Below are 71310 nucleotides of genomic sequence, written 5' to 3' on the forward strand. Positions count from 1 at the left end.
GTTTGTTAAGAGAGGCTCTTAGATTTTCACACAGGAGAGAGAGAATTTGAAAAGCAAATGAAACTTAAGAGAACGTTCTTGGTTTGGAACAGTGTTTTTAATATTAATATGCAGAATGTCCCACTCTAGGCACTATGAAGCTGAACTATTTTACAACTCAGCTTTGTGAGCAAGTTCAAATGGGTGCTGGGATTCACCTCCACAGAACTCTGTATAGGTTTGAAGCTTCTACCACAACCTCCCCAAGAAAAAATGTGTCTTTGGTAGACTTGAGCCCGTTTTACTGAGTTTAAAACAAGACAGGATCACTTCAGTCTGCCCTCGGGTCACGAGAAAGGCTAATCCATGGAAATAAAGCCTTCGGTTTTTATGTAGCCAGAGTCAAAGCATTTGTATCAGGGGAAATTTGAGGTCATAAAACTATGATCTGGAATAGAAAGACTAAAAAAAGTTAGTAGGCAGAATTGATGTCCAGTAGGTAAAAAGAAAAGTATCTCATTGGGATTAATGAGAGCTAATGAAGGGCCCAGCAGCTCTAAGACCTGTGACACATCGCAGATGCACAGTTCTAGTTGAGCCCATCAAAATGCAAAGCAGTTTAAAACTGCTGTGCATCTATAAGAATAATATTTGCTATCATTGTATTTTCTATCTTTGTGCTACATTTCTGCCACTTTAAAGTAATGGCGTTATTGTCGAAGAGCAACAGGGGTTGCAAAATAACAGGAATGTACTTCAAGTGAAAATAGGTAGATGTACGGCAAGTGTAGGATCTGTTTCAATTGGAAGTTTTTAGTACTATACAATGCAAATTTCCAGAAGTATAAAGTAGATTAATTACAAGAAAACAGCTATCAGGTTTTTTTAAAAGAAAACTAGTTAGTGCCTATTACGTTATCTGTCAAATCTCCTCAACCCTCATGCCCTAAGAATTTTGAGGCTCTTCTCCAACATTTGAAGATGTTCAAGATTTCAGACTCCCCTCCTGGGAACAGGCAGGAGAAGGGACCCTGGTCGGCTCCTGCACTGGGTGCTGCTGGACTAACTGGGTCAAACTGGGTGGGGATGGAGCATGGAATCCAGGACCATGTGTGGGATCTGTACCTGCCTGGAAAAACTCAGAGAAAGATGTTCTTGGAGAAAAGGAGCCGAGTTTTCATACCAATAGGTTTGAATTTCCATTTGGATTTTTTGTAGACTATATCTATTTCAAAATCATCAATATTTCAATTTGAATCAATTTTTATTTATAGTACAAATCAAGACTATGGTGTAAAACTTAAAATATGTGAGTTTCAAGTAGTTAACTTTTCAAATATTTTTTCCATTGGCCATAAATCTTGAGGCAAATGCATTTATATACAGTTGCACTGTCATTTATTTGTGTAATTAGTTTAAAGGTTAGCTCGAGTTAGGTTAATTTAGACAATAATTTTATGCAATTCCCCGCTACAGCATTAATATGAACTAAAATGTCTTCATTTATATGAAAGTCAGTCTAGTGTTTGTGAAAGCTAACAGCAAGAATTGGGAGAGGCTACAATTTCTATTCTATCTTCTTGTTCTTCAGTACAAGAATCACTATGGAGTGGATTGCTAAGGCCCCCAGGTGGGAACACCATGTAGAATGAGGTGTATATATGATGCACAGGAAATGAGGAGATGTATTTAAAGTAGAGAATTCTGGATCAAGAATCATGAGGGTTTGTCTGTGCTGGTTCTGAGACGCTGTGTGCTTGGGGTAAGGCTCTTCAGCAACGTACATTCATGTCCAGCCTTCATTGTGAGGGACCCTGGTCTGGAGTTTTGGAGATACTGAATTCTCGTGTTTGTGTAAGGAGCAGAAACAGCAGAGGTGGGGGAGAGAGGGAACAGTGATGTGAGTGTTACAGGTATACAATACATCTGTGAACTGCATTCTTTTGTGAAGAAATCTGTCTTGTAGAAGATCATGATTGCAGAATGATTAGTCTGATCTTGTCCACAAGCTGAGGAAGAGCATTGCTGTCCCCTCGGTCTCTAAGAGGTGGGTTTGTGCTTTGCTGAGCTGGGGTCTAACACAGTTAGACTGGTTTAGTCAGTCAGAGCTCTATGAGGTCCAGTTGTGCCAGTCCAGCTTCAGGAGGCTCTGCAGCGCACAGACTGAGCAGGAGCCCTGTGGAACAGCATCACCGCCCCATGCCATGATTCACCATCTCCAGCAGTCAGGTTTGTGCCACATCCCCACCGAAGTGTTAGTACTGAGCTGCGTGAAGTAGCGCTACACCCTGGACTACAAACCTCAGGCTTAATTTCATAAGCCAGGGATATTAAATGGAAATAGAGGGTATTACCCCCTTTATATGACATTTGCAAGACCAGCACTGCAATACTAGTTACAGGCCACCCACATTGAAAGGAGGATGAGATTTTTTTTTTTTTTTTAAAAAGAGAAATATGGCTGATAGAGAAGCTCAGAGTTAAGCCATGACTTGATCACGGACTATGGGTCGCGTTCACAGAGGAGCAGTTTTTCTCTTAGCAGGCAACTCTTTAGGTACAACAGAAGCCAGTCTCTGGAAACCGAGGTTAAAAGCAAAGTGCAAAAAACTATTGGAAAACATAGCGATAGAGGTGGTGGCTTCCCGTTAGAGTCAGTCGTTCAGTCAAGGCTGAGTGCCCTGAGAAACCCAGGGGAACTCTGGTGCTGAGGACGTGGTGCAGAAGCGGCTGCTGGAGCCAGAGATGTCAGAACGTGTGGCCATTGTCCCTCCCGACCTCAAATCCGCCGAGCTGCAGGCATGGAGTTCTCTTAACACCTCACACCAGGCGTTTCTCTGTGCATCGAGAAATGTTCTGCCAGTCCAGAAAAAAGTCCCGAAAGGCTGTTGCTCAAATGTGATCCAGTTGTATTTAAGCAAAAAATCAATTTGGAGGATCAAGTACAATCTAGACATCGTGATCAGGATGTGGCCCTATTGTAGTGCACACTTAGTACCTGCAGTAAAATACAGCCCTGGGTATGAACAGTTAATTAGAAATGGAAAGGAATTTTAAAGCAGTTGCTGAGAATTTTGATACAGCTCCAGAATGAATGAAGAAGCTATTTTTAATGATCACAGGGACCAGTCATCCTGAGGGAGTGAAATGGAGAATACACATGATCAGGTTGGTAGATTCTTTCTGATGAAAACACTCAGACTGAGGAAATTCATCCCTAAATACAACAGGCAAATGTTTAACCTTTAGGTTTGGTTTGTGTTCACATTCCAAACTAAAATAGTTAGAAACACTTAAACTTTTGTGAGTGCCGAACATATGTTTACAGAGTAATTATATTTAACATCAGGAAGCTCACAAAACGCTTTCCATATTCCTGTTTTATGTGCCCTTTTGTATTAATGTTTTCTAAATGTCATGTTGAATAGCGTACTAAATTTCAGCTTATTTCTAGGGTACCTGAGATGGCTGCTTTAGAAGGTATTTTTCTCAGCTGCAATAACTTCTTGCATTTAAATTGATTGTTAGTATTATATTTCCATATAATCTGTTAACTTGCATTTTCCAGTAGGCCAACATATCGAGGTGTTAATAAACTGCACGATTAAGCAACAGTTTTACTGTGGCTGTACCTGTGCATTGCAAATCTTCAGTTTGTTGCTACTGCGATTTGCCCTCTATACAGAATTACCCTTGTTCAAAACTGTTGTGCAAGTCAGTGATTCACAGGGGGTTGGATAATGTGGTTCAGTACATTGCGCAATTTTTACATTGCACCTCTTTCAATCGGGGGGGGGGGGGGGGGGGGCAGGGAGGAAGGTTAAGATTTTAAAACTAGCCCCAAATTTAAGTTTTTAAAACCCCTCACCTGGGGGTCCTGGGGACAGCAGGGTGAGCATGAGCCAGCACTGGGCCCTTGTGGCCAGGAAGCCAATGGTACCTGGGGTGGGTTAGAAGGGGGTGGTCAGTAGGTCAGAGAGGTTCTCCTGCCCCTCTGCTCTGCCCTGGGGAGACCACACCTGGAATCTTGTGTCCAGTTGTGGCCCCTCAGCTCCAGAAGGACAGGGAACTGCTGGAGAGAGTCCAGCGCAGCCACCAAGATGCTGGAGGGAGTGGAGCATCTCCCGTGTGAGGAAAGGCTGAGGGAGCTGGGGCTCTGGAGCTGGAGAAGAGGAGACTGAGGGGGGACTCATTCCTGGGGATCAATATGGAAAGGGGCAGTGTCAGGAGGATGGAGCCAGGCTCTTCTGGGTGACAACCAGTGACAGGACAAGGGGCAATGGGTGCAAACTGGAACACAGGAGGTTCCACTGAAAGAGGAGAAGAAACTTGTTGGGGGTGAGGGTGTCAGAGCGTGGCCCAGGCTTCCCAGGGAGGTTGTGGAGTCTCCTTCTCTGCAGACATTCAAACCCGCCTGGACACCTTCCTGTGGAACCTCAGCTGGGTGTTCCTGCTCCATGGGGGGATTGCACTGGGTGAGCTTTCCAGGTCCCTTCAACCCCTGATATTCTGTGTGACTGTCCATGGGGCCTGGGTGCTGGGAGCTCTTTCACCGGGCCGGTTGTCGCAGGGCTGGCCCGGGGATGGCGCCGGTCCCCGCTGTGCCCGGGCCGGTCCCAGCACAGGGTGCGGGACGTGTCCCCGCGGGCCCGGCCCAGCCCGGGGGTTCAGCCCCGGCCCCGCTCCCCCTCCGGCGGGGCTGCCCCAGCGCCTGGGAAGCGGCTGCACCGCCCTGTGCTGGGGGACAGCGGGTCCCGAGCCCTGGGGCCACCAGCACAGACACGGGACAGCGGATTTGTGTAAAAACACGGGTTTCATTGAGGAACCGTCCCGTTTAACGGGTTATCCATGTGTTACACCCCCGCAGCCCCTGTTTTACAGACCGCAACCCTCACACAGCCCGAGCGCCGCCCGCCCCCTGCTGGCTGCGGAGCCGCGGCGCTGAGGAGCCGGGCCCGGCGCGAACCGCAGCGGCCTCTGCCCTGCACCGGGAACAGGCACCGCGGAGCGCGGCCGCAGTGACCCGGGGTGACCGCCCGGGGCGGCAGGGTCTGTGTGTGTGCGTGTCTGTGTGTCCGCGCGTCTGTGTGTCCGTGTGTCACCCCGGCAGGGCCCAGCGAGGCGGCGCCGCCTGTCCCTTGCGGGCGCCCGTAGCGGGCGGGCCGGGCCGGGCCGGGGCGGAGCGGAGCGGAGCGCAGCGCAGCGGCCATGGCGGCGGGCAGCGCTATCCAGATCCCCAGCCGGCTGCCACTGCTGCTCACCCAGGAGGGCGTCCTGCTGCCCGGCTCCACCATGCGCACCAGCGTGGACTCGCCGCGCAACATGCAGCTGGTGCGCAGCCGGCTGCTCAAGGGCACCTCGCTGCGCAGCACCATCATCGGCGTCATCCCCAACACCAGCGACCCGACCTCCGACTGCGACGACCTGCCCGCGCTGCACAGGTGCGGCCCGGAGCGGCTGCGAGCTGCGCTGTGTCCTGCCCTGTCCCTGCCCTGTCCCGTCTGTCCTGTCCCTGCCCTGTCCCTGCCGTGTCCTGTCCTGCCCCATCTGTCCTTTCCTGCCCTGCCGTGTCCCTGCCCGCTGCCATCTTGTCGCCGCGGGGCCGGGGCGAAGCGCTTCTCCCTTCCGAAACTTCTCTTGCTGCAGCGGACCTGGCGGGACTGGGAGAGGGCAACCCAGGAACAAGCCCGGGTTCCAGTAAAAGTTGGGAATGACCTATTAGAGAGCAGTGTAGGGGAAAGGGACCTGGGGGTCCTGGGGACAGCAGGGTGACCATGAGCCAGCACTGGGCCCTTGTGGCCAGGAAGGCCAGTGGTACCTGGGGTGGGTTAGAAGGGGGTGGTCAGTAGGTCAGAGAGGTTCTCCTGCCCCTCTGCTCTGCCCTGGGGAGACCACACCTGGAATCTTGTGTCCAGTTGTGGCCCCTCAGTTCCAGAAGGACAGGGAACTGCTGGAGAGAGTCCAGCGCAGCCACCAAGATGCTGAAGGGAGTGGAGCATCTCCCGTGTGAGGAAAGGCTGAGGGAGCTGGGGCTCTGGAGCTGGAGGAGACTGAGGGGGGACTCATTCCTGGGGATCAATATGGAAAGGGGGAGTGTCAGGAGGATGGAACCAGGCTCTTCTGGGTGACAACCAGTGAGAGGACAAGGGGCAATGGGTGCAAACTGGAACACAGGAGGTTCCACTGAAAGAGGAGAAGAAACTTGTTGGGGGTGAGGGTGTCAGAGCCTGGCCCAGGCTGCCCAGGGAGGTTGTGGAGTCTCCTTCTCTGCAGACATTCAAACCCGCCTGGACACCTTCCTGTGGAACCTCAGCTGGGTGTTCCTGCTCCATGGGGGATTGCACTGGATGAGCTTTACAGGGCCCTTCCGACCCCTGACACTCTGGGATTCTGTGAAAAAAGTACATGTGTTTCTAAATGGGGTGGTTGTATTGTATTATCCTGTTATATTTAGTGTTTCAGTTATTCACATTCAGATTTTAGGGTTTGTTTTTGTAACCTGTGCTGCAAAGGAGATTGTATAACTCGGTTGCTTTCCATGATAAATAATTCTGAGCCAGGAGGTTTCTGCAACCCTTACCTTGGTTGCTTCTTGATGAGCGGTACTGGAGATGTTCCGTGGAGCGTGGCGGGTGACGGGCGGCCGTTCTGTGTTGCAGGATCGGCACGGCTGCGCTGGCCGTGCAGGTGGTGGGCAGCAACTGGCCCAAGCCGCACTACACGCTGCTGGTGACGGGGCTGTGCCGCTTCCAGATCCTGCAGCTGCTGAAGGAGAAGCCCTACCCCGTGGCCGAGGTCGAGCAGCTCGATCGGCTGGAGCAGTTCACTAATCAGCAAAAGCCCGAGGAGGGGCTGGGAGAGCTGTCGGAACAGTGCTACAAGTATGCGGTGCAGGTACGTTGTTTTAATCCTGCATGTGGCGTGTCGATATATTTATAGCGGTTTTGTTTGCTTCCTGTCTGCCCTTTTCTCTCCGTAGTTCTTATATATTTCAGTGACTAGAAGAGTTTCAGTACTTCTGCTATGAAATAGATATTGTTGTTATAGCGTAAGGTTTGTGTGTGGAGTTCCTCATTGCAGGATGAGTGTAGCTGTGTATGTTAGTGCTGTCGTATGTGACAACACTAGAAACACACTCCAGTTAAAGGAGTACTTTAAAATATTTTTTTCCGAGGATTAATGGTGCATACAATAGATTGATGTTTTGTGAGGTTTGCTTCGTGGTTTTGTTTTTAATTATTAAATGAAAAACACCCTTCTACAGCCTTGAGTATAAACCAATCTACCCAGGTATAAGAAATTTGAGTTTAAAGGATTTATAGAACAAGAGTCATCATAGTGTTAGCTGGGAAAGTTTTTAATTGGGGAGATGCAAGCATTGAAAAAAGTGCTGCAAACAACGAAGATACTTTTGAACTTCTCGAGCAAGCAGAAGGCCCAAAGTCTTGATTGCCTGCTGCTGAGATAGTGCTGCTTCTGTGAACTTCTTAAAAATGTATTTCAGTGGCTTTTTTGCTGAAGTACCTAGGCGTGTTTCGTCTGAAACATGCAGTCCTCTGCGGGTCAGGTACTCAAACAATTTCAAAAGCAGGACAGCAGCCAGAGCTGTTCACTGTGTGCTCCTTGCAGCTGGTTGAGATGCTGGATATGTCAGTTCCTGCAGTGGCGAAGCTGAGGCACCTTTTGGACAGCCTGCCCAGAGAAGCTTTGCCAGATATCCTGACTTCTATCATCCGTACGTCCAACCAGGAGAAGCTTCAGGTATTATCTTCTATAAACTTTTCTAAGGGGATGTAGGTGCTTGCTGTTTTTTTTACGGTTAATCACTTTTGAATAATTTAGAAATTGCTTACACTTGACGCTGTACTGCGATCATGTTGTGCCAGGAGATTTGTGGTACAACTGAGCATGAATACTTGTAAAACGGTTTCTTTGCTGTTTTTAGAAGTGTTTATTTGCTCTATCTCTGAACTCACCTAATAGATAAATCAGTCTCGTTAGCACTGGAAATGGTTAATTTTATGAAACAAGATGATGAATCTTTCTTCAAATTGTGTTGAAATCTTGCTTGCTTATCACAGCTGACAGATTACTATGCATCTCTTAATACCAACAGCTTCAGAATCAGGGGTTTTTAAAATCTTTTTAAAAACATCTTGAAATGTGGAGTTTTTTAAACACTGAGACTCTGGTTAAATTTGCTTCGTATGTCAAAATAACTTTATGTAAAAATGATGCGTATGGCTCAATGCTTCCTGGTCCTATTTCTGTGTTTGCTTGCTTGCTGTGTTCAGAAGTTTTGAGCTGAATTTTACCCTTTTCCACATATCAACATCAGTAAACATGGAAATGGAGTAGTGTATAAAATTCTCAAAGACAAGCAAAACAAACCAAAGCAACGAAACAAACCAAAACAGCAACAAACCAAAACAGCAACAAACCCAACGCTTCAGGCACAAGGCGATCCTTTTGTGGGTTAGCTGAGCAGACCGTGCTGTGGCTTTCTTGGAGGGCTCGCTCTTTGCTGAGCAGCACCAGCTGAAAAATAGAATGGTGGTAGATGTTTGCCACAGAAAATATGCCTAAAATAAGGATGTGCTTTAAAACCAGACAGTATAAAAAACTTATTTCAATTTTGGAGTGTTTTGTAGTTTTGGCACCCAAACGCTTGAGGCTGCATCTTGTGTGCTGTATTCTCCGTGCTTTTCTTGGTGCCTTTTTTCCTGAACCATTTATTCTGTAACTCCGGTCCAAAGGCAGCAGCAGAACCTGCACGTTCCCCTCCCGCAGTCTGATGGTCCATCAGCATTAACTTGTTGGGTGTTTCTGACTCCTTGCTCTTAGATTTTAGATGCCGTTCGGCTGGAAGAGCGGTTCAAGATGACGATACCGTTGCTCGTTAGACAGATTGAAGGCCTGAAGCTGCTGCAGAAAACAAGAAAGCCCAAACAGGACGACGATAAAAGGGTATGGACCTTTGAAGGTGTGATACTTCAAGATCTTAAATAAATATACAGGTGCAATTAAACAGGCTGTTCTGTTCTCTGCTAGTTAAGGGTAGATGATAAATACACTTAGGAAATACATAGAGTAAATTTAGGACTGTGACTTCTTTAAGTAGTACCAATAACACGTCGTGAAGTTATTAATTGGAAATAATGATTCTGAATTTTTCTGTGAAGGAGGCTCTCCCAGCACCTCGAATGGCCACTCAGCCCCCAAAGTTCACACCTGATTTAAAACCCCAAATCTGATAGTATTCTCTGTCTCTCTTTTCCATTTGGTAGGTTGTGGCTATTCGTCCTAGCAGAAGAATCAATCACATCCCAAGCACTACAGAGGATGAGGAGGAGGAAGATCAGGATGATGTTGTCATGCTGGAAAAAAAAATCAGAGCATCCAGTATGTCAGAACAAGCTCTTAAAGTTTGTCTGAAGGAAATAAAGAGGTAAGAGACTTATGGTGGTTTCTTCTCTTATTTTACTTTTTAAACCAAACCTTGGCATTAACTTTTTCTGATTTGGTGAGTCGTTTGTGTTGGTTGTGTTTTGGAAATTATGTTTTAAATTTAGTGGAGTGCCGGTTTTTGCCTGTAAATGTAATCATTTCATCTTTTTGCAACACCAGAGGTGATGGCAAAGAATGCGGTTGATATAGTAACATAACATTAAACTGTGAGCTCTAAGCCCCCATCTTATTAAGATGTTTAAAAAAAACCAAACCAACAACACAACTAAAACTGCACTTGTTAATAATTAATGAATAAACTGACCCACTTTTAAGTCTTTTTCCACTCTTTTTCTCTGGTGAGGGGATGACTTGCAATCCATGGTTGTATGATTGTTAACAACCTCTTCTTCAGTGAGGACACCTGTACAATATTTCATGCATTGTCTATGCAATATGTGCATGGAGAATTAACTCTTATTTTTCCCTTCTTTTTTTATCCTGTAATAACCTATTATGCAAAGATTGATGGAATAACAACTTGTGTTTTCAGTATTCTGGTTGTCAGAAGGCGTGAGGGTTTGCTGGTGACCTCAGGTTTGCCCAGTGTCTATGCTGTGGTGCAGGAGAGCCTTATGAACTCTGTGCATGTATTTCCAGGTTAAAGAAGATGCCCCAGTCAATGCCAGAATACGCTTTGACAAGAAATTACCTGGAACTGATGGTAGAATTACCGTGGAATAAGAGTACAAAAGGTAAAGCGTCTGTTCCTGTTGATTGTCTCTTGCACAGACATTTCAGGCCAAGTAGCCATCCGATAAACACTCCACATTTAGTTCTGTCTTGCAAACGTTTGTCTCATTGTCTGATCATTAAAATGGCAATGATGTGTTACTGCAGTTTTACGGTCTGCCTGGCTTGAAGTAATACCTGTATACTGTAGTCCGGTTGTGCGTCTAAGAATGTGAATTTAAAAAGTCGTAGGAATACCTGCACAGAAAAATGCAGGTGGTGTTACTTGGAATCTGTGCTAGTGTGTACCTAAAATAATGAAGAAAAGAGCAACTGATTAGTTCCTGTGTGTCAGACAGAAAAGCTCTTGTACCTTTCTGAGGCATTCATATTCCTGAAGAAAGTTCTGGTGTGTCTTAAGTCTGATAAGGAAAAAAAAAGATGAAAAATCACAATCGTAGTTCATTTTAATAGTTACACCTTCTGGTACAATAAAAAACCTGAGTATCATGTCAGCTTTGTACCGCGGTTTTGGGAAGTGGTAAGCAGATGCTATGGGAACAGTCAGTATAAATGGAGAGCGAGGGGAGCGTAGAAAATCAAACATGATTTTTCCTACTGCCCAACACAAGTAGATGAAGTGGGCGAGATGACTTTCCAGAAGGTTCACTGCTGCAGGAAAGGGGTTTCATTCCTTCCAGCAGCTGCTGAAGAGTCAGGCTTTTGAATAGCATTAAAACCAATCTGATTTAGAAAGAAATGTGTGTCTGTCTTTTCCAGTTCTAGTGTCACAGGGTGTTTTGTACAGCGCCAAATCACTGCAAGTGAATCTCCTCTTCAAGGCTCTTGCTATCCAATAGTTACAGACTCTTATTGAAAGTAGATGAGGGATGAGGTTGTTCTTTGAGAAGACCTTACAGGATCACTTATTTCGGTGAGAAAGCAAATGCAGAAAAATTTGCATATCGCCGAATTGCTGTTCTAGAATAGATTTTAAGTTCGTTTGAACCAGATTTCAATGCATGACACAGTGACAAGGCGAGGCCTTTTAAAATCTCATTCTCAGTACTTTGATCTATCTTATGTTAATTTCCTGATTAAGAAGAATTAAGAAGAATTTCCTGATTAAGAAGAATTATAATACCTTTGTTTTAGGAAAACATCATCTGAAATGAGTGTGCGTCAGGGGATTTCATTGATGACCGTGTTTGAGAGTGTGTTTGTGTCTATTGCAGAACGAATGGTTTCTATTTTTAAAAGGAAACGTACTGATACCTCTTCTGTTGATAGATCGCCTGGAAATCCGTGCAGCTCGAATTCTGTTGGATAATGACCATTATGCTATGGAGAAGCTGAAGAAGAGAGTTTTGGAGTACTTGGCTGTCCGGCAGCTTAAAAACAACCTCAAGGGCCCCATTCTTTGTTTTGTGGGGCCCCCAGGAGTTGGTAAAACTAGTGTTGGGAGATCAGTTGCCAAGACTTTGGGACGAGAATTCCACAGGATCGCTCTCGGAGGGGTCTGTGATCAGTCTGATATTCGAGGCCACAGGTAACTACTTCCTAATCTGATTGCACTTTGTTCTTTTGTTTGTTGCAGAATGTATTGATTATTACAATTGTTTGGCTAATACAGATAGTGTTTGAAACAAGCAAAATCTGGTAGTTAGTAACTGATTTATCTGGGCTGCTCTTCATTGTCACAGTGAATAATGGAATTTCATCCTCAGTCATTTTGACACTTGGAAGTAAAATTCAGCAGAAAGTCTAACGGAAACTTAGATGGTAGATCTGATTTTTCTGCTTTTTAAGAGGCGTGTAATGACGTAGTTACACAAAGTAGCTTATGAGCAGCAATGCAATGCTTCGTACTTTGTGTTGCTAGAACAGGAGGAAGAACTGAGAGTGATGTTCAGAAGTTGCTAGAGGATAACAACTGAGTTACTTAATATATCAAACTTGTTAATGTACTATTTTCCCATTTCAAAAGGAAGTTTTTACAAGGACACTCAAGCTGGAAGATTTCAAAGGAGATTTTTTGGGTGAATTTCCTTAGCATTTATTTTGAGGGCGCATCTCTTTATCTACTGCATAGTCTTTTAAACCGTTTGTTCGTATTAGCCTGTTTCCCGTTCCTCGCAGCTGGAAGCGCAATGAATGGGTAATGTAAAGAAGTAACTGCCGAACATTAGTGCTGCATTTTTGGTTCCATTAAACATATTTTTATGCTTATTACATGCAGTGTAGGAAACTTGGAATAATGAATTTATTAGTATTCTGAAGACCTGTAAAACCATGTTGTGTTTTTTTCTTAAGTGACATTAATGAATCAGATTTCTCCTTAAAGCAGTAGGTAAGTTATTGTGAAGTAAAGCTATCGGTTATTTCTTTGGCACTGTGTAGCAGTTAATTTTTTGTGAGTGAGTACTTCACAGTTCAAGAAAGAGATTGAAGTGCTGGAGCGGGTCCGGAGAAGAGCAACAAGACTGGGGAAGGGACTTGAACACAAGCCCTATGGGGAGAGGCTGAGGGAGCTGGGCTTGTTCAGTCTGGAGCAGAGGAGGCTTAGAGCTGAGCTCAGCACTCTCTAGAATGACCTGAAGGGCAGTTCTAGCCAGGGGGGATTGGGCTCTTCTCCCAGGCAGTCAGCAATAGGACAAGGGGCAGGGGCTTCAACTCTGCCAGGGGAAATTGAGGCTGGAGATGAGAAAGCAATTCTGTGCAGAGAGAGTGGTCAGCATTGGAATGGCTGCCCAGGGAGTGCTGGACTCACCGGCCCTGGAGGTTTGTAAACTGAGATTGGCCATGGCACTTAGTGCCATGATCTGGTCAATGGACTGGAGTTGGACCAAGGGTTGGACTGGATGATCTCTGAGGGCTTTTCCAACCCAGTCCATGCTGTGATTCTGTGATCATGGTGGTGGAAGCTCCCACTCCCAGGTGGAGACTTGCTGGGAAATCTTGTGCTGAACACAGGCACAAACTTCTACAAATGTGAACATAATGCATTTCTAGGGATCTAGTACGTAATATAATATCGATCACTTCTTAGAACAGAACATTAGAGATGTAAAAGCAACAAACCGGTGATTTTGTACTTGATGAGAACTTGAAATTTCAGAGTTGTTTTGTAACCCTTTAATTCGGCACTCTTGATAAAATGAGCAGCATGGATTTATTCCTGTAGACATTCAGTGGCAAATTTTCAGGATTTTAGTTTTCAGAGTATTTAACACTTGCCTGGAGTTTGTAGCTTGAGGGAATTGTGTCTGAGGTTTTTACCCGTGTGGGTTTGGTTGACGTACCCAGCAGCACTGGGTGTTTGCAGAAACGTGTTTTAATGCACCTTTTTTCCCGTGCAGCAGCTCTGCACACGTGGGATTGTCTGTAAACCTTGGCCGCAGCCCCTCTTCTACCCATGTACATACACTGATGGAAACGGAGCAAACCTCTCTCCTCCTCCTTCACTAATGCTGTAATTCAGAAACTTTATTGTTAATCACTGTTTAATAAATAAGAACTCTGATGTTTCGGATTACTTATGGTACGGATCCCAAAAGCAATTTAAAGTGATTCAGTGCCGTGTTGCTATTCGAACTGAGACCACTAGAGGCTGTGGAATCCTCAACATTACAGACAGAAGTCCCTTTCCAGGGCAGCAGGACCCTGTCATCACCTCTGACTCCGTTCCAGTAATTTGGAGTGTTCTCCTCTCTTCGTTTCCTTTTGTTCGGCTTTCCACCTTGTGCTCAACTCTAATGAAGAATAAAGACAGCTGAAGTCCTGATAATCAGGCTTTTAAAAGCTTTTAAATTCAGGTGTTGGTTGCTGTCGCTGTAGTGTTTTTGAGGGCGTTATTAAATTATTAGTGCATGTTATAAGCTAACCATTCTAAATTCTATTTTGAAAATTTTCCTTGCAATTAGCTGATGGGAAGTATTTGATAAGACAGTTGATTTTTTCATCAGCAAAGGAAAATCCTCCCCACAGTTAGCGGAGTATCATGTGGTCACTCTTAAACAGGTGTGGAGTTGAAATACAAAGCTTAGGGCAGTTAGTGTGAGAAGCCCCTTGGCAAGCTTTTTGTAGGTAAAATCGAAACCAGCTGTTGCATGGAGTGGAATTACAGAGCTGGTCTGCAAGTGGAGGAGGCACAGGCTGCTCTTCTCTGTGGTTTAGTGTTCATTAGGCTGATTTTTGAATATTTCATGCTAGAAACCATTCTTTTTCTACTTATATCTTCTTATTAGGCTTTCAGGCTTAAGCTCAGGATTCCATTAGCATTGCAGACTTGTGATCCTGTGTGTACCTACTAATGTACTAAACATTAAAAGAAAAATGTACTAAATGTACTAGAACGTCAAAGAAGAAACTGTGGTTCAGTTTCACTTGCGAGCAAATATTGCCTGCAATAGAACTGGCCGCTCAGTGCAGTTCTGAGTGCAGGGTGCAGGCGGAGAGCTGCAGCAAGCCCAGTCAATAGGGCAAAGTAAAAGCAACTTAAAAGAGGGCAGCAGGGTGCGGAGTGGGGTTGAGTGATGGGGCCAGGGGAGCGCCGGGTTTGCTGTTTCAGGCGGACCGTGTGCTCTGCCATGTGGTAAAGTGTGCTGGGTTGAATTGAAGAAATCAACTTCACAGCAGAGTCAGTTCTACTGTTAAGCACCATTCTTTATTTTATCAGCGCTGGGGAGCTCAGGGGATCATCCTCCATCAGTGCTCCAGCAACTGGATGCTCTTGCGTTGCTTATATTCACATAATTATTACACATGCGTTACAATTTTTGGAAATTTTGACATACATCTACTCTAAAAAATAATTGATGACGTTAGTTATGATTGTTTAGTTTCTTACTTACAATACATCTATTAATTATTAGTTAAATATCACTTCATCTTCTGACTCCCTTCTGTCGTGCGGAAGGATCTAAAACTTGAATAGTATCCCCTTGTTCTGCAGATGCTCGGAAAGCATTGATCTCCTATCAGTTGGTTAATGGTCGGTACGTCTTTTGTACCTTAACCACAGTGTACATGAAGTTGGCAGCTGCTCTTCAGGGTCACGTTTATTGTTAACTCGTGTTTAAAAAAAGAAAAAAACAAACACAAAACCAAACCCAAAAAACCGACAACAAACCACAACAACATCAACCAACCAACACCCAGAAAACCCCATCAACCAAACCAACCCAACAACAAATCCAACCACAACCCCCAAAGCCAGCAAGTTCTGAAGGAGGACTGAGGGCTTTTTTCCCAGCAGCTCACTGCATTTAAAGTCTCCTCAGTACTGATATTTTGTTTTATACAGGAACTATATGATCTTCACTGTCATGTGTGTGTGTGACTTTCTGTCTTTGGAAAGGAAAGCGGTAACTGTGCCATTTCTAGTGCTGGTGAGCTGGTGGTGAAACTCTGCTCTCCCCCGGTGTGAAGCACTCTGTCTTACATTGGTTTTCTTCCTTTCAACCCTGGCTAAAATAATGAAAATAAAGCCTAACATCATATTGCGTGGCTGCCGTTCACAAACTGCAGTATTGAGTTTCACAGGTTACAGGTGTCCAGATAGATAAATGTCCATATTTGCTTGTAATCTTAATATATTCTAGTGGTTTTGTAGGTAAATATTTGCAGGGTCTGTCTACCAGAGGCTCCTGTGTTGAGGTGTGTTCCATAATAACCATTTAGAAAGGAAAACAACCTATCTAAGTCTATATTTTCAAGGTAAAATACTACATTACTGTTTTTCGTCATCCTACATATGACATTTACATCAGCATTCTTTCCTCGCCTTGGAGATCCTGAGTCTTTGATTAATAGTGGAGCAAAATAGACACTGGTCATTCTCTAATAAATGAAGATGTGTCACAGATTGAGACTGTTACACGTGGGAAAAGTGAATCAATACCTTGATATTTGTTACCCTAAAATGTATAGTTTCTGTGTCATGATACCTGATCAATTTATGTAAATAAATTTAAACATGCTTTATTTGAAACTCAGTGCATCGATTAACCGTCTATATGGAGTTAGTTGTTTAGATTTACCATGTCTAGAGCCGCCAGGCGCTTTTCTCTTCTGTTAACACCAATTCTGTGCAGACTGAGTATTTTGTGGAACTGCTCCATGTTTCCAACAATAGTTCCTTTAATTTTGACCTTTTGAGTGTCTCGAAAAGCTCTTGGGGTTGTATGGGGAACCACTTCATCCTGTTTGTAACGTTGGATCCATTTCACTGGGGCTGTGGTTTCTGTTGAAGTGTGTTATGCGGCAGCTCGTGACCCAAGGCTTGCTTTGGACAGGGTGCATTAAAAATACTTTAAAAAGGAGATTTCTGTATTGTTTGCTTCTGTTCCCAGCTTCATCAACTCGCTCGTCAAGGCAGCAACAGGCAAACTGGAATTCTGTTGCATTTCTTGCTCTCTAGATCATCTTTACAACTTTTTGCTCAGATGTAGAATTAAATACAGTCACTGCAACTCGTTCTCTCAGCGGTCCGATATTCCAGGGCACTAGCACTATTTCTGTGTGGTGTGAGGGCTCGTTGGTTTTATTTAAAGTCTTCTCTAGTATCTTTTGAAACTACTTTGTGGTATTTTTGATTTGTAAATGTCGTGGTGTGTGTTCTGGGCTGTATTAAAGCAGATCCCAGGGCACAGGCCTGTTTGCACATCTGCTTTGGGAGGGTCAGGCTCTGTAATTCACGTATTTCTTTCTTCTGGAGTGATCAGCATTTCATATTCTTAATTATAGTATTTGATTTAGTTATGGCACAAGAAGAGAAGACTGATAAATGCAGCAAACAAGGGATATATGTGCATGGAAAATGTAGTTGCTCTGTGCATTGTGAAGGAAGTTTTTACTACCTTTGCCAGATGAATTCAGATTCCAAACTTTGTTTATTCCTTTGCACTGTTCCAGTTTTTTTATCTCAAGTTGAAATGGCATAATACAGTTAATTTTTGTGAGTATTAATTAAAGTGTGCTGTATATAGAGGGCACATTTACAGTTCAGCATATATGGAGCTTTGCCACAATTTGTAACTTGTTCTGTGGACTCTGTTTTTATGACAAAAGCTCAGTATCATCATCATTAAAATGTTGGTATTAATGAAGTTCCCAGATCTGATTCTGCATATTCATATGATGCAAATATGCTTGTACTGAATCATGTGAAATACCCACAAGCCATAAAATTTGGATATACTTTAATACATGTGTTTATCTTTCCAGACCACCATGGAACTGGGAGTTTCATCTGCTGATACAATTGCTTATATTAGTTCAGATGCATATTCAATATTTTTACCAACTAGTTCCAGGGAGTTTAGCAAAAAAGCAGGAATTGTTACAATCCTGCTTATTGTTGGGTTCTTCTCTGAGTTTTGTTTGTGACGTTTCTACCTGTGCTCCGTGTGTCCCTGCAGGCGCACGTACGTGGGCAGCATGCCCGGCAGGATCATCAACGGGCTGAAGACCGTGGGGGTGAACAACCCCGTGTTCCTGCTGGACGAGGTGGATAAGCTGGGGAAGAGCTTGCAGGGGGACCCCGCGGCAGCCTTGCTGGAGGTGAGGGCTCTGATGCTGCGCGCATCGCTTCTTTGGGACTTAATAAATAAAACACTGGACAAAGGGAACATGACAGTGACAGATTTTAATGAATTACAGGTGCTGTGTTTTGACATGGTAGGTTCTGCCGGTTGTGCACAACGCACACGGTTACAGAGCTTGCTAAGCTTTAATCTCAGGGATCTTTACTTAAACACCAGGATGTATTTGTGTGATTTGGTACATTTAAAGACTGTTCAAGTCTTAAACATTACTTACTTGGAGGACTTGAAGGTGTTGATTTTTAATGTTCAAACACTGTAAGGAAGTATTGTAGAGCAGCCAGGCAGTAGCTGGAATTTGTCAAGTTTTCCCTTTCTTTCATGGAACAATTTTAATATATTTTGAAGCTTTTGATAGTACAAGCTTATATTAGAACTAAGGGTTTTACCTAGTGTGTAATGTGGACTAGTTGCATGTTCTATTAGCAGCATTTCTTTAATTAGTATTGTAATTGTCTTTCTGAACGTATTTCATTTAAGTAACAGATCCCCACTCCTTGACTGATTATGTTGTGGTGAGTGTTTGCTTTCTATGAAAATCAGCTATTAAATGTAGTTTTTCTGGAATTCTGGGACTCAGACCAAGGTATAAATGAATCTAATTTTGAAGTGCATGGTGTAGTTATTTTATCACAAAATGTGTAGAGGTGTTAAAGTTGACTTGCTTAAAGACACCAGTGAAATCCTGGAGACACAAGTAAGGATGATACTGTTGGAATGTTTTGTAAACCCGTCAGCTGTTGAGATCCCAGAATCCCAGGCTGGTGGGGCTGAAGGGACCTCTGTAGATCCTCAGTCCAACCCCTGCTCACGCGGGGTCCCAGAGCAGATCACACAGGTGGGTCCAGGCGGGTTCGAACGTCTCAGAGAAGGAGACTCCACACCCGCTCTGGGCAGCCTGGGCCAGGCTCTGGCACCTCCCAGCAAAGAAGTTTCTGCTCATGTTCAGCTGGAGCCTCCTGTGTTTCAGTCTGTGCCCGTTGCCCCTCACCCTGGCGTTGGGCACCACTGAACAGTCTGGTCCATCCTCTGACACCCACCCTGAGGTATTGATCCATTGATCAGATCCCTCTCAGCTTCTCCAGCTCAACAGCCCCAGCTCTCTCAGTCTCTCTTCATCACAAAGATGCTCCAGACCCCTCAGCATGTTTGTGTCCCTCCATGGGACTCTATAGTAATTCCTTGTCCTTCTTAGACTGGGGAGCCCAAGTGTTGTTGGTTAAGTGGGCTGTTGGAATTTGAGGGAGGCTCAGATTTGTGCGATGATGAAGATGATTGAGACTGGTGCCTTGCAGGCTTTGTGTAGCAGAGAGCTGCCAGCACTGTCTTTCTGCCTTCATTGTCCCTGCGGTGTGATGCAGGGGGATATCCCAGTACAATTCCTTCTTCCCTGGCCTGCGCACTGCAGTTTCATTCCAGCGGTGTGTGGAGAGGCAGGAACGTCTCCCAGGGCCTGGGCGCCTTGTCTTTGCCAGCCCCGCGGAGCAGAGCCCGTGTCCCTCGTCCTGCGCGGCAGCGTGGGGACCAGAGAGGTGGCGGCACAGCTGGAACGCTCGAGCACTAGTGCACTCAACCTTTTCTTCTGTTGTGCACATCTAGAGATGCCTCATACCGCTGTATTTTAACAGCGTCACCGCTGGTTTCTGTTCGCTCTGGTTGTCGGGGCTGCCACCTGAGACTGTTTCAGCCAAACTGCTTCTGTGGTTGTTCTTTATCTGCTTCAGTCTATAGGTATTGGGTTAGTAAGAGATATTTATCCAATTATTTTGGCTCACTTTCGCTGAAATGATGTAGGGCATAATCCTAGAACCGTCTCAGTTGTCAGACATAAGGTACAGTGACTTCTGTATGTGGGATGAAAGTGGTTCTGCTAATATTTGCCTACAGAGTCATTCTAATGACTCTATTTGACTGACAGTGCTTGAATATGAAAAAAGCTGCTTAAATTAAGGTGTCACGAGCTCATCTGTATGCTGCATGACTTCCTGCAAATGAAATGTCAGTTGACATTCTATGAATGTCATTAGTTTCTTCCTGGTTAGACAGTGTTAAAATGACTGTTTTGACAAGGCCAACTAGTTCTTTGCAAACCAGCGTGTGAACAGGCGATGGTTTGAGAGCTCTGTTTTGATCTTTGCATGTTAACATGAACCAGTAATAATGTAAATGTGCTAGCAGATACCATGGCTTCGCTTCTTTAGCTTTTAAAAATGACAGTTACGGTCCTTCACCTCTGTATTTCTCAAGTGGGACGTCGTACACATTCCCAGGGTGCATGGAAAGTCTCTAAGTGCAAGGAGAACAAGCAGGGGAGTGTAACAAACACTCAAAGGCATTTTCTTTGTACTTTCCACTTGCGGGATTTTATTTACTCCTTGGCGTTAATGGTAATGAGCTCTGTGAGTTTGCCGATACTTCTTCTGTCATTTCTCCTTTGGACGTTGAGCGAAGCTGGCTGGAATGCGGTCAGCGCGTGGATAAAAAATACCTGGCAGTCACGTTTTGTTGGCGGCTGTTTGCTAGGCAGTCCCAATCAGTAATGAAGGAATGGCATTTCTTGGAAGAGAATAGCTTTTTTTGGGAGTGTTCCAGTCATTAATCCAGATCTGTACACAAATATTGTTAATTTCATGCAACCTTTGCTGTTTCTTGTAATTTCATTTTATTCCTTGGCTTGCAGTAGAGAATTAAGCATTTCTGTTGTCCTTCCATCATGTCAAGTGTGTGAGTGCAAATGAAATTAATTTTTTAAAAATTTATTTATGCTTGAATTTTTGATACTTTGTTGCTGCTTTGGGATGTTTCTGGTTTTGGGAGTTTAAAACCACATTCTAGGTGATATTCCCTTTGGCTCCGGCCATGGGTTATTGCATCAGGCTGCTCAGGTTGGCTTCCAGCCATCCTGGCCTGCGCGTCACTCATTGCTAATTGACCATTAATTGTGTCTGGAGGAGTAATTGCTCTATTGCTGGTGTTGGGGGTGCTCCCGGGGACTGTGATTGCTCTGAGCATCCCGAGGCAGGTGCTTCGCCTCTTCTGATGTTCATCTGCCTTTGGTGGGTCATTAGCACACTGTTGGCGAGTCCATCTCAACGTGTAGAACACACAGCAGTGTCACCCAACTGGAACGTTTGTTTTTCCGACCGCTGCTTTTCCTTTGGTGAGTGCCGGCATTAAGTATAAATGCAGGTCGTTTTCCCTTGGTGTGCAGGGTGTTAGTTCTCCCTGGCTGTCTGCAATGGGGGTATTCAAGAAGAAAATTGCCTGTGAGCTTGGAAGCAAAGCTGGATGGTTTGTAATTGCCCGATACATGTTCCCTTCCAGTGCTTCTGCAGAGTTGTTGCTTAAGCAAAACAGGACGTCTTCCTCTTCCCAGGCAGTGCTCGTCAACAAGGGGTGGTTTAATCTAAATTTGGATGACCTCGGTTTAAAACAGGAGAAAACAGAAATGCATCCAAGTGCCTGATAGTGAGTATTTGTATGCAAGGCAATTAGAGCAGGAGCAGAGCCAGGCAATTAAATGTGCATGGAACAACTTCTGGATTTTGTGGTAATAAAAGGCTGGTACAGAGAAGCCTTTGTGTGCGTGTGAGCTGTCAGCCGTAAATGAACCAAGATGTTTTGTTCACTCAGTGTTATTTTTGTACTTCATATTTTTGTATTCATTGAATAGCTTTGAAGACTTTTGAACTTGAACTTTAGCACAATACCTAGCTGAAAACAGTTCCGTTTGCTTTGGAAAATCTGTTTGAAGTGCACAGGCATGATATTGTTTTATGTCTTCTTCCAAGAAATAGTTACCGAGACAACGAATTCTTAGTCCAGATAAATTCTAACCCTTATAGAAAACCTGAGATAATTCGTATTTTTAGATAGAATCCTGTGGAACCTCAGCTGGGTGTTCCTGCTCCATGGGGGGATTGCACTGGATGAGCTTTCCAGGGCCCTTCAACCTCTGATATTCTGTGATTCTGTGAATCCGAGTTGGTTTTGATGACAGTTTCCTTTACCTTTATTGGATAGCATGGTTTCCACATTAGTACAGCATCAATATTTTGCAAATAATATTATAATCACCAGCTTAGCACTTAGTAGGATTCGTAAGGGTTTCTAGTTGCAGACTAGAAGGTGAAATAGATAAACATGCATGTATGTTAATGTTTCTAGAAAAGCAGCTTGGTCTGTCAGAATACCTTGTTTTCTTTGGAAGCGGTTGCAAATGCTTCAACCAATAGACTGGAATTTAGTGGAAATACTGTGTTTTTGGTGTTAAAAAAAAAGAGGCAAGTTGAATTAGGATTTGCTGTTTAAATCAGCTTTGAAAAATTGGCAAGAGGAGACTCCAAATGCAGTGAGCGGTGGGGTTTAGGCATGTGCTTCAGGACGTATTAAGGGGAACACATCATTTGCATTCTATTACAGTCACAACACATTTCCAAGGATTAGTGTTAAATGTGTGCAGCACTGCAAAATAAAGTCAGAAAATGTTCTGTTTGTGAAAGAAGTTCTGCTGTGTTTATGGCATTTTGAAAAGTGTTTTACTAGTTTGTTGTGATCATGTTTCTGTTCTAAAGGTTTTTAACTTTTCAAAGACTGCACAGAATTTAAGAGTAATGAGAATTCAGGATTGTTTCTTGCAGAAGCAACGAAGAAGTGCTCAAATTCATTTTTTAGAGCTATCAACACTGTTCCTGGCTATAACTCAAGTTGCTAAGACAAGGGGTGCATTCATTTGGGTACAGGCAGATAAATTATTTTGACAGCAGTGTGCTTTTTCTCAGGAGATGCATAGGTCCCATTATTTGTAACGTGAGAGTTATTGATGTCGGTGTAACACTGGTAATTCATCATTTGGGAAGGAGAAGTGTGGCGGTGCTTTAGGGGGTGGGATGAAGGTGGTTCGTAGGTGGTGATGCAGAAGCCAAGTGTGTTGTTCATTGCTATGTGCAATGAGCTTTCAGCCTTCAGCACTGTTAAAAAAGCTACAAGACAGCAGCTCAGTGCATGGTCCACATATATAGAATTTTCATCACCCAATGCAGAAAAACAGCTTATTTGAGTAATAGCTTAAATATATGCAAGTGTTGTGTTAGCACACATAAGTAGTACTAAAAGCAGTAAGAAGGCAACAACGTTATTGCGTTTAAGTCATAGTTGTCGTGCAGTGAACTTGAGGCTGGTCAGAGGCTGCTGTTCTTCAGTGCTTGTTTGATTTTGTCTCTTTTTTATCACAAAATTTAGGGGGAAGAAAAGAAAAATGCAAAGGTGATGTTAGGAAAGCCAGGGCTCACCTCGAGTCAAGACTTGCGCGGGGTGTCTTGGGCAATAAGAAGAGCTTCTGGTAGTAATAATAGAGTTAGTAAGTATTAATAGTTACAGAGTAATCAGGATGTTGAGGGTCAGGCTTTAGTGGTATTCATAACATTTAATGAATGTAAAGTCAGATTTGAGGGGTCCAAATGAAATATAATAAAAACGTGCGTATTTTATTCACTTCTAATTGAGCAACTGCACCAATTTTGTGTTCACTCTTCTTAAGGTCTTGGATCCAGAGCAAAATCACAGTTTCACCGATCACTACTTAAATGTGGCCTTTGACCTGTCCCAAGTGCTTTTCATCGCTACAGCCAACACTACGGCTACAATCCCACCCGCTCTGCTGGACAGGATGGAGATCATTCAAGTTCCAGGTAACACAGCCGTGGTTTCATTCAGGTGGCTGTTACAAGTCCTTCAGTGGCACTGGGGTGTCTTTTCTGAGCTGAAGAGCCGTTCCTTACGGTGAGTGCTGGGAATCCAGCCCGAGTGGCCGGGATCTAGGAGAGACTCATCAGGACGCCTCTGTTGTGAGAAGGAAATTCAGCATGGTGCTTAGGAAAATTCAGTTCCAGGTGTCTGGAGATACACGGGTACGTTCTGTAACAGTATTGGTGTGTTCGTATGCTAACTGGCTGTTGGCCGATGCATCTCTTTAAGGTTCCAATGAAGAAAGTAATCTTCAAAACACTGAAATTCTATTCTCGTTCCCATGAAGTTATGAATAACTGCCAAGTATCGTACCAACAGCCTTTTAAATTATATCTGGGTTTTTTTGTTAAATTCGATCCGCTACAATTATGAATGGTAAGAAATGTGATTATGTTGTAGTGTAAAAGCAAAACGATTAGTAAACATACACGTGTTCTTTTGTAGGATACACACAAGAAGAAAAAATTGAAATTGCACATAGACACTTGATTCCTAAACAGCTTGAACAGCACGGCCTGACTCCACAGCAAATACAGATTCCACAAGTAACCACTCTGGACATAATTACCAGGTAAATCTGTTATTCATTGCTTTAAATAATTTTTTTTTTGGGATAACTAGTAAATAATTTATAAAGTGATAACACAAATAATTTCATAAGATCTGTTGTCCTTGATAGCTTCAGGAGTTCAGTGCTCGATAACGTGTAGAATTGCTCTTTCCTGAGCTCTGTGCGGCTCTGATACCCAAACCATCGTTCCTGTACCAAGAATCCCGTGCTCTGGCTCTCGGGTGTCTCCCCACGGGCTGGGTGGGCACGGCTGGCAAAGCACTGTGAGAAACACAAACACTTGGAGCTATAATGTGATTTCCACAGCGCTCAGTGGGTGAAGCCGTGACCTTAGCAGACAACCTTTATTTTAAAGAAAAGTTTTATTGCTGTGATTTTCATAGAAAAAAATGGAAATTACGTGACTTGACAGGCCACGTTTGTCTAAAAATGGGAATTAGATTAAAAAAAAATTTTTTTTTTTTTTTTTAAATAGCTTGTATTTATTAGAACTACTTTTTTTTCTCGGGTATGAGGGTAAAGATATTGATCAGAACATCTTCTGGACTTGAAAGTAGGTCATTTCCAATGGAAAAAATTCTATTCAACGTATAGAAGTATTTTAGACCAGGAACAGCGTTTTGACATTTAGTGAGTGTGACTGTCTGGTGTTGCTTTTTAATTCATAGTCTTTTACAGTCAGTTCCTCAGCTTCCAGTGAACTAGATTATGACGTTTAGAATGATTATTCCTTTGAATTTTTACGCATCTGAGAGGAGCTCGGTGCTCCTGGAGCGCTGTTGAGCATTTCCCTGCGGTTTGACACCACTCAGTAGTTCGCCTTTCTTTACAGTTTTATCAGCAAACCACAATTATTTGGGTAAAAGCACACGACGTTTCCTTCCTGTTTGAGTAGCCCAAGGTCTCGGTGCCTTGCAGACCTCATTTTATTTGGCTATCGTCACGATCCATTCAGTGAGGGACTCGTGATGGTTCATTTACCTTGATCTCGAAGCGCAAAATTAAGGTGACCAAAATGCCAAGGGGTTATAATTCAGTCAAACAGTGTTACTTTATTATTTTACCCATAGAGCAGCATGCGATAGAGAAAGCAGAGAAAAAGGAAAAAGAAAGGGGGGAAAAAGAGTTGGCTACCACCAAACGAGTCCCAGGGCGTCCCTATGGTCTCAGGTCCCGTAAGCAGAGTCCTGCTGGTCCTCCGCCGTGATCCAGGATCCTTTGCTGGGGAGATCTCCACGATGTCCAGTCAGGAACCATCTTTTATGCTTCTTCACCCCCATGAGTTGAGGCCAATCTCCACCTTTATTTCGCAATCCAGGCTTAACTGTGCAGACTCGAAGAATCCCCGCTTTGCTTGCCAGGACCCATCTGCGCCTGCGTGGCCTCGCGTTCAGGGCTCTCTTTCTGGTCCACTGGGTGACCTCAAGACTCATGGCGAGCCTCTGCGCGTGCTCTTCTTCCTTGGCTTTAGTAACAGGGAGGAGGTGGGGGGCAAGTTTGGCTGAAACAGGAGGTGAAAATCCATCTTCTGGACAGCAGCTCTTGTCCCCAGGTCGGAGAGACCCGTAGAACACAATTCCTTTTAGGAGGTGGGGACACGTTTGGCTGAGGCAGCAGGTGAAGCCCACACAGCAGCCACTGTTCCCGGGAGCCCCCGGGTCGGAGAGACCTGTGCAACACGATTCTTTTCCTCAGGCCTGTCTCCAAGTCACTGTCCAACTCTTCCTGTCAGGGCATGTGTTCCCTGGTGGCGATGCTCAGGCGAGTACTGTTCTTCGGGCCGGCTCAGAGCTGTGTGTTTCCCGCCGTGCGCAGGTACACGCGGGAGGCCGGGGTGCGCTCCCTGGACCGCCGGCTGGGCGCCATCTGCCGGGCCGTGGCCGTGAAGGTGGCGGAGGGACAGCACAAGGACGCCAAGCCGGACCGCGCCGAGGGGGCCGACGGAGAAGGTTCGTGTCTTTTGCATGCTTTATTAACAAGGAAACTTCTAACGTAGTCGCTAGGATGCTGATTTATCAACCTTTTCTCCCTTTTAATGCTTCTTTAAGGGCTGTGTTTTTAAAAGCTTTGCAAATAGCGACGTTCTTATTATGCAGTGCTGAATTATGGCTTGAAACATGAGTGATTTCAGCCTGCCAGGTGGGTAATTGAGAAGTGCAGTGGATCTGTTTCGTATCATAGGTATGGAATTATGATTTGTGTATGTCGTTATGTCTTCCTACGCTGTTGTACGTGAATCTTTCACCTTTTTCTTTAATAAAGGACTGAGCATGGCTTTAGCTATTGTATTTAAAGAGGTTCTTTAGCTGTGCTGTGCGTGCACTGCCAGCTCAGAATTCAATCTGGTTGTTTTGTTGTACTCGAAATAAATGTCTGCTTGAAGAGCTTTGAAATTAGAAAGGTTTAGGGGCTCTTTTGTTGTGCCTTTAAAAACTGCACTTATTCTAAGGCTCTTGGGGCTTTAGTAACTTGTCAGCTTCATTAAGTCTGCTCCTATTTCCCATGTATATAGACAATAATGATTTATCTATCTAAACTGGTTTGATGTTGCAAAACATTCCATAACTAGGCCAATGTGGAAAAAACCATCAGGTTTTAACAGCTGTACAGCTAGAACGGTTCTGGGCTGCTTTGAAGGGTGACAAACGAACACTCATTATCTGTTCCTTTAAAGCAAGGCAACCTGGAAGTCTGAATGGTGCCTCCTCTTTCAGAGAGTAAATCCTGGGGGAGGAAATAGAACCTGCATTTGTACAGTCGTATTCATTACAAGAAGAGTTTTACGCATAGTAGAAACTTTTGTAATTTGTCTCTGGAAATCTGTTTATGGATGGTCTTTCAGCTTTACATTGCTGTTTTTCCCTCACTCAGTATTTCCTGTCTGAAAATTAAATCTTCTCTTACCTCATTGAGTTTTCTACAATCACCGTAATGTCTGTGGAAACTGTAATACCAGAAGATTGGATTTGGTCTGCACACTGCGTTTGCTCAAGGGGATTGAGCTCCCTTTGCTCTGAACCCTTGGCTTACAGCAAGTGAACTCCCATGGCCGTGCGTGTGTCCATGTCCAGTTTACATTAAAAGGAAGAGCTTTTATGACATATTTATGAATGCTTTCCATTTATACAATGTGCATCTTTTCCACCTGCCTCCTCTGTACTGGGTTTTTCTGAAGTCCAGCACTGAATTAGTTGCTACTCCTGTGGTACCTGAACTTGCTCTTGGCCTGGAGCGCTGAGCCCTTGGGTCTTTGCCACTCTCGCTTCTGTATAGCAATCCTGACAAGTCATATTTTTAAAGTATTTCTTTGCACTGGACGGTAGCTGTGTCTAAAATGTACTTAAAAGGTCTAATGCGATTGCTGAATCAAACAGTGTCATTCTGCTCTTCAAACCTTCTGATAAAATACAGGAAAAGTAGGTTCAGAGCACAACTCCTGATACCAAAGGAAGAAACATTTTAATATTAAAGCAAAGAACTAAAAGGAACTGTATTAGACATCTTAGTCCAGCGAGAGAGGTATTTGCAATGTTAAAATTAGCACTTAGGTATTTACACTGTTAAAATTATACACTGGTAAAATTAGTGCTGGGTTTGCAGTTTGCGGAAGGTGGGAGCAGCCAGCTCAGTGCTTCCCAAGATGGCAAAAGGTTTGGGGCGCGACACAATTTGGGGTAAATCCAGGAGAAATGGGCTATGAAGAGTTGCCTTTGTACTTCTGGAGCTGAAAGTGTCCGTAAGAAACTACTGTGTTAATAAAAGGGAGTCCAAGGGACAGGTGGCTCTGTAGTTAAAGTTCCTATTACAGAGACATGTATAGGATGGTGTGATCTCCAAAATGTGGTTTATTTTGTACTAATAATATGCTTCTGCCCTGCTGTATTTTTAGCCCAATGTGTCACTTGGGAGTGTATGAGAGCAGGACACTTTTAAAAATATTTTTGTTTAATTTTCACTCAGTCTGTTGGAAACAACCAAGTATTTAAAACAGAACTTGGAAATATTCCCAGATATTTCCAAGTAGATGCAAATAATGGCATTTGTATTTATTTGGACCTTTTCTTCCTGTTGATCAGCGGGTATTTGTGCAGTTGTGCGTAGCGATGATGATTTTGTATTTCATATAACCAATGGCTCCGGAAGAATGGTTAATCAAGTTGTCTCTTAATGGTTTCATTTCCAATTATTTCTTTTGTATTTATTTATCTGTATAAAAACAGCCGGGGGCGCGTCAGCTTGTGTCAGTCCTCGAATTGGTACAGTGAACGTCAGCAACGTCATCGTTCAGAGCTCTCCGTGGGGTCAGCCTTGTGTTCGTAACACCGTCCCATACTTCACTGAAGCTCTACCCCACGTTTATGAGATTTAAGTCTTTGACACTAGAAGAAATTGTAGGAGTCACCAAAAAATGTGACGCTCTCCTGCCTATTTTAGTGCAACTGCCGTGAGAATATGATGCAGCAACTGTGCAGCTGCCGGGGCATTGGATGATACAGCGGTTGAAACGCGGAGTGAAAGACGCTTTGTGTAATTCAGACTTGAGAGGAGGTTTAGGACAGGTAATATTTAATAACTAGAAGTGACTAAATGAGGATTCTATCTACGTTGAAACCGAGGCTTTGAAAACACTTCAGTGTGTCCATAAGCCAGTAGTTCAGTGCAGTTTGTTCTGCTCCTGGTGGATGAACCAACACTTGGCTTTGAGTTTCAAAGCAAGTTTGGCTGAAATGGTCAATGTGAACAGAAACGTGTGGTCCTCACCCCCCTCCCTCCGCTTGGGCATAATGCATTTTATATCACAAAACATTATTATGCCTGACTGGGGGGGAGTTGCTTGGAATGTCTTCTCTGTTTTAGGCCAAAGAGATGCAAATGTTATGAAAAATTGTATTTATACACAAACTAATTTTCACCATGTTAATTTATCTATATATTCCTGCATGAAAACCTCAAATTCAAGTGCTTCATGTACACATTGTTACTCTAGATCAGACTTGATGAAATGTAGTTATTCTGGGCAAAGAGAAACTTTCTGATCTTGTGGGGAAAACGTGCAGAGCATTATATTGAAGTACCCAAGGAAGTGCAGTAGGATCGGGGTCCCAGGAGGGATTTCCGTTCCAAAAGACCTTTAGGAAGTGACACTTCCAATACGCGGTGCATCCCATTGGAGTTGGACAATGGAAAGTTGCTTTTGAGATGGAGTTTGTGCTGTGCCGGGCTTTGGACCTGGGCTCTTGTCAACAGGGCAATCCCGTCCTTCTACCTAAAGGCAGAAATCTTCAGGTTGAAGGCTTAGGTATTGCTGGTGCTTAATTTCAATATGTTTTATGAGCAGCTGAGAACTTGCTGCATGTTGAGGAAGTTCCAGGCTCTTCTATTCGCTCATCTCCGTTATATGTCTAGAAGAAAGCAGCAAACTTAAATTCAAGTTTTGTCCTTGTGCCATGGAATTCCTTTTTAGATTAAATCCCTAATTTTATATAGTAGTTAATTGCCGGTATGTTTTTTTAGGAGTCTGATTTCTCACAAATCCAGTATTTACGTGCAAGGTTTTGTTTTGGGCACTTGCAAAGGCAGATTCACGAGGAACGTTGTTCTGATCTTTGCTGAGTAGCTGCAAAGGGACCTGGGGGGACTAATGGACAGGAAGCTCAAAATGAGCCAACAGTGTGCCCAGGTGGCCAAGAAGGCCAATGGTGTCCTGTCCTGTATCCAAACCAGCGTGGTCAGCAGGACAAGGGCAGTGATCCTTCCCCTGTGCTCTGCATTGGGGAGGCCACACCTGGAGTGTTGTGTTCAGTTCTGGGCCCTCAGGTCAGGAAAGAGATTGAAGTGCTGGAGCGGGTCCAGAGAAGAGCAACAAGACTGGGGAAGGGACTTGAACACAAGCCCTATGGGGAGAGGCTGAGGGAGCTGGGCTTGTTCAGTCTGGAGCAGAGGAGGCTTAGAGCTGAGCTCAGCACTCTCTAGAACGACCTGAAGGGCAGTTCTAGCCAGGGGGGATTGGGCTCTTCTCCCAGGCAGTCAGCAATAGGACAAGGGGGCAGAGGCTTCAACTCTGCCAGGGGAAATTGAGGCTGGAGATGAGAAAGCAATTCTGTGCAGAGAGAGTGGTCAGCATTGGAATGGCTGCCCAGGGAGGTGCTGGACTCACCGGCCCTGGAGGTTTGTAAACTGAGATTGGCCATGGCACTTAGTGCCATGATCTGGTCAATGGACTGGAGTTGGACCAAGGGTTGGACTGGATGATCTCTGAGGGCTTTTCCAACCCAGTCCATGCTGCGATTCTGTGAAATCGTGATCTGAAAATTTTACAACCAACCCATTTTTATTGTTTGTTTTTAGGATTTAGGAGGGGGATGCCATGCTATTTGTTGTGGGGAGGTCTGTCAGTTGGTTTTGTATGTTTTTGTTTGTTTGTTTGTTAGTTTTTAAATGTTAAAACAGCTCAGTACCGTGCTGCTTTTGTGTAAGCAGTAATGTGATATGAATAGCGGATCAGCAGGTAATTCCTCTGATATGGAAGATGTTTAAGCCATTGTCCTAACCAAATGTTCTGTTTCTGCAAACTTGAATTTAACTGTCTTGCTTCAGATAAACGTGTCATTTAACTTGTAATGCGGCTTGTGGCTACTCATCTGGGAACATGTATTTGTCGTCATTAAATCTTAATTGCTTGTGTCTCTGTAGATTCTTCGTAGTCAGCGTCTCTATAAAGGTTGCAAAAGGCAATGTGTTTTCCTTCAAACAAAAAGCTAGTGTTTGTAATTATATTTTCAAACATCACTGCATGCTTTTAGAGAGAACTAGATAATGTCAGAATTTAGGTTAATATTTTTAGAAGAAGTCTGGAGTTTGTTATTGTTGCAGGTTATCAAATGGGGTCTACTGATTAGAGTACATCAACTCAAAGAGTTTTAGGTTCTTTTAATAGGGCGGGTGGCCTCAAACAATACCTGCTACTGTGAGAAGGCTGGCGCCTTCGGCTGTGTCATAGAACTGGGGGAAAGAAGAGCAAACAGATACGGAGAATTGCTAGTGAGGCAGTAAAATCTTGGTATAGAACAAAAGCAGTTGCTTTTAAACTCACTTTATTTTCAAATATCAATTGTCATATCAAGTTGGTCAGGTTTTGAAGATCCGTCATGTTGATACATCAGTCTGGTTGGCGTCCTGTGAAAGGAGACGTTATCTCTTCATCCATCCTGAGAATTACTTATTACTGAACGCTTCTTAATGTTCCTTTAAACAGATGAGATCAGTGCTTTGTGTTTTTCTGTAATTGTTGAAATTCCTGCATCTTCAGTTATTATTAATATGCAAAGAAAGACAGTTTCTTTGTTGAAAGTAAAAATAAATTCAAAGAAAGGAAGCTACAGTAGGTAATTTCCCAAAATGTGCTGCAGAAGTCTGGAAGCTCAATATATATATATTACATATATATATATATATACACACATATATATATAATGTAGACTGTGACTTTAAATGTATCTCAGGCTCATGGTTTTGGGGTGGGAAGGACCATCTTCACTATATAATGTGTGCAGTGCTGTTCTGAACGGCTGCCAGGAAACTGCCGCAGAGCCTCAGAGATCTCTGCGTTCTTCAGGTAGTTTTCATGTCTCTAAAACATTGAGAAACCAGAAATGTTAAGGGAATTCCGCTAAGGAAGCATTTGCACAGGTAGGAAATACAGTCCTGCTGCAAATGGAGGCAGGAGAGAGCACATTTGGAATCCGTAACTATTGCTTTAATGATGTGGTCGCTTCTTGATGGTGGTAGAGTTGATAGCATTTAAGAGTGCCAGGCTGATGAGGTTTTTAGCCCTTCCTGAAGAGTGGATTGCGCCTGGAGGTATTTCTGGAAATGCCTCAGCATTTGAACTTTGAGGGATTTTGGGTTTTTTGCAAAATTTGGCAAATGAACGGCAAAGGCCAAAATGCGCCTGCTTTATGTGGCAGAACTTAGTTATTAGTGTTGGAAGTTAAGCGTTGAAATCCTCAGAAGGAGACCCAGAGAGCACAGACGTACAAAGAACAGTGGTTGTTAACCCTGCAATATTCCCACATTCAGCTCCATATTCTGTATTACACGACATTAAACACGAGCATCTCCCACAAATGCTGGTTCTGTGCATAAATCTGATGAAAAGTGCAAAGTCCTAAGTGAACCTAATGTTTTGCTGTTAGACCTCATTTAAAATGCATTTGAGTTGCGTCTCTGTCAGTGCTCTGGATTTAGGATCTTTGCTGAGCAGTTAGAACGTGTTTAGTCTTAATAGTTAAATGTGATGCTATATTCTATTTAATTTGATGACACTTTCTTCTCCTAGATTGCAAAGAGCACGTGGCGGAAGATGCAAAACCAGAATCCATCGGTGACGCAGCCGACCTGGCTCTGCCGCCTGAAATGCCCATTTTAATTGATTTCCATGCTTTGAAAGACATCCTGGGGCCGCCCATGTATGAAATGGAGGTAACATCCTTGTTTCTTTCTGCTCGCCTGCTGTTTCTGTCTCGTTTGACCACTTGTCTATTTTATTGCTATTGACTGAGTTTATACCATATTTTTAAAAAATGTATTAGCAACCGAACTGTGCTGCTTTGTGTTCCAGGTGTTTTTTCACCTAAAGAAGTTTTATTGTAATTTAATTCAGGGTACATAAATAAGCCGATGGGATGCCTGTTAGCAGAGATGCCTGCAGCAGTGCTCAAGAGTGTGGGGGTGTTTTTTTCCAGTCTAAAACACATTTGCGTTTGTTTGGGGATGTTTGGTGGAGTCCCGTCCCTTCACCATCCCACACCTCCCTGAACCAGCAGCTTTGTCATGTCAGACCAGCTCATTGTTCACATTAACGTGACTCTTGGCTGTTAAAATGTTGTACGGTCCATCAGGCATATCCTGGCCCAGCTCTGCTGCTCACTCAGGTGCTGTAGACTTTGTTCTGCGTTTCGGTGCGTGAGGCTGTGAGTTTGGGATCCCCTGTGCCCGTTTTCGTTGCTGTTACTCTCTGCATCGCTTCACATCCAGGTCAAGGGTGCGTGTGAGGGTGTGTGTAACCAGCACTGCTGATGGGACCCTGATTTCTTCTGTCTTTAACCTGGAAAAGAGATCAGTAAACCAGTAAGTTCTTGAGGAAATAGAAATGAAGGGAAAACTTTTAAGAGATAAAGTTCAAACTTCTAAGAAGTTTCCCATGGCACTAACCCCTTCCTAGGCGAGAGGAGATGGAGGGTGAGAAAGGGGACGAGGAGAACATGGTTGCTAAGGAATGAGCCTGAACTGAGGGTTTTGGATGTGGTGTTCTCAAGGAAATGATTCTTAATGAGGAGACAGAAACAAGGAAGGAAGTCGATAGGAGACAGCGCTGCGGGCTGTGGTGGAGGATGGTGATAGGAGACCTTGCAGCTCTGTCGGCCGAGACTTTTCACGCTGCTCGGTTGTGCTCTGATTTACTTCTTTTTACTTTCAGAAATGAGAAGAGATTGCTCATTAGGCAGATGATTTTATTGTAAGCATTGTAGGCAAATAATGTTATTGTTCTTGCTCTTCCTCCCTCAGATGCCCAATAAAACATCATGCAAGGCAGTTTAAGGCCACTGTAGTTGAGAAGGTAGTGTGGATGTATTAATACTTGAGCTTGGTTTGGAATGACTTGATCTGTAATACTCCTATGGGAATTTTTACTAGGCTTTTTTCTGTCTTTTCCTCACTACCTGACTTATAGAAACAATGACTGAAAACTGGCTTGTGGGCTTTTTTTAGAGAAATAACATTCCATCTGAATTTTCATGTTGAAGTGTGTTATATACTGCAGACATCTGGTCTTTGGAGGTAACGTCCTGCAGGTTCATCTGGCTCTGTAGTGCTCAAATTGCAGGTGCACATTAAGCCATTGCAGAAAACGGAACTTCATATTCAAGCCAGCACTTGGATTTCTACAAACGGTGTTTATTGGTTTCATAAAGGAGCTAAAAGAATAAATTGAAGTTTGTGAATTTGTACAGAAGTTCTGGTCGTTGCAACTGCACTCCCAGTTCCCAGGCAAGAGCAGAATTCATTCAAATAAATATGAACTTTTTAAAAATTGGACTGTAGGCCAAGAAATGTGCTAATATGTGACTGTCCCGAGATGTTCTGCCTGGACACCTGGACTTTCATTCTTGTAAGCGAGGTGGTGTGGTGGTGTTGGCAAAGAATTGCTGCTGGTTTGTGGTTTTTTCTGCAGGAGTAAGTAGTGCGAGTAACGTGATCGAAGTGCGGTTCTTAATTCCAAGTAGTCATACACCGAGTTGTTTTATTTCTTTGCATGAACAGTTGCCATGAATGTGCATATAAGCATTTCATGGATCTGAATAAGTGAAATAAGACTGACTGAAGACTTGGGCCTGTGCATCAAGGGCTTTTAAAATGTTCCATATTTAGCAGGCAAATGAAGTGGTGCGTGAATAGGAGCGGATACAAATCCACACTGCATCAATTCCTGAGCAGCTCGGGATTTATTTTCATGTACTATTTGCTGTATTTATTAATGAGTGAATATTTTGCAGTAGGTACTTCATGATTTTTTCAGTGTAAACTGCTCAGATGGCCACATAACTCCCATTTTGATGGATTTTCCCAGCTAACGTGTTATTCCTTTGAATTTTCTCAAGTGATTTCTCAAGATTGTTTCCAGTGTAGCTCCTGTTTGAATGACGGGCATTTCAGGTTGGCCGCTGCTGCGTTTTGTGGTTCTGGAGCCCGCAGTGTGTCTCTGTATCTCAAGCTTCACCCTTCACCTGCATTTTGCCATTTATAATGAGTTGAAATAAAGATAAAAGAGGCAGCCGCCGTGTCAGCGCTTGGATGAGGCCGAGCAAACAGAAGCGGAGACACGACACGACTGAACTGGTCCGCTGTCCTTCGGGGAATGCTTTGGAATAAGTGATTCATCTTCCCCTCCTCAGTGCCTCGCGTGTGTTTTCTGCAGGGTCTCCCAGCAGAAGGGCCTGACAGGACGCTCAGCTGCGCGGGATTAATTCATTTAGCACCAATAAATAATCTTTGGTGTCACCCTGCAGAACAAATGGTGGAATAAATCACACAGTGAGGCTTCGGAAGAATAATCTTGACAGTCATTTGAAGTGTAAAAGATGTCATGAAATGTTCCAGCAGAGCGTGCTTTTGGGGAAGGGTTTAGAACAGAGCCAGAGTGTTTATAATCTATTTCTCTTTACCCCCCTTCTTCTTCTTCCCCCCCCTTCTTCTTCTTCTTCCCCCCCTTCTTCTTCTACTTCCCCCCTTCTTCTACTTCCCCCCTTCTACTTCCCCCCTTCTTCTTCTACTTCCCCTCCCCTTCTTCTTCTACTCCCCCACGTCTTCTTCTACTTCCCCCCCTTCTTCTTCTACTTCCCCTCCCCTTCTTCTTCTACTCCACCACGTCTTCTTCTACTTTCCCCCCTTCTTCTTCTACTTTCCACCCTTCTTCTTCTACTTTCCCCCTTCTTCTTCTACTTCCCCTGCTTCTTCTTCTTCTACTTCCCCCTCTTCTTCTTCTACTTCCCCCCCTTCTTCTACTTCACCTCCCCTTCTTCTTCTACTCCCCCCCTTCTTCTTCTACTTCCCCCCCTTCTTCTTCTACTTCCCCCCCTTCTTCTACTTCACCTCCCCTTCTTCTTCTACTCCCCCCCTTCTTCTACTTCCCCCCTTCTTCTTCTACTTCCCCCCTTCTTCTTCTACTTCCCCTCCCCTTCTTCTTCTACTCCCCCACGTCTTCTTCTACTTCCCCCCTTCTTCTTCTACTTTCCCCCCTTCTTCTTCTACTTCCCCTGCTTCTTCTTCTACTTCCCCCTCTTCTTCTTCTACTTCCCCCCCTTCTTCTACTTCACCTCCCCTTCTTCTACTTCACCTCCCCTTCTTCTTCTACTCCCCCCCTTCTTCTTCTACTTCCCCTTCTTCCCCTTCTTCTTCTTCTTCTTCTTCTTCCCTCCCTCTTCTTCTTCTTCTTCCCTCTCTCTTTTTTCCCCACTTTTCCCCCTCTTTTCCCCCCCTCTTCCTCTCTTCCCTCCATTCTGCTCAGTTACCAAGGTGCCATTGGCGCCCCAGGAAAGCCCATCCCAGTCACTCTGTGTGCTCAGGATGTGAGGCTGGAGTGACAGCGGAATTGCCGGTTGTAGGGAAGCGCAGATGCCATACAATTAATGTTCTATTTTGTGGGACGTACACAGTTCCGATTAAGGAACTAATTAGGTTATCTTTTAGAAGCACAAGCTGTAGAAAGCACAGGTTTAGATGAGGCGTTTTGATATAAGGAATCCCAGTCTTCTGGTGCAATTCTCCTCCCGTCGGGGGAAGCTGCTCTCAGGTACTTTGCCTGCAGCGTTTTGCTGGCGAATGAATGGGAAGAGCGGACCAGAAAGAAGGTTTTGGGGGAGCCCGTGGAAGGGACATAAAGATGCTGGAGGGCAGCGAGTGAGTCAGGGCTCGCAGACTTGTGGGTGATGTCTCTCTTATTTATCTTGGAATAACCTTAAATATTTTAAAATAAACGACTGCAATAAATGTTGAGACTAATTTTGCACTGTTCAGACAGGTAAAATGTATCTGAAGCAAGTTCATCTACTTAGATAACAGGTAAATCGCGGCTGGGTTGGCCTCGTCTACAAAAATTATCCAATCCCAAGACTGTTCGTGTAGGTCAGTGGCCTCTTCATCTCGTCAGCTCATTTTCAATGGAAGTTGTTTTAAAGGTATAAGTAAGGATTTTTTTCTCATTTAAATTCCTCTGACATTTTGTGAGAAGAAATGATTCAGAGGGGCCAGGAGTGAGTGAGCCTCGTGGAGCTCCGTGTAACACTTCTCAGGTGTGGCTAACGTAACATGATGCATGGTTAACGTATTGTAATGGATGGTTAGCGTAATATCGCGTGCTTTTCTGAGTGTTGTGAGGCTGGGGGGTTGTGTCTGTCTGCCAACATCCCATCCAAAAAAGAGAAACCAAAACCCAAGCCAGCAAGCCTTATTGAAACCGTGACAACACACGATGGGCTCCGCCGGGAAGGGGAATGTTTCGGCGTTGTTTGATTGCAGTGTAACCGGGATGAATTGGTTTTGTTAACCTGAGTTACTGAGCAATTACTGAGCTAATCAGAGTAAGTCACTGTAGCTAATGAAATACAGGGAATGGATATAGAAACTTGATCTTAACAAAAACGAAAATGGTTGATAAGATGAGGTATTTTGATACCATACAAGTGAAACACTCTATTATGTACAGTTTTCTTAAATGCTAGAAAAAGAAGGAGCCGTTCCTGTTAATTATGCTAATAAAAGCAAATGTGTGATGCTGTTGGGAAGATGCGGCTGAGAGGCACAGGAGAACTGAGACGAGGGGCCGCGCGGGTGAGCTTGGGGCTGAGAACAACTCCCCCAAACCCAGACACCCCGATCCTGGGTCACAGCCACATCTCGGGCATCAAACTGCGGAGGTGGCAGCGCTCGGTAGTTCGGTCGAGTATGTGACAAAGCATAGGATAAAAAACCGGAAATTGGAACAAGCAACATGTACGTTTAATTTCATTTTGTAGGACTTTAAATGCTTTTTTCTTTTCTTCACCAATTCTCTTGCATGAGCAGGTTGTTCCTGTCATGTATCCGAATTGTCTGCAGCTACAACATGCAGAAGTTGTGTATTTGTAAATTAGCTTATTTTCTTTAAAGTGCGTCTGTGTCGAGAGTTTGGATTGCGGGTGACAATAAAGCCCTGGCAGATGTATTGGTAACCTCCTCTCCCCCTCCCCACTCAGCACAGGTGATCGGGAGGGAAAGAAGGACAGAGAGAAGAGAGCTGGAAACATTAAAGATGTTTTACTAATGCTACTGATAAAATAGAGAAAATAATACAAAATATACAAAACCAATCCTGAAAGTCTCAGCAACTGCAGAGCGGCACCCGAAGTCCTGGACTGGACTCTGCAGCAACCGGAGCTGGATTCAGTCTGTCACTGGCCTCAGTTCGCAGGGACGACTCGCAAGGTCCTCTCCTCATGTCGCCATAAGGAAAAGGGACGAGATCCTCGTGATCTCCCACTTTTATATGAAGTGTTCACGTGAATGGGATGTTATACACAGTTGGTCAGTTTCTTGGTCACCTGTTTCTCGTTGCCCCTCTCACAAGATGTCCATCCATGCTTATCAATAACCTCACATTCCATTGCTGTGTTCACCAAAACATGGATCTGGTTCTCCAGGAAAATGCAGCTGATATGAAGCTTTAGCTGACAGGCAAATTCACTAAAAGAGAAACTTGGTTTTTAACAAAACCAGGACAGTCTTTTTGGCCAGTGGTCAGGGTCACTTGCTGCATGAAGCAGGAAAGAGAAACTGAGCATTAAGAACTGTGTGGTTTGGATTCTGGTTCTGTCCGGTGATGGGATGGAGCTCAGGCTCGTACTGAAACGCTCGTGTTTGGGCAGAGCTCTCGTTCCGGTGGCTCGCGGGAGCCGCGTCTCTGTTTGTTCTGCCGCGTTGTTGAGCTCGTGCAAGCTCCGGGTTGTGCAGCAGCATTTCTGGTGGCGCTTCGGGAGGAGCAGAGCGCTGGGTCCCCGCCGGTGCCGGTGCCGGGCAGGGCCCCGCTGCTGGGCGCTCTGCCCTTCTTGGGAGCACGCGAGGCGCAGCGCTGAGGGTGCGGTAAGGCGTGCAGCGCGGGAGGAGTCGATGCTGGGGGAGGAACGCGGGCGGTTGCTCTGGGTTTGCCAGTTCAAATGGAATTTAAATGTGCTTAGAAGGGGCAGAAATAATTTGAGAAGTTTTAATGTAACTAGAAATGCAGATTTCAGAATTGGAATGTTTTTGTTGTGAGGCTCCTTTGACTTGTTTTCTGTCCAAGAAATGCAACATTTCTCTAAATTCTCTAAACAGTTTAATGAAGAATCCATCCCTTTCACGAATTAATCAAATTAACTTCAATTCTGCATTTCAATAAGAGACAAATTTATTTTAAAATGGGCCTATCACTTTGTTTTAAAAAGGAGCATTTGTCTTTTGCTCGAGTTGCTGCCCGACTCGTCTTTTCATTATTCACAATTACTTACCAGTGTTTGCGGTGAGCAGGCCCGGTGTGGCTGGCGGCAGTGCAGCGGTGCCGCTGGATTTACAAAGGTTTTTAGGTGACACCTGGGAGCAGAGCTGGGTTTTTCGTACCAGAACAGTCGCGGCAAACTGACCTTCGGCAGATGGATTCAGTGAGTGAGCACCCGGGCAGCACGGGCTGAACACTGGAAATCCTTTGAAAAGGCCTCGTGGAACTGTGAGGGGTGGGGAAGGTTTCAAGGATGACACCCCCAGATGTTGGCCATCGCCACCTACAGCTGTTCTGCAATTAGTGCTCACACATAAGGCAGAATTACTGCTGCGTTAAGAAAAAGATCAGACTTGGGCTCCGCTTTTGTGTTTTAATGGTGCAACTATCAGGTTGTTTTCGCAAAGGTTTTGCTGGGGCCGTTTCCTGAACCACGTTGTTTTCCCTCAGGTGTCGGAACGCTTAAGCCAGCCCGGCGTAGCCATAGGGCTGGCCTGGACGCCGCTGGGCGGGGAGATCATGTTTGTGGAGGCCAGCCGCATGGACGGCGAGGGGCAGCTCACGCTGACCGGCCAGCTCGGGGACGTCATGAAGGAGTCGGCACACCTGGCCATCAGCTGGCTGCGCAGCAACGCCAAGCGCTACCAGCTCACCAACGGTACGTGGGCAACGGCGACAGCCCGGTTGTTCGCAGCCTTGGGCCTCTTATGCAGGGGTGCATGTTAATAGTGCACGGAAATTATGTGTCCTAAAACATGACTTTTTCAGTAATTCAGCAGCTTGTAATGTTGCCGAGTACCAGTGGGAGTCACGCATGTGTTCGTTGAGGGGATGTATGAAGTGTTGCTTTAACAGAGGGTTTGCCCGCGATCGGTGCTACACTGAAGACAAGCCCTAGAGCTCCTTTTTGTAGGTTTTTTGCCCTGATCCGTGCCAAGCTGCAGAGCTCGTGGCAAACGGGTCCGTCCCTGCGGCAGCTCCGGGGCTTCTCGGCTCTGGCGCCTGCTGCCTCTGCCCCATTTGTACATCCAAGCTCCCAGTCGTCCTTCAGTGATGCACACATTGATATATGCAATCTGTAGTCTTCCTCTAAAACTAAGTCGCAGTTTCTGTTCAAAGTAGATTGTTGTAGTCTAAGTTATAATAATTGGAGCATTAGTGGGGTCCGTATGGCAGCTGCAGTGCAATGGGACTTCAGCCAAGAAGCTTTAAGTCTTTTGTGTGAACCGTCCAGGAGTCCTGGCAGTGTGCTTTACGGTTTGATAATCTGCCGAATAGTCAAATAACTGTCCAGCATCTGTCATTGTTCGTGGAAGTTTGGATCGGTTAAGAAACTACATTGAACCGATGTATGAAATGCTGCCGGCAGCAACTGTGTCCGAGTTTACCTCCAGTTTACACTGTTACGTCCTACAGGTTAAATAAGGTGAAAAGATGCAAATTAGAGGTTTACTTTATAATTTGGGTATAATATTGGTACAGCTGGGTTATGCGGAGTGCTGATTTTGTGGTATGTATGTTCTCTGAATATTGACTTTTATAGTTTGGGAGATTTAAAAACCCTACGTAGGAATTGCTGGTTTCTCCATTAATCCCTCCCCTGGATGTCCCCGCAGCTCAAACGCTGAGCTGGTTGGTTAACGTGTGGCGCCTTTGTCTGGAATCGGTTTGCTGTTTGTTTTTCCAGGGTGTCTGCAGTGTCCTGGTGCTTTCTCAGCCTGCTGCTAAAAACCAGCGGGTTTAGTTCTCTGCTGGGCTTTCCGAATAAAGACCAGGGACAAAACGCGTTTAGGTTTTTCACATTCAAACCGTTCTTCTTTTTCTTTCCCCTTAAGCTTCGGGAAGTTTTGATCTCCTTGACAACACCGACATCCATCTGCACTTCCCAGCTGGAGCTGTCACCAAGGACGGGCCATCTGCGGGGGTTACCATAGCAACGTGCCTGGCTTCGCTGTTCAGCGGGCGGCTGGTGTGCTCGGACGTGGCCATGACCGGGGAGATCACGCTGCGGGGCCTGGTTCTGCCCGTACGCATCGCGCTGCCCATCCCGCTGGTGTCAGATGGCACACAGGAGCCAGGGCTGCTGGACGGTCCTGGTGCTGCGCATCATGTGTCAAGTTAAAAGGAAGCCTGGAAATGGGCACATTAAGATGGTTCCAAAATACGTATGGCAATTCCTCAAACTATCACTGCAGAAATATCCCTGGTTTCTTAAAGCTCTTAGAGTAATTGTGGATGGGTAACTCTTGAAACAACACGTGTGTTTTTAGGTTCTTCTTAAGCTTTGTTCCTTGTGTGGTTCAGCCGGTGTTCCCATAAAGCTTTTCCAAATGGAAGTTTTCCAACAGATCCAGTTTTAGTTTTCAGCCTCAGAGGGCCCTGGTGTAGGGATGGAGTTACCATCTCATACCAAGGGATGGACAGAGGGAGGACCGAGCTCAAGTCAGTAGGTAGTTCCAGAGCAGGTGAAAAATACACCTGGTGTGAGAAATAAACAAATTGCCTTTATTGCCCCAGTGAGCAGATTTTTCCTGCTGAAAGGTGGGTGCCTGATAAACTTTGACACCTGTAACTGCTCAACCATGTTTACCTTCCTGAGTGTTGTGTACAATCTCACTAGAGTTCCCAGGGGTGGTTACAGGTTTCTGCTGGCAGATGGTCTGTACACAGGCTTAGAAGAGAGGTCAAGGGGAAGAATCTACAGCTGTGCCTAAGAGAGAAACTGATTTAACCCCCCTTTGCACCTCGGGCTGCTGGCTGAAGTGACACATGGTTTTGTAGCACAAAGCCACCTCTGCAGGTTGGCAGCACAGCTTTGCTGCTCCATGCCTTTTGTGTTGTGTAATTCCAGTTATTTATTGTGTGACATTGCACCCTTAAGACTCTTTTCCCTGTAAACCTGATACAGCCTTTATGTTGAAAGAGTCTGTTCTGATGTGGGTGCAGCATTTCAGCAGTTAGAGCCATCCTGAAAAGTAAGGACTTGTCCATTACTGATACTTGTGTACTTGGCCATTACTGATACTCGGGTACTTGCATTCCTAGACTCATTTTTATTCTTTTCCTTCTTAACTGTTACAAAAAGGGTACTGTAGCATATTAACATATTTCCCTCATTAAGCACATAATGAGCTAAAACTGCTGCATTCTTAATTGCTTTCCTAAATGACCAGGGAAGGGAGAACCTTTCACTGAAATTTAACTCCTTGACGTGATTTGTTACACTAATTACCACATTAGATTAGCGTCACGGATTTTCAATCCCTACTTCTTCTCCTTGTTAGGTCGGGGGAATCAAAGACAAAGTCCTGGCTGCGCACCGAGCCGGCCTGAAGAGAATCATCATCCCCCGGAGGAACGAGAAGGACCTGGAGGAGATCGCGGTGAACGTGCGGCAGGACGTGACGTTCGTCATGGCGAGCTGTCTCGACGAGGTTCTCAACGCGGCTTTCGACGGAGGGTTTGCCGTTCAGCCCAAAGGCGAGCGTTTGAACAGTAAACTTTAAGCAGACAAGCTGAGATTAGGTCTGTATCCAATTTAATAGATCAGTAACTATCAGCTGTGTGCGCATCAAGTAGAACGATGAGCTAAACGTGATTGTTTCAATGCGGGTGCAAAATGCAATCAAAATACAAATATTACTCCAGCAGTTGGCAACCTGAGAACACATCTTAGAGGCATTTGCTGCTTTTTACTATCATCAGAAAGAATATTGAAAATAATAATATTTTCCTGATAGATTCAAGCATGAGAGAGTGAAAGCTGTTGAGAAATAATTCACGTCAGCAGCTGGTTACACCTCGAAAGAGGACAAACCCACAGACAGAGTAATACACAATTCCATGAGCTCTATTCAGAGGACACAAATGGCAGCAAATGCAGCACAGCCGGAGTCCAATAGATGGGGTTGTTACCAAAAAACAAAAAACTGATTCAGCACAGAGTTCACTGATTTAGGAAATCACGTTCGATACGCCAGGGAGCGGAAGCATCGCAGGAAAAACAAAGGGGTTGCAATCAAAAATAATGCAGATTGACTCTGGGATGCCTGCGGTCAGAGTTCAGCCTGTGAGAATGAAAGCCACTTAATGCCAAGAAAATACTGGATCGATAATCGCAGTCTGTGAGGAACAAGAGGTTTGTGGAAGTGCATCAGCGTCCGTCTCGGCTCGGAGGACGTCACTGAAGGTGGAAGTGCAAACTTACGGAAGATCCTGGAGTTCTTCACTGGGTTTTATGGGGTCAACCACAAGAGAAGACGCAGGATGTTACAATTCCCTTCTTGCTCTCTCATTCTGACACAAACTGTGCTTATGACGTGTAAATTGTAGCAGTGACAAAAGCCTAATCTAAAATCAAAATAACAGTTTGTTTTGCTTTCATTTCCATAGACAGAAAGCTGATTTACCTGGAACAGAATAGCACTGATAAGTAAAAAATGCAGTGGGTATTTCTGCACCTGCTTTACAAAAGATTTTACAACTTTAACAGAAGGCTTCATCTAATAAAAAGATCAAAATAAAACTCCCTTCTGTTTCAGTATTTTAAGCATTCTACTGAGTCATTCCCTCAGTTCAGGCGTAAGAGGCGGCACACACAGCGTCTCGGGATGCGTTCTGCCCTGCACTAATACCTGAACACAGTGCACGGCAACTTCACTACAGCAAACAGGGCGTTGTTCCCAGTAAGAGTGAAGCAGTGACTGTCACATCACTGCAATTCCTGAGCCCCATCCACACAGGCCACAGGTGAGGGTTCATTCCCCTCTGAAGCCACGGGGCTTTACTTACAGCTCGTGTTCCTTCTTATTGTTGTTGAGATTTTTTTTAAACAAAATTTACGCATTACCCCGTGTATCAGATACTTTAGACACACTTCAGTACCTTTTCTTTTGCTTCCACTGAACACTGTCAGGAACATCAAGCTGTGCAGCAACAAGCCGGAGCTGTACAGAACTTGTGCGATCATTTCAATACACTAGGGGTTATTCTGCTTTGCAACGGACAGTCAAATGGACCCGATACTAAACATCCATGCCTCAGAATGTACCATAAGGTAACTAAAGCTTACCCAAGCTGAACAGCGAGCAACAGCAGCACCTCTATCCACACCATAAATCACTACAGACAGTAACTACCCCACTAGTGCAGCTCAGGCTCGACTCACGGGAGCCCCTGGGTAACACACCACACAGCAGCTCACCTGCTTTAATTCTAAAGCACTACTGCAAACAACCAGCAAGAAACCTCAGAGCCCAGATACCAACATTGTATTTGTCAAACATTTTCCTTTTAAGGCTTATTTTTTTTTAAGGGCAATGACAACCAGCGGAGGTCGTGCTGACAAACAAATGCAGGATCTGGTGCATTTCCCCTGTTAAAGACACACGTGAATAATCTTTCCCAACACAGCAAAGCAAACAGTACTTTCTAAAATAAACAGCTAATGTAAGACAATGCCAGGCTTTAATACACCATTTATTTTAGCTAAGGTCATAAACCGTACACATTTCTAGTATGTTTGATTTTGTCATTTGCAACAGACTTAGCAGATCCTCCCGCTCTTTGGAGCCCCACTGAACTGGGCTTAATGCTGCTGAGGATCTGGGCCTGAGGACAATTTGCTTATTCATTCCCTCTGATGATGGGCAGCAAATGTGTTCTACAGGTTTCTTTGTATAAACGGCAGCCCAAGGCAGCGGGGACTCCACCAGTCAGGCTGTTCCTCTAAAACACGGGACTTAGCCAAGTTTCTGTCGCACACCAGCAGAGAAACCTGAGGTAAATGTAGACAAGCTTAATGACTGACTTCAGAAGACAGCAATCGAATAGCTGTATATTCATAAGGAAAAAAATGCTAGATGGTGGGATTTTTAAAGCATTTATCTGTCACCGGTACATCTCTGAAATGAAACCTGTGCACAATTTGAACAGCCTGAATACCCAGTTTTAAGAAGTGAAACTTTTACTCCATGAAGTCAACTATTTCTGTAGTACTTTATTAATCCAACCGGCTGGATTTGATGCTCCTTACCTGTAGAACTACTTACCTCATCACACATCAAAATAATAGGAACGAGAGCTGTCTTAACAGACCAACCTCTGAGAAGAGTGATGGTAAATAAGCCGTATTTTAACGTGTTGCAAAAGGAAAGAGCCAGCCTGCCTCCCCAAGCAGACGCTCAGGTTTGACAGGGATTTCTCTCAGGTAGCTGAGTGAAACAGCTTTCCACCTTCCTCTGGGCTGTGCGACACAGGCGCACCGCGCGCGCCGGGGTGACCTCCGGCAGCTGTGCAGAGCAGCGTCCTCCGGCACCCCCAGGGCTGTCTGCACCTCCCTGCAGTGATGCACCCAATCCGGTCACCACTGCCGCTTCGGTAACAACCAGGAGACGTGAAGACAAGAAAGCGAGCAAGAGTGTCAGTGTCGATCTTTGAGCTAAAGCAAAAAGCAAAAGTGGGTGGGTTTTTTTTAATTTGCCAGATATTCTTTTAATGACAAATATAAAAAGGCTGAAAACATCTCATTCTGACTGCCTTAAAAAAAAAAAAGAGAAACAAATGGTCTGGTTTTATAATTACAAATACTGTGTAAGACAATACCTTCTTTGTACTGCAAAACCAACAAACACAAGGTTGCAATCAAGTTTCTAAGCATCTCTAAATTTGAAATGTGATTTTTTTTTTTTTAAATTTGGAAAATTCTTAATAATTGTTCATTTTTGTCAGGAGATAACTCAAAGTACAACAACATCTCGAGCTGTTTTTAAAGGAGCTTTCTTTCCTGATACATCTCTGAACACAGGGACTCCTCTCGAGCTCAGTACATTCACCAAGCAGCTCAATTAAGAACAGTATCACCAATGAACTGACTACTGGAAGGAGACTAAATTTACCAAACATACAGAAATAGAAGTTTTACCATAGCAATTATGCATTATCAAAAGATGACACCTGTAATGAGTTTTAAAAAGATACAAAAAAGAGAAAAACCTGAATTACAGAAAAGAAAGTCATATTTATTTAATGAAAAACTAGAAGTTAATAAAAATTAGCAAATACACAAAAAATATACACAAACAGCAGCAATACTATGTAGTGACTTACAAAGGGGGTGGGAGGAGGGGAAGCAGCGGCCGCACGGACCGCTCAGCATGGCTTGTCAGTCAGGGGGAGGAGAAAACACAAACGAAAACACGAAACAGTATCCTCGTCAACAGTACAATCAATCTACAAACGAGTTTTTAGAATTATTTTACAACATGTCCTGTAGAATCGATTCTTAATACAAAAGATGTCCATTTCGGGTGTATATATATTTTCAGTGGTTTACTGTGGACTTATTTTAAATATATTAGTGTTACTACATGCAACTGCTTCCTGTACTTTACCAGCCTCTCCTTTTATTTACCTTCATTTACGTCTACCCTCCATCTACCCAATAATTTGACAGTCAAAGATGGTTACCCTAGTTCAGCTAAATTAAACTCAACCGTTTTCAACACTGGCCTGAAGGGGTTTGATTGCCGTTTCAACACATGGATATAGTTACGTTGATGCCTAAATTGCCGTTTTCTGCAAAGAGCTGTGCGATGCTGGTGTCAAAGACTAGGCAGTCACTATTCATGATGGCTGTCGCGATTCCCTCGTGAATGGAGCGAGGAGTCGCCTCCCAAGTCAGTCGCCGCCTGTGACCGTTCAGCTCGAGCCGATACGCAAAGTTTTCCGCTTGCTTGCGGGTTCCTATCAGCTGTACGATCGCAAAGAACTGCTGGTGACCATCATACTTCTCCTGTTTCTCCAATACTAACATGAAATGAAAGCCAAAACAAGACTGCATCATAACCCAGTCAACAGCACCAGGGAGGTTAATGTCTGTGGCGAGGAACACGATGTCTTCTCCCTGCAGCGTGGTGATGGACTTGTGCTGATGCATCAGGTGCGGCATCACGGCATCCAGGGAGCCCTGCCATTTACACGAGGCACCGGGGCACGGGCAGGAGTAAGGCCTGAACTCGCACAGCTCCTCGTGGTCTGCTTTTTCCGTGTGCGGCAAAGTTATCTCGCAGCCGGACGAGGCGTATTTACACGGGAATAGTACAGAATTGGCAACTTTCTCCATGGCCAGGTTGCGGATGGAGCCCAGTGGGCCGCGGCAAGTCGGGCAGCACGTAAGTTTGGGGCGACAGTTGCTACAGACGAGGTGGCCGCTCTGACACTGCAGGATGGGCGGCAGCACATAGTCGAAGCACACGGGGCACTCGAAGAGGCTCGCCAGGTCATTGTTGGAGGCGGTGGTGCCGGTGAGCGCGGGCACCCGCTGCGACGGCGTGCACTTGGACGTACCCGTGGGCAGCGCGGTCGCCGTCTGACGGCTCATCTCTGCAACACAGGACACAGGGACAGTGAGGCGCTAAACCAAACGTATGTTCCTCCGCATGCAGTATTTGATTTACAAAGAAGCATCCGAATAAAATAGATACAGGTAGAAGCAAAAAAACACATGTAATTCAAACTGTGGATATATTACATTTGGAACATCAGTTATGCCACATCCAATACAGACACTTGTACAATATGCAAACCGAACAGGTGAAGCGGTTCTGCTAATTGTTCTAAAGGGGAATTCACCTATTGGAAGTTGCAAGTGAGAGAAGATACACTAAAAATGTAACTGAAATCCTTAAAGGTGTTTGTTGCTGTTGTTTTAGGGTTTTTAAATACTGCATTTACGAAATACTCCACCCACATCCCTGGTGTGTAACAACTGGGAGTGCTACGGAACACTTCGAAGGCTGCATTTTAAGTTGCTGTGTACTCAGTGAGGAGAAACTAGCTGTTTTTAATGAAAAACTAAACTTCCAGATGTGACCATCTCAGTAATGATGTTGACTGTATACTGTGGGGGGCTGTCCAACCCCAACCATGCCGTGAATCTGTGATTGTTTCTAAAAACCGACAAACAGCAGCGAGGGAAAACACAGCTGAGAAGATTCCTGCGCTGCTGCTTCTCCCTGGATAGGACAGTGACTCTACATTTTCATTACTCTGTTACTAAGGCCTGTAGTCTGCAAAGCTCATGGTTGCTTCAGCTTCATGAACTAAACCATCTGTGAAGATACCATTAAGAAAAACAAAGCAATTATTTTCCTGAATTTCCCAAATCAGACAAAAACGACCGAATGTGAGAATCTGAACAAGTCAGTCCTCAAACACTCCCAGTAACTCCACAAGATGCTCCTGACGAAGTTTTGCAGCCAGTGGAGTTCGCACTGATGTTCTCTCCTTTCCAATGTCTGCAGACAAAAGGGAACACCTGTACCCAACCGCTTCCTCAACCATTCAACAGATGCTACACTTTTTCCTGCACCCCCTTTGTGCAAAAGAAACTACTGGTACTACCAGAAAAAACAAACACTCCACTTTGAAAAAATAAACCTTATCTCTGCAGTTCAGTACAACGCTATCCAAAATTGGCTTCCGTTACACAGTGAAGTTCTCCAGTGCTCCTCTCCAAGTACACCAGCTCTGTCACGTATGTAAAATGCTCTCAAAATAAACCTCATCTTTAATCTCCTTGCTATTTGACACGCGAATATTCGGCCATAGGCAAGCTTCCCATATTTAGCATCATTTCCCCACAAATTTACTCATCCTTGGTGCCTCAAAGCAGCACGCTGTGCCTGTGCAGGACGTGCACTGCGCAGAGCACGGAGCCAGGGAACGACGGGATTCCAGAATCAAAAATAACTTATCTCTTGACATTAGAAATTAATCACAGACAGGCAATTTCAAATCCTTCTACAGAAGCACCTATCCCCAGCCCAGAGCTGGAAAAACACGAGTGTCTACAATTCAGTATTCAGTCACCGATGTTGTGAGTCTCACATGCCCAACAACAGCATCATCTCATCCCAGACGGACTTCAGGAAAAAAACCCAAAAAACCAAACATACAGTGGTTTTAAGCACTGAGCCTTACTCATACCGTGCAGATATGACAGGAATGTTTGTATCTTTTGGCCTTATTTTCCTACTTTCCAGCCTAGATGAGAAGTTGCAGGCATGTGTGACAAATGAAACACGTGTTCGGGGAAGTGATCCGCAGTGATCCACAGTGATCCACAGCGCCTTGTTGTGAGGAGATCCGAACGATACGACTGCTCTGCCAAGCGAGCACTGCCCTGTGTTTCCCCAGCACCCGGGGGTGGGAGGCTCACCATGACACAATGCAGTTCTACGCTCTAGAACTAATTACACTGAGAATAATTGTACACTGGAGAACGAATTCTGATCCCGCTGTTGGCTTAGAATGAGTTTAGCAATCCTGGGCATATTCATATGTAAATTACTAAAAGTGTTTCCATTCAGATGTTGTAAACACACACATCTCGGACAAGTTTGTGTGTGCTCCATCCTACCTGCCCCCGTCCTGCCGGACCGCAGACAGCGGGAGCAGCTCCCGGCAGCCCCACCAGCTCTGCTCTAATTACCCCTCAGAGCCTTTTAACAGCGAAATTAAGCAACCTACAACCTCTGCAAAAGGTCTTATGCTTCCCACTCCAGCTCTGTGAGCTATGGACAGGAGATCATGGATCCAGGGAACTGGAACCGGGAACCTGCCAACCAAACCATCCCGATCAGTGTGCAAGGAACAAACTGGATAAAGCTATGAACTGTAATCACCAAGCCTAAGCCTGCTCAAAGCCTACGCTTTCATCACTAGTGTTAACATGAAGATGAATAATAAACACGTCATGATGGAAAAGTCGAAGAAGTCCATTTTTAAAAGCTATCTTAAAGAATACAAATCAATCCAAGGTAACAATGTAATACATTGAACCCACCAAACTATCAAAACCAGGCAATTACAAAACAAGTAACAACCACAGAACTAGAAATAAAGTTTAAGGATATTTTCAGTTACAAAAACCTTACTAAATGTAAAAGCTGCTATATGCCATATTTATTATTATGCTATCTTTGTTCACACATACTGAGGATGAGTCTCAAAGTAACACTGACAAATGTACACTAGGTGTCACCTTCAAAAGCATTAGTTCCTACAACACAAATTACTCAATAGATCGTGCAAATCTGAAAAAAACTAACCAAGAGAAGGGAAACATTTCAGATTTGCTTGTTACAGATCAAGAAAAACTCTGTCCTTGACGGCATCAGAACGCACCAACCTGTTGATGAAACCGTTCCCAAGGCCATTCTAAGGAAGGGGCCATGGGGATCCCCCAGCCCGGCTCAGCCCGTACCTGTCCCCAGGCAGGTGTCACCCCCCGGCACGCAGGCCCGCAGTACGCACCGCCAGGCGGACCTGCCCGCCATCGGCAGCCCCATCGGCAGCCCGGGCGCTCATGGCGGGTCCGCTGGAGGAGCCCCCGCGGTCCCCCGCGCTTTGCCGGTACCGCTTGGGGCCCGACCCCCCCATTTACTGCCGCACACAGGCCCCGGCGCCCCAAGATGGTTCCCGAGCTTCCCCCGCCGGGCCGGGCCGCGCTGGCTCCTCCGGCACCGTCCCCCCGCCTCCGCCATTGGTTGCCCCGTTAGTCCCGCCCCCGATGATCCCGCCCCCCGACACAGCCATTGGCTGCCCCGCTGGCCCCGCCCTGCCGCTGCCCGGCTCGCGGGGGCGCGCAGGGGCGGGCGCGGCCACGGGAACCGGACGGGCGGGAGGGGCCGGGCTGGGCCTGCAGCGCCCGCAGCGCCGGGACGGAGCCGGGGAGCTGCCGCCCCCTGGCCCCGGGGAGCTGCCGCCCCCGTGTCCATACGCACAGCTCCCCGTACAGCCCGGGGGACAGCGGCCTGGGATCACACGTGTCACTACTTGTGCTTCTTCACATACTGATCTGATCATCTTCCCTAAGCTGTTATTTTTAAAATCTACAGATTCCATTCAAAACTCTCCTCATACACAAATTCCACTGCTCGTTCCTGTTATTTCAAAGATGCTGCTCGAATTAGCATTTTCCACTGTGGGTCTCTACAGTACCCACCCAACATTAATTTTCTCCATTTATGTAAAAATTATTCAATCACACACAAGCACAATAACCTCAAAGAAAAGGCAAGACCAACAGATTTGTAATAATGTGGCATATTTGCATATCCACATGGGCTATTACAAGAACTAGAACAGTTTAAGGATAAAGGAGTTGGAAACCAAGTCACCCTGCTTGTGTGATGTACACGCTGGGCTCAGCAAGGCTTGGGCATTATGGAATAGAGGTGTAATGATGGTAAGGTCACAGAAGTACACATTGCAGTGGGGGGAACAGAAGAAAATACTGCAATAAATTGTTCCAGTTGCATAAAAAGTAAGGCTACTGTATCTGAGCGAAGAAAATTACCTCTAAAAAGGCTTTCTTATTATTTGAATGAGTTGTGTTAACGGAAGATTGTGGAAGTTTGTATCAGTGAGAATGGGAAGACACAATCAATTCACTGTCTGAAGTGCTCAGCCGAGGCACTTCGCCAAAACCCTCACTCGTATCAAACATAGCACACTTGGGTTTGACATTTTAATTTGCTTTAGAGAGTAACTGAATATTAGTTCTGGGAAAAAAACCACAAAACTTCTGCACAGTCATCTTAATGGCTGGAAGGGGAAAAAATGTCACTATATAATGCTGAAGAGTGATGCAAGGACAGAGAAAATGCCTTATCACAATGTCTGTACGTGATGCAATAACATCTTTTTCAAACACATTGCAGAACTCACTGAAATAAGCAACTTCCATCCAAAATGCACTCTTCACGTATTACAGCCAGCAACAAAGTAATAAAAAATCTTTCAATTTTTTCAACTCTACAATCGTATCCAAAAATGAGACTTTTTAAAAACCAGAGCACTGGAGACTAGAGTATTTTCAAAGCTGGAAATAATACTGACTGGTTGCTATTGTCAAGATGCAATAAAAGCCAAAGAATGTCAAAACTCAAAAGCTAAACGGACTGTTGAAAATACTCATTGAAAGGTGTAAATAAGAACTTTAAAAAAAAATACACAGAAAGATCAACCAATATCATCAGTTATTTGTACGATTAATATTGAGAACTTCTGTAGATTATAAACAGTAAACTGAAAAGTCACCAATATTTCTTTGGCAGCAGAAGGAAGGTTTCATTAATACAGCAGAAGAAAGAAACGTGTATAAATAAAAGCAAGAAAGGGGCATGTACACATATCCAGGTATTCATGAAGTACTGAATATTGTGCACACAAAACCTCAAGTGCTACTGAAACAGAAGTCTCGAGTGACTGTTATGTTGAGAATGAAGGTAATTACAAAGCACACTTTGTTCTGATCAAAAAGTGGCTGCAGTCTATTTTAAGTAGGGAACTTTCTTGCAATTTTTAAAGTAGTATTAGGTTAATTTTATATTAAAAATTCTTAGGATACTGTAGTTTTGCACCACAGACACTCAATTATGAAGCTCTGAACTGCTGAGGGCAACATCTCTAGCACAACGAAGCCAGATTTTAAACTACACATACTTAATATTTCTGAAAATAATTTTCCAGGGAATCTACCTTTCCTCTGTCTCCTCTGGCACTCAGAACTGTTGATGCACAGCAAAGTAGAAAGCAAAAAAGGTCTAAGCAGGTTCCAGCCAAAATACTATATATTGCCCTCACCACCACACTTGAGCAATCAAACACACGCAACATTAAGAGCATTATGCACGAGTGTCCCACAGAATAGCTTGTGAATATATTTTTTAATTAATCTTTTGATTTTCTATTTAAATTGTAAAAGACACATCGGGGCTCAAGGCTTTCCATTCTGAAGTCTATGAATGTGTGTCTCGCAGCTCCCAGGAGAGGTTGGACACAAAGGCCTGGCCGGTGAACACCAACCGCAGTCTGTGCGCACAGCCCCTGCACCCACTGCTCAACTCCCACAACACACTTCACTATGTACATTATTAACCAACTACCTAGCACCTGTTAGCCTCTATACACTCTGGGTTTGATTCTTTAATTATGATTTTTTTCAACACACCATTGTCTTTAATGTCCCTCAACTATACGCTATTTGTTATTTCAGACACCTCGGGGCTTCTCTTCTATGATATAATAACCAAAAGCCAGAGCAATCCAATGTAACAGAATATTATAAAACAAGACCAAAAAATTTTACAAAATTGAGGCAAGTCTCCTGATGATTTCCTTTCCCAAAATGTCATCTGTCCAGTTCATCTCCTTTTCATACCAAATGACCACAATTCCCAGCACCCTGTAGTGACCCGGCCCACCTGAAATTGCAGGCAGTTTTTTTTCTTGCACCTCAAGACATTCCCTACTAACGCCTCCATATCCAATCATCAGGAAAGGAAATCCCACTGGATGTAGATAAGCATGCAGTGAGGCACCAGCCACGAACACGCCACGTTTCTGAGGCTGTCACGCGTTATCTCGGACACCGCACGGTGAGCAGTTGAGTCACTGCTCGTGGGCAGCCCAGAGCTCCTCCAGACTCAGCGCCCGCTCTGTGGCACACACAGATACAGATACCGACGGCACCGCGTCAACACAAACACTGTCCTTACGGCCATCAAACGACGGCGACCTGCTTCTAACCCAACACAAAACCTGAGCCTGGCTGGTGCTGTCTGACTCCCGCCTCATCGCTATCATTAACTATTTCTCCTGTCTACCTATGCTGGAATATTAAATATCGACCCAGAAGGTGTTTTTTTCTAGCTATCACAGATTTTCATTCCAACAACTTTATAATGCAAAATTAAGAAGGAACAGTGTCCTGTAGAAGATATACAACAACATGAAATCATATTAGCAAGCAACTACTACCATGACTATAGCATTAATTTTTAAATGCAACAAAGAATCCATTTTAAAAAGGGAATAACCCGTGCTCTAGCCAACCAGAATTTTCCATATTCTAGATAATCAAAATCCAGGTTAGCATGGAATATCAGAAACTATACTACTATAATACTCCAGTCTTGCAAAGAAAGACAAACTGAGCAACAAAGCTCAGAGAACAAAACAGCTAACTGGTAAACCCCCAAATTTCATTCTAGAACTGAAAACTGGAAATGTCTGATCAATAGCAAAACCTGAGTCTGGACCACTCATTGTGTCGTATATGATCATAGAACATCCCAGCTTTCACGTCTTATAAGTAGCAATAAATAAGAAAGCAGGTTGTTTTGTAAATTCGGCCCATCAACAAATTATAAAGCAAAATAGGATGTTTATCTCCACCAACTTTTGAGCTTGAAAGGCAAGGAAGCAGTGTAGAAAGCAAAAGCTAAGGGAACTATAAAGGAAATTCTTGAAAATTCAAGTTATGCGAAAACCAACATATTGAATGCCAGTGCTAGAAAATTAAAATACAGCAATACATAAAATAAACTGGTATAAGTAACAATAGCAAAAATTATTGATATTGAGTTATCTATTGTAATAAAAGTTAAGCTGCAAACTTGTGAAATGACCTTTTCAATTACAGGTAGTTAAAAATACAGAGAAAAATAATAATTCTCTAAATACAAAAGCAAACCCAAACGCATTAAAAAGATGAGGAGTCAATTCCAAATTGGACATGACCATATTTTTCCTTTTTAAAACAAGCAAATAGCTCATCTCAGTGCCTCTGCTGAGTCCCAGCTCCCGGAGAGGCGCGAAGGCGGTGCCACAGAACCCCACTGCACAGTCCCGCACCTGAGCGGCTTCTGCCACTAAAGTCACCTCTTGCCGTGTGTCCCCAGTGCCGCTTGGACACCTGAACCCCCAGTGTGCACACACATGGAACCTACAGCACCATAACCTATGGTAGGAGCTCCCAGCTGTTCCACGCTCACCCTCTCAGACACCACACTCAAGGCACCTTTCGCCGTAGCTTGAGCACAGTGAGGCTGAGATAAAGCAGAAGTACAAGTTTCAAAACAAAGCCGGCAGAAACCACAGAATCTAACAAAACAAAGAAAAACTTCATATGAAAGTACAGGCAACTCTGTGTAAACAATAACAGGGAACAGTGTTTGTATTTTATTTTTCAGTAATATCTCATTTCCTTTCACCGTGCACAGAGTGCACTGAGCACCATCAGGATGATCTTCTGACAGTAATTTCTATGAACACCGGCAGACATTTACATCTTACCAGACATAGCATGCTGCAATAAAAAGTAAGGCAGGCACACAGGAGGATCATCTACGAACTGAATTAGTAATAGTACTAGGAAAAAAAGCTGGTTATTTTTCATGCTGTAACATACACAACCATTCAGAAGTATCTGAAGCAGGAAGCACTTAATTCTGTTCTACAAGATACCATAGATGGGCTCTGCATACAGCTACGCTCCATTAGCAAAGAAAGCCCTGTGTAAATGTTGACAGCAAATCCTACCGGTTGTACGGATCTGGGGGCTGTGTCTCTGCCCTGGCTCTGCTTTCGCAAGCCCGGTGTTGCTCCTGCATACTGTAACTGCCGTGCGATGTTGCATCACCGTGCGGTGTCTGCGGCAGCGCAGGGTGTGCCGTGAAGCGCCTACCTTGGCTCCAGCGGGCTCCGCTCCAACACCTGCCCTGCCATGCACCCCCACGTTCAAAGGCTTTTCTGCGATAACTCTTCCGATTCTAGTTCCAGACCTGTTTTACACTCAATATTTCTTTCTGTGTAACTAAACAGCACTAGGGAGCAGAGCACCAAAATAACCAGAGCTGATCAAGGAGGACCTGGCCTATAAAAGAGACTCATCACCACACAGAAAGTAGCTCTGTAGGAGGCGGCGGCACAGGATTACATATGCTGACTATTTTTATAAAGATCTCTCCATCTTGTGCATCGCTTGGGTTCGGACGTATTTCCACCTCAAATAATGATTTATTCTTTGCTCGGTGTTCCTGGAAGCAGCGCTGCTGACAGCGCAGCCCTGTGAAGAATGGCAACCTGACCTGCGGAGGGTGAGCGAACACGGAGGGAGGGCCCGGAGAGCTGAGATTCCAGGGTACAGATCCCGAGGTACGTCAGGCACGAAACCTGCACGTCAGCACATTCAGCACCGCACGGCACGGAGCGGTGACACCGCAGGCCTCACTTTGAACTCACCAGGAACTACTCATTTTTCAGAACTTCTCATACTAACCTACACAGAATCTTTATCACGCAATGCAAAGAGAATAAAACACGCAACATTTTAAATTCAGACCATCAACAAATTATAAAGCAAAATAGGATGTTTAAAAATTGACATTCCTACATTTTGGAAGTAAGATTTTCCTTCTATGGATACCTAATTCAAAAGGAAAGCTATGGAAATCTAAGATGGGACACAGGCTTTTGTATTTTGTTGATACGCTCTGGGTAGAAAATAAAGAGCACTGGAATTATTTGCATTGTAATAAATATACAACCTTAGTAAAAGAAGTGCGAAAACACAGGGGCATTTTCACAGTTCTGACAGTTCCAAACTTTTCAGTACTTCATTTCTTTCAATTCTCATCTTCTAATGTCTTTTATTTCTAGCATCCAGGCTTTGAAGTACATGTGCCTCCATTCAAACCCATATGGTTAAATGACTTCATTTTTACCCACTCATCAGTTCTGAATCAACTACTGCTGTAGTTTCTGTAGTATTGTTGCAAAAGCATTCAACTGCCACTATTAAAAAGATATTTTTTTCAAATTGTTATTAGAATGTAACTCAAATTCTCAAACTTGGCTACCGACAAGTCTACCATGGCCACACTCCCGCACAAAGCAACGGCCCTGCTGCTTTCCAGGAAAACATCAGCTTGAAAACGTGACTTTATCTCACAAATAAGAGCACTTTTCCAGCAAGTGTTATCAACCTGAGGCAGAGCACACAAAAAGGGGTTGAACTGCTGACTCCACAGATCACCATGTTACACGAGCAACTGAGCATTCTTTGAAACCTTGGGGAAAAAAAAGAGATTAGTGGTCGGTAACATGGGAGACCTGGGTTTGGCTCCTGCTCGGTCACAAGTCTCTGAGTCACCACAGGCGAGCACTTCCCTGTCTTTTGCAGGTTTTAAAATACCATCGGCAGCTGTGAGTCTCAGCCATTAATGCAAAAGGGAAGGAATTAACTTGATAAGGATTCCAAATTAACTCTGTGGACCCTATTCAAATTTACTTCAGGTTCATAATAACTAAATATCATTACCCACTAAAAGACACTCTATTAAATTATTTAACATCTTGGTTTTTACAGTCAGCAATAGTCTTCAATCCCTGTTTACTCCCCAGCCCCTGCTCACATAGGGTAATTGCCCTCTGTTCATTCCAGTGGATATCAAAGACACAAATTAGGCAACACCCTTCTCACTAATTCTGTTGTATCTAATCTGAAGGTCTCCTTCTGAGACAACAACTCCACACTGACATTTTATGGAAAGCAAATACAGGAACGTTTCTTTAGAGGGATCCTTGTATTGCCAAAAAAATTCCCTCAGCTTTCTCTGTGCAGATTCCACTCCTCAGCTTTTGAAACAAGTGATTAAAATTCGGCAGAAAAAGAGCTCCTGGGCAAGAGAATTATGTGTTCTTTTACTGCCATTAAATTCTGATCAGGTATGTCTCAAATGCTAAGTAAAACACACTCACGATGTCACTTATTTGTGTTGCTTGGGAAATGCTTCATGGCATACAAAATTAACACTCAACCATTGTCACTCTGAAGTCAGGTCTGAGTCTGCATCAGAAAACAGAACACAATATATTAGAAATGGTTTAGAAATGAGAGGAGAAGATGTATCTATCTGCTACTTCACGCTTTCTTGATCAGCACTTTCTAAATTCAATACCTATCACTACGTCCTTCTCTGCAAAATACTGTCCTATCTTCTGTTATGTGCTTCAATCAAAACTTGAGTCTATGTTGTGGTGCTGAATCTTGAACATCAAATCCTAACAATGACCAGCTGTCTAGAGCAACACTGTAAACCTCCAGTACTTTTTAGCCTTTCTCTTTTACAGGAATGTTATAAAAATATATTAGGTTGGAAGATCCAGCATTCAAAAATTAGGAAATAAAAAATTTCAAGTTTCACAGGCAACCCTAAGTCTACTTTTCATATGCATATCAAGGAACGGCCTCCATGAAATGATCTTTTTCCCCACACTCACCTCCTTTAGTAGTTGAGCACCTGTACATCCACGGAAGAATTACGATTGCACAAGGAACAACTTTTCCTTAAATGGAACACCTGATTTTAAAGTAAAGCTCTTTAGGGTAGCAGCTGGTTTTAATTCACGTAAAAGTGCTCTTAAAATTCCTACTTTACAGGTGCTGTTTTAGAAGAACGTCCATCTCAACTTCTGTTACAGAATGCATAGTTTTCATTTGTAAAATCTCCTTTCTAATGACTACACTTGACCTAGCAAAAAGCCAGACTAAAATCTAATAGTACACCATCAACATCTGCCAGCCAATTTATTCCCTAGCCACACCTGTGCAACCAGTCTTCAAATTACATCCCTAATGGACTTGCGTAATCACACAGATATCAGCCACGGAGAGATGAACCCCACACAAATTAACTCGCAACTGCCTCGACACCTCCATGCACAAAAAAGGGGGAAAAAAATCCCTGTGAATGAGTCATTTTGTGACTCTAATGCTTTTATGTACATATTACACATATATAGTTTAAAATAAAGTCATTTGGAAATCAAAATATTAGTTGAGCAGAGCATTTTGACAGCTTTCACAAGAAGACAAAGGCACAGCCACATAAGAAGGAAAGACACAAGACTTATGGCTCATATATAGGCAAAAGTGAACAAGTTGACCTGAATTTAAAAACTAGTCCAAGTTAAACATGAGAAGCTCGTCTTGTACAGCTTAAAGTAGGTTACACATGTGTCAACACACAAACACACATCGAAATACGTTTCAAATGTGATTAATATTAGGTTAACTTAATAAGATTAATATATCTGATCATAAGACTGTAGTAAATTCTGAGTCCTATCAAAAAATTTTCAGGAGATATGAAATTTAAAAAAAAAAGAAAAATCACGGAGTCCATGTTCACAGATCTGAGGACAGGATTCAGGTTTTGGTGCTAAGCTGATACAGAGAGTTAGTCACTAGTTTTCAAAGAGAAGTAGCAACATTGCATGTTTTAAGGTTCTTAACTATTTTAACAGCACTTTTAAAAACTGCCTAGTTACAGGATTTTTAATGAGCTTTCAGATCCCATTGCAAACAGCTGAAGAAAATGGTCCATGTGTAGCACAAAGCACGGCCTAGCAAACAGAGGCTCCAGGACTGCAGTCACACACACGGTGTCCGTGCAGTCCCACCATTTCTACAGCTACCAACAGCAACCTGCCACCAAACCCACGAGTTCTCCTTCCCTCTGAGGTCACGGACTCAGCCAGATCAGCCTCGCACAACTATTACACACGAGTGCCCGCAGCAAAAGGCACCAAACGCAGTGGGCACCGGAGGACGAGCCCGTTCTGCCCTAGCAGTGACAGCGGTGACATCTGCAGCGAGATGCTCTGGAAACTGGGCACTAGTTACCCAGGTGGTGAGTTTTCAACTAAACTCGGAGTTAAAACTGACCCGTTTCATTCCACGGTGGTGACAGCAACACTGCGAGTTATCACTGGCAGCCTGAGCAGAAACTCTTTACCTGCTGCAGAACTACAGCTCCTGCAGTGCTACAGCTTCTGCTGCTCTTTCCCAAAACCAATGTGTTAACAGCAACTAACCACATATTTTAGAACTAACGCAGGCTTTTAGAAAAATCATAGGAAAAATGTAACTTTGAAAACCCACTTCAAACTAGTAGCTACACCACGTTTCAGCATAAAGCAACGTGTACTAAGACTTATAAAACACAACTTAGAAACCTCATAGTTGAGTTGTCATCTCCTTGCAAGGAACAAAAAACACGGAACCCTCACTCAGGAAAGATCTGTAGTAGAGAATAAACAGAAACCACAAAGATAAGCCTTTTAACACACCTACATTTTTAAGCTCTAGCAATATTTACCTAAAGGAATTTATTTCCAAGCTTCCCCTCCTCTAATTTAACACTAAATTGTTTTAAAATGCTCCTACTCCAGCTAAAGCCTTTTCCGCCTTTTGACAACCTGTACATTAGCAAAATTTAACATACAATTTTCCTTCGTATACAGTTTTCACTTGACATATTTCATCCAAACACATATTTGAAAAGAACTCTTTAAAAGCGTGGCATTCTAAATTCTCCTCCTTGACAGCGTGCAAAGAAACAAACACTGAGAAGCCACCATGGTCTTTCCCAAAGACTAAATGAATTTTTGCTCCATTTAGCACTACATGCAAGAACTGCAGGGAATAACTTTAAAATATTAACTTAAAGACACCATGCCACACAAACCAAAGTTCAAAGAACTGCTGTTTCACTTTACAGGAGCTGATGAGTAATTCTTTAGGTAGCAGAAGTTATCACTACACTCTCCTTATTTTAATTCATGTTTCAGCAATGTCATCAACTGTTATGAGAAAAGATACAAACCTGTTTCTAGATAAGGCAAGCAAAAAAGGAAATGGTCAACAACAATGGCCTGTAGATGAATTTGCTGCTCTTTTAAAACTGATTTCGCTGTACTAATATATCCACAGTAAGCTTTAAAAATGCATTTCCACATGCAAAAGGACAAATACCATTTAAACAATATTTTCCTTCCCCACTGAAAACACTGCCAACCTCAGGTTCCGTATGCAGTTTCTGCACGGAAAAACAAGCCAAAATCAGAAGTGCACCATTTGGTTAACTATCATTATCTAGCACTTTATCTGATTAAAGTACTGCGGAATTAGTAACCAAATCTCTCATTACCCCTGTGACAACACAGAGAATCACCCTTTTATAGATTGACTCAAACAGGCGATATTGAAAAATATATTTAAAACTATATTTAAAATAGTTGTCCTGGACATTACAGAAACTTAGTATGCAGTCTGGATTAGAACTATAAAGCATATACATATATGAAGTGTGGTATAAAACAGAAGAGTACAAATGGGGCGTTAATCTTTACCTACTAAACAGCTAAACACACTATGGCATGGTATAAAACAACCCCAAGCCAATGACTCGGGAAGATTTTTGTTGCATACAGTTAAGCACTAACAGGAAAACCTGAGGGAAACCTGGAGTGACATCTCACAGTAACACCACCATATTTACACATATTTCTCCACTTCTAGCTCACAATGTGATACTGTACACAGAAAACATTACACCTAAATTGCATTTTACCGTGACATGGTACACTTTAGACAAGAACAGTACATACACTTTGAAAAAGGGTAAACTGCCTACAACAAATTATCTTATTAATGAAACAAAACATCTTATTAAGATGTTTCTGCCTGTGGTGTTATTTCTGTTAGGGTCAAAATGGTTTTACGTTTGACTATTTTATTCACAACTAGTTTTCACTTAATGCTGATTTTCATTCAAAAGCCAAAGCAAAGGAAAACAAAGTTAAAACAAACTCCTGCATTTATGATATTTGAGATGTTTTAGACTGTAAACTTCAGAGAAGGGATCCTAAGGTTTGGGCCCTCTGAGATGGCTCAGATGAGCCAGACTTGCCAGTGTGTCACTGCAGCAGGTGGTACTTGTCAGCATCGCTGAGGGTTCAGGTAACTACAGTCAGCAGCTGCAGACACAGTTTTCACTCAGGCTTTCTGCAGACTATGTGCATACATCAGAACTGAGTTCCTTATGTGTGTGTGGAATTTCAGACACCACGGATTCACCTTGACTATTCTGGTTCAGCTCAGCTCCTCAAAACGCAGCAACCATTAAAGCAAGACACGCTGACGATCTGTTTGGCAAAACTCAGTCCAGCTTTTAAAACTGACAGTTACAAGACTTCAAACACTTTTACAAGCAGAAAAATAAAGCAAAGGTATTCTAACTTATCAGAACATCATGCTTCTCGTAAGAGTTGCACGTGGTTTTTTCCATAATGTTTCACGTGAAGATAAGCGTTCATAAAACTGTTTTCAGACCTAAAAGAGCTGCTTCTTGCGCGCACATGCCCAGGCTCGCCCCTCCTCCCCATTGGAGGCAGGTGTCTTTGGACATTTGAGCAGTATCTCTTTCTCAATTCACACCAAGCAGACAGCAGCAACTACACTCAAACCTAAGTATGGAAAGTACTTGTGTTATTTAAAATACTTGCTTTCCTTACCTCACACCTACTTAGCCAGAGCCACTGAATTTCTGAGCTAACTCCTCCAGTACAGTCTAATTAGACTATCGCATTAAAACTTTACCAACAGAAATGATGAGTTAATGGACAAGATACTTGGTCATAACATGCACTTTCAAGACATAAATGCTCACCATTTCATCTGTTTCAGAATTCTTGGGTAGCAACAGATTTCTAACACTACACCACTGATGGATGACTCTTATCCTTGTGCCTTCCTGCATAATTTTTCACTTCTGTGAAAAGTGCTAAAGCTATTTATTAGTTTCCATTGAAGTTAATGCAGTTATCATTTCTAGCGCTCAATTTTCACACCAACGTCACACTGTAAAACAAACAGAAGTAGAACTAATCAATTTATTCTTCAGATGTACTCCCCAAAGTTATTTTCTGCAACAGATGACTAGCCCAGAGATCCAAGTTTTATCCTAAAAGCCTCTGTACTAGTCTACCTGTATTCTAACACCTCAAAGCTTCTTGAAGAGCAGCTTGGATAACTCAGGTTGAGCAGAGTCCTTTCTGTTTTGCTTGCCCTCTGGAATGCACCGTGCTCGCCTCCAAGTTCAGAAGGGAGATAAGCAGACGACTGAAACTATGTCCCACGTGTGGAATATCCCTCGTCCTTCAGGACCTGCTCCAATTAGCTACGAGCTTCCTAACATCCACTTATCTACCACGTTCAGAAAATTAAGTCACTTTATCTACTTATTTAGTATATATGAACTGCTTATTACAGGGAAAAGGTAGTTACTCAGCCAGACTGGTTGACAAAGAGACTGAGGAGAAAATATTGGAGAAATATTGTACGTTTGTGGTTACAAATAAAATGCGAGCTTACAATAAAAGCACCGTCAGTTCACCACCGGAAAATAAACTTGGTTCTCCTGATAAACACTTAGGAGGCTTTGCCTTTCACTACAAAACGCTATTGTTTAAGCCCGTGGAGACGGGGAAGGCACGAAGGTCTCCGGGCTTTTAATTCTGCAGGGAACCCGCAGGATGAGCGAGAATCCCCCCGCTCTTTGCTCTGACCGGATTAGAGCCGGCAGGCAGCGGCCTTCCCAGGGCATGTCACACACGGCCGACCCATTTACAACCTGTTTCCCGGGGCCGGGCCCGCTGCTGCAGCCGCCCCTCCCGCCGACCTTCTCCGGGCCCCGCTCCGCAGCACAAAGCGCCCGGCGCGGCCCAGCCCGAGCCCCACAAAGGGGCAGCCCCGCGGCGGGGCCTCCGCAGCAGCCGGGCCGGGCCGGGCCGCGCCTCAGCCCGCCGCACAATAGCCCGGCCGCCGCGCTCGGGGCCGCCGCGGGGCCGCTTCCCTCCGCCCCTTGGGACGCGCAGGCCCGGCCGGGGAGACGCAGGCCCCGCCGCGCCTCGCTCCTCAGGCCCGGCAGCGGCGCGGGGCCCGGGCGCCGGCAGGAAACAGGGCTAGGCCGCGCCGGGGCCTTGTCCCCGCTCTCCTCCGCGGCCCCGCGCCGGAGCCGGGCGGGGAGCCGGCCCGTCGGCGGCCGCTCGGCCTCCCCCCGCGACGCGCTTACCTGCGGGCGCTGTGCCGGGCGGGACCCCGCTGAGGCGGCCTGGCTGCCCCGATCGCGCTGCGGCCCGACTGGCTGCGCCGCTCCCGCCGACACGCTCGGAGCCCGGCCCGGCCGCGCGCCGCCCGCCCGCCTCGCGCCGCCGCCGAGACGCCGCCGCGGGGCCGCGCCCGAGCAGCCCTGCCCGCCGCGCGCGCTCCCGACGCGCGCGGCCGACAGCGCCCCCGCGCACGCGCACCCGGGCGGCGGCGAGCGGGCCGGGCTGCCCCGCTGGGGAACAAAGGGCGCGGGGGCCCCGCGGAACCCGGCGCGCTCCGCACCCCCGCGATCCCGAACGGGCCGGGGCGGGCCGCGGAGCCCCCGGCGGCACCGACAGGCAGCGAGGCAGCGATCCCGCGATCCCGCGGCACAGGCCGCAGCGCCGGGCCCTGCTGCGAGGGCTGCTCGTCTACACACCGAAAGCGCCCCCGAAGTGGCCGTGCAGGGGCGTTCTGGTGACTTTAGGGACTGCACGGGAGGTTCCATTTAAATTTGAGAAGAAACTTGTTGGGGGTGAGGGTGTCAGAGCCTGGCCCAGGCTGCCCAGGGAGGTTGTGGAGTCTCCTTCTGTGCAGACATTCAAACCCGCCTGGACCCCTTCCTGTGGAACCTCAGCTGGGTGTTCCTGCTCCATGGGGGGATTGCACTGGATGAGCTTTCCAGGGCCCTTCCAACCCCTGACATTCTGGGATTCTGGGGTTCTGTGCTGCCCACAACCCAGGCCCAACACCCACCCATCACTTCCAGCACACAAAGTCTATGAACACTGTCCTTAGTGTGTTTGTCGGAGCAGGACCCCGTTCGTCTACCAGAGCAATTCAGAGGCTTCCCAGAGGACAGCCACTGTTGAGTTTGTTTTCAGTAAAATATTTTTAAAATATGTATTTGCTCTCTTATTTTGATTTTTGAATGACTGAAGCATTTTCTTGGCTAGTTTAATTGGTTATCCAGATGGTTCTCAATATCCTCCTTCCTTTTGATGACCAGAAAGCACTTCATTTTGTAGAGCGTTTTATGTTGAATCTGCCAAGGCTGCTCTTATTCAGAGATTTTTGGGGCTTAATTTTAAGGCAGTTCCTCAAAAATACAGCACTGTACAATACATACCCAACCCACTAGTTAAGAATCATCCCAGGTATAGATAATATCAATTATTTATTGTCAAAGGATGCCAGCTATAGGAGCGTAACTTCTCAGCACGTCATTTTTCCCTGCACATCCCATAGCTGTGCAGTGATTATTGAGCCATTTCCTTTAAGTATTAATGAGGGGTGATACACGTGGCAATGATCACAAACCCACAGTTGCATTGCTTTACTGAATCCTTAAGGAAACATATTATGATTAAGTAAAGCATTATTTATGTTGCAGATAGGAAGGACACTACCCTGAAGTGTTATCCATATTAGGGGGTGTTTTCCACCTTTGGTTTTAGAATCATAGAATCATTTTGGTTGGAAGAGACCCTCAGGATCAATGAATCCAACCATAACGTAACCTAAGTCTGGCACTAAACCATGTCCCTAAGAACCTCGTCTAAAATTTAATACAGAGCAGGGCCAATCATTTGGTGTATTAAACACACAGAAGTCTATTCAGTAATGGAAACTTCAGAAAAGGTTCCTCCTATAGACGAGGAGAACAGCTTCTCTCATAGCAGCATTAGTATTTTTAGATACGAGAACCAGAATGCTTATCAGTTCCGCTAGTCTGGTTTCTTATGAAGTGTCTCTGTGGTTAAGGCTTTGATCCGACAAACACCAACTTTTTGCTAAAAAAAGGCGAGCTGGCAGTCTCGCGGTCCCGTATCAGATCAACGCGCCGCTCGTTGGTCAGCGCTGCTGAGCATTCGCCTTTCGCCAAGCAGGAACTACCTCCTCAGGCAGTGAAAGTACTGAAGCCTTTCCTCAACGGGACCACTCGTCTCCGTTTTCCTCCACGAGCCAGCACGACACTTCACCAGAAAGCTACAGGAACATGGGTGTCTTTGAGACCCATCGGTCCCTGCAGCTGGGGTGACGTTGGCCCAAAGCTCCAAACAGGCTTGGACAAGGTGAGCTTTGAAGGTCCCTTCCAACCTGTTCTGTGGAGCTCGGCTGGGGGCTGATGAAACAGACCCCGCAGAAGGTCACACATGGGTGAAAAGGTCTCTTCAGAGGTATCTAATCCATCCCCCAGCCAGGAGGGAGAACCAGCTATGCCTTTGTTACTCCTGAATGATGTTTGTCCAAACAGCTCGTAAAAATCCTCCTGCAGGAGAAACCTCTGATACCTACTCTAGTGGTTTTCCTCACCGTTACTTCGTTTCCCCCTGAGATATATCACCTTCATCTCCCACTGTAATTTTAGCCCATTCTTGAAACACTCCAGTGAACACGGAAACATTTTTTTCCCTTCTCTGTTTTCGAAGACTTTAATCTTCAGTAAATTACATCAGTTCCTTTCCATCACCAGTGCAAGGCCTCTGATCACTCTTCTGCCGCTGCATGCCCTGCGACTGGCTCCTTTTATGCTTTTTCACTCTAGTTCTGGGAACTGGACACGACACTCCAACCCAGGCCCTTTTAATGCTGATTAATAAAGGCTGACTCTATGGGGATGCCAGTAAATCAGCAGTATCAGTCAATATAATATACAGCAGACTGAAGTTAGTTCATTTTAACATCAACTTTTACTAATTATTAATTTACCGACATTACTTTTGAATGCATTGCTTAGGAGGAAAAGTACCTACCATCATGGAAGTGGATAATACCACTGTGGTTGATAAAGTGATGTATGTATGTAGGTCTGTAGTTTAATGGGGCTGCTGTGTTTCCTTACTAGACAATAATATCTGTAAGTCCTTGGTTTCATATTAAGATGTAATAAAATACGTTTTTCTCCTCTAAACTTCAGACAGTATTCTCATTCTTAAAAGTGCTAATGTTTCGTGTTCATTTAGTAAAAGGGATAAACTAGCTCACACTGAGTTGCTGTAATATTTTACAAAGTTCAGATATAATATTATAGCATACATTGGACTGGATGATCTTTCGAGGTCCCTTCCGATCCCTAACATTCTGTGATTCTGTGATACATGAGATTTGAAGCGAGAAGTCATCAGTGATGTTTGATATGTTTCTGTCCAACACATCCTTTGTTTCAAGAATGGCGAGAGTGTTGGCAGCACATGGCGGCGTTCCCTTCGGGGGCGGAAATACGGTTACTGATGGCTGAACGGGACACTGCAGGTTTGGGGCTGGATCCTGGGACAGAAACGCCGCTCCTGGTCATTCCCAGGAACACTTGTGCCTGGCAGCTCAGTGCTTGAGCAAAGAACCACACATAAACTCACGTCTAAGCTCGGCCTATCCGTAACAACCCTGAGTGCAGCAAAAACACACTGCTCAGGTGAACTTTCTACTTACAGCATTTTACAGTCTCAAAAAGTAATAAAGAACTTAATTTTACCCAGTTTTGAGTATCCACTAACTACTTTTTTGTATCAAAATAAGAACATTACGCCCTTACGAAAAATGAGTACCTCGTGTCCAACAACACATACTTATTTTGAGACTCGTATAAATGAAGTGCCTGGAGGTAACACAGGGTGCCAGTTCCACACTAGTGATTACACAGATAACAAAAGGATATCTAAAATAATTGTTCCTCAAAGTACTAAATACAGTGTGACTTTACAAGGAAAAAGCTTTTCTTCACATGCAAAATGATACATTCTATCACAAAAATACAAATGAAAATATTTGTAACCTTATTTTTTCTAGCCACTTAATGCTGTCCCCATACATATTAGCACTGTTGGCACTTTGGATGCATTGCTGATGATTTTTGCCACCCACAATTTCCCAGTGTCACAGAACGGAAAATGACAAACTTTGAAAGTTTGTCTCAAACATCCAGGAGGACTCTGAAAGAACCATTTACAGAGGTAGAGATTGTAGGCAATAGCAGATCTTTTAACTCTTCAGGAGGACTGTATGAGTTAATACACCACTTGCCTTCTTCCCCAGCCTTAAAATGAATTAAAATCTCCCGAATCATTCAGTTCTTACTATGTAAACATGCAGCCTTCATTTAACTCCTTCTGAGTCAAAAATGAGATGTTGAATTACATGACATTTGAAATGGTGTAACGTCGGAAAAATTCTGTGGACACACAGCACGTGACAGCAGAAATAACTTCAGAACTACTTGGCAATTCAGTGGGTCGGTTACAAGACAAAAAACTGATTTTAAAATAGTGTGAAACATAGGTAACAGCTTCTCCAGTTTTGAAATTTGCATGCCGTGAGGTTGGACACGATCAGAAGGTGTTCGTGAGGGTTTTCTTTTGGCAAGGTTGTGCGTGGGTGGGAGAAATTAGTCACAGCAGGCCCTGAAGAGCAGCCTAGGACAGTGCTAGGTAATTAGAAACAATATCAAGTAACAGGTCATCCATTAAATAGTGGTGGGGGTCTTGTGGGGTTTGGTTGGTTGCTGGGTTGTCTTTTAAGTCAGAGACTATTACCAGATCTGAATTAGTTCGACAGATAACCTGTGTGCTCCAATAATCAGGTGCCAGCTAAAGCCTGAATGTATTTTAAAGGTTTTGAACCAACCTCCACACGTCTTTGGTTTGATACAGAAACAAACTGCAAACAGCGTGTGCAGACACCTGCAGCTGGCACAGATGACTTAGTTTTCCGTACAAACACAGTCCCACAAGAAGTGGTTCCTATCTAAATTCTTACAGCTTATTACTCACAGCTCAGGCAAACAGCCAATATTTTGAGCCTTCCTAAAATGTTTGAATCAGGAGGAGCCTTGTCTAGGATTTAGGTACATCTTTGCCATAAGCCTATTTATTTACAAAGTAGTTGCCTTGAACATACTGGAGGAAAAGGAGAGCAGCATCACTTTCCTTGCTCAGGGATTGCTTTTTTGCTGTTGTGAGGCGCCTCTGGCAGAGGCTCACGGCTGCTCTTCGGGTTTTCTGACCTGCAAACACGCACTAATCCCCTTTCCTAGACTTGCGAGCAGTGTCCCGAGGCACACGACGGGCACCTTGCTCAGACCCTGCCGCATCTCCCAGGACACACCAGTGTTCCCGTGCTCCCTTTACCTATTGACTGTGCTCAGGCCTGCGACTGAGCACAGGCACAAACATTTGCCAGAAAAAGAGTGTTTTGAGACACCTCCAAAGAAAAGGGTCATGCTTCCATGCTTCTTTTTTTCCTCTCTTCTTCCTCTGTCCATACAAACAGGAACAAAAAAGTCTCCTGCTTTTCATCTTCTGCATGGATCAGTAAGAATGAGAGCGCTACTGTGGGGAAGCTTGGACAAAGCAGCGAGGTTTGCATTCAGCTTTCAATTAAGGGTGATTGGGGAGTTTTGATTTTTCCTCTTGTAATTTTTCAGTGGAGTTCTGGTCACCAAGACATGAGTTCACCGAGATCAGCGTCAGTGAGGGTCCACTTGATTCACATTCCTACTTGTGTTCAAAATGCATTCAAAAATCAGTATCATCGCCAAGCAAGTCTCGTCACCAGAAATACATCAGCAAATCACACACTGGCTAAATAAGACCTCTAACATGAGCTGTTCTGGAAACAGTAAAAATGAAGGCTATTTCTTATCAGGTATCCTTTGCCATGCGCCATTCCTGTTAATTTTACCAGGAGTCATGAGGGTTACAGAGCTGGAGGGGGCGCCTCTCCGGAGAAGCCACAAAGAAATCTGATTATGTGCGTTATCCCTGACACTTCTGATTTACCAGAGCCGAGGGGAAATCACAGAAGACAACACGCTGGTTTCCACACCTGAGCACAGACAAAGCTTGGGGCACCGGGATGTTCTTTGGTACGAACGCATGTTTGTATTGCACACGTCTTTTTTCTTACCTACCGTAACACCGCTGAGCACCGCAGCCCCTGGTGCTCGCAGCCGTCCCCACACGAAAGCTGTGGGGTCTCAGGCCTCCCTTTGAGCAGGGAGGGCGCTGCAACACTGCCACCCCCACTAGAGAAAAAGGGTCACTAAAGCACAGCCTGCTTTGCAACAGGAAAATTCAAAGAATGTAATATGACAAGAACAGGTTGGCCATCCCAGTTAGCGTGGTGACACTGTCCATCAATAACGTCACGTAATTTTCCCTATTAAAGATGTTGGGTTTTTAATTCCTGTTATTTTTGTGGGGTTGGGGTTTTTTGTTTCGTTTACCATTTCTCTCGGTGGTGAGGAGACGACTGCTCCCTTGCTAAGGTGAAAGATTGTCTTTTAAAAAAGTGATTAGACTGGATTCATTAAAGATTAAGCACATACACCAAAGTAAGTCCTGAATTAAATATAAAATCTCTTTGGTAGCTATAAATAAATCCATCCTTGTTTTGATTATTTTGTGCATTTGCTTCAAATGCAAAGCTCTTGGGAAGATCACACATTTACAGAGCTGCCGCAGAGAAAATTTATAGCTTGTCAGCTGCATGAAGATATCGTCTTCCAAAGTATTTTTGGGTGACATGGTAACAACACTCAGTAAGATGTTAAACAGAAATCCTCTGCAAGCCGTGCCTGTGTTCACTGTGATACTGCTTGAAAGTTGATTTATTTCTAAATGAAAGCAAGTGAGCAGATCATTGAACACCTGCACGGTGAAGTGCACACCCTTTCTCGGGATTCTGGAGCAAATCCTGGCCCGGCTGGCGCAGCAGGATGAGGAGGAGCCTTGCAGCGGGTGTCCTCACCACAGGATTCCAGCCGGCACACCCCGGGGAGGCACTTTGAGACGCGATAAAATACCACAGCCCTGCCTGCCTTAGATACGGACCAGGGAAACATTGGCAGCGAAAATTTAATGAAATATAACAAGGGCAAGTGTAGAGTCTTGTATCTGGGCAGGAACAACCCCAGGTTCCAGTGTAAGTTGGGAACGACCTGTTAGAGAGCAGTGTAGGGGAAAGGGACCTGGGGGTCCTGGGGACAGCAGGGTGAGCATGAGCCAGCACTGGGCCCTTGTGGCCAGGAACGCCAGTGGTACCTGGGGTGGGTTGGAAGGGGGTGGTCAGTAGGTCAGAGAGGTTCTCCTGCCCCTCTGCTCTGCCCTGGGGAGACCACACCTGGAATCTTGTGTCCAGTTGTGGCCCCTCAGCTCCAGAAGGACAGGGAACTGCTGGAGAGAGTCCAGCGCAGCCACCAAGATGCTGAAGGGAGTGGAGCATCTCCCGTGTGAGGAAAGGCTGAGGGAGCTGGGGCTCTGGAGCTGGAGAAGAGGAGACTGAGGGGGGACTCATTCCTGGGGATCAATATGGAAAGGGGCAGTGTCAGGAGGATGGAGCCAGGCTCTTCTGGGTGACAACCAGTGACAGGACAAGGGGCAAT

The 71310-nt window shown here is 44.5% G+C and overlaps 2 protein-coding genes across 5 annotated transcripts; one reads left to right on the forward strand and one right to left on the reverse strand.

Annotated features, from left to right (window-relative positions):
- The first annotated feature begins 5142 nt into the window (after window positions 1-5142).
- LONP2 (lon peptidase 2, peroxisomal) lies at window positions 5143-43673 on the forward strand. Its single transcript, XM_065848133.2, has 15 exons — window positions 5143-5420; window positions 6639-6873; window positions 7609-7740; window positions 8824-8946; window positions 9267-9427; window positions 10087-10181; window positions 11449-11707; window positions 17580-17721; window positions 23302-23452; window positions 23955-24081; window positions 25897-26030; window positions 32420-32562; window positions 39599-39806; window positions 40984-41174; window positions 42433-43673. The coding sequence occupies exons 1-15, from the start codon at window positions 5188-5190 to the stop codon at window positions 42652-42654; spliced, it is 2556 nt and encodes an 851-aa protein (XP_065704205.1). The 5' UTR covers window positions 5143-5187; the 3' UTR covers window positions 42655-43673.
- A 2473-nt stretch (window positions 43674-46146) lies between these two features.
- Window positions 46147-64071, reverse strand: SIAH1 (siah E3 ubiquitin protein ligase 1). 4 transcript variants are annotated; one of them, XM_065848521.2, is made up of 2 exons: window positions 63916-64071; window positions 46147-47530 (listed from the first exon to the last, which is right to left on the reverse strand). In XM_065848521.2, exon 2 carries the CDS (start codon window positions 47526-47528, stop codon window positions 46680-46682), a length of 849 nt encoding a protein of 282 aa, XP_065704593.1. In that variant the 5' UTR covers window positions 47529-47530; window positions 63916-64071; the 3' UTR covers window positions 46147-46679. The 4 variants fall into 4 exon arrangements, with proteins under 4 accessions (XP_065704593.1, XP_065704594.1, XP_065704591.1 ...); XM_065848522.2 differs by lacking the exon at window positions 63916-64071 and adding an exon at window positions 50465-50625; XM_065848519.2 differs by lacking the exon at window positions 63916-64071 and adding an exon at window positions 50415-50625.
- Between the last annotated feature and the right edge of the window lie 7239 nt (window positions 64072-71310).

Source organism: Patagioenas fasciata, chromosome 13 (assembly GCF_037038585.1).
Source record: "Patagioenas fasciata isolate bPatFas1 chromosome 13, bPatFas1.hap1, whole genome shotgun sequence".
Lineage (NCBI taxonomy): Eukaryota > Metazoa > Chordata > Aves > Columbiformes > Columbidae > Patagioenas > Patagioenas fasciata.

Coding starts and splice junctions, on each gene's coding strand:
- SIAH1 (XM_065848519.2), bottom strand. CDS start 50,499: ATGGGGCTGCCGATGGCGGGCAGGTCCGCCTGGCGGTGCGTACTGCGG. Junction 47,531..50,414: donor TGACACCTGCCTGGGGACAG/GTACGGGCTGAG, acceptor CCTGTGTTGCAG/AGATGAGCCGTCAGACGGCG.
- LONP2 (XM_065848133.2), top strand. CDS start 5,188: ATGGCGGCGGGCAGCGCTATCCAGATCCCCAGCCGGCTGCCACTGCTG. Junction 9,428..10,086: donor TGTCTGAAGGAAATAAAGAG/GTAAGAGACTTA, acceptor ATGTATTTCCAG/GTTAAAGAAGATGCCCCAGT. Junction 10,182..11,448: donor GTGGAATAAGAGTACAAAAG/GTAAAGCGTCTG, acceptor TTCTGTTGATAG/ATCGCCTGGAAATCCGTGCA.